This window comes from Adiantum capillus-veneris, chromosome 27, assembly GCF_014529385.1.
Source record: "Adiantum capillus-veneris isolate H3 chromosome 27, ASM1452938v2, whole genome shotgun sequence".
NCBI classification, from domain to species: Eukaryota; Viridiplantae; Streptophyta; class Polypodiopsida; order Polypodiales; family Pteridaceae; genus Adiantum; species Adiantum capillus-veneris.
In genome coordinates this window covers 41731025-41803113 of record NC_140957.1, presented here as the reverse complement: position 1 = coordinate 41803113, position 72089 = coordinate 41731025, and the positions used below count along the sequence as shown (strand labels likewise).

Genomic DNA, 72089 nt, shown 5'->3' with positions numbered 1-72089 from the left:
AAAGATAAATGAAAAGGTCAAAAGTAAGGGTATCAAGAAGCATGACTTGGTTTTGCGTTACAACAATAAGCTGGACAACACCTTCCAAAAGAAGTTGCAAATTAAGTGGGAAAGCCCTTTCAAGGTTGTGTGCTCTTGTGACGCTGTTAGCGACGGAAATACACTGGGTTTTTATAACCCCCGGCGTCGCTAAAAGCGTCGCTATAAGAGTCGCTATATAGAGACGCTCATAGCGACGGTCATAGCGACGTTTACACAGAAGTCTATAGCGACGCTCCAGAGCCATAAATAGCAATGGTTATAGCGACGCCCGAGAGAATTTTTTTTTGGTGACAGGGCATTGAATGCCCTGCCACCCATCAACCATATTGTACTTGATTCACTTGTTAAAAAAAGTGCAAGGGTAGATAATAGACCCAAAATAGTCACCCACAAGACGCATTGTTTGCAAAATTGACAAGCATAAAATTGACAATTGTACACATCATAGGCAAAATGAATTGATTGGCAAATGTAATAATGACAATTGTACAACATCATAGGCATAAAGAATTGATTGGCAAAATGAACTGCGGTGACAAATGTAATAATATACATGGTTCAAAAAGACGTATAAAATCCGTCTCATGATACATAAGCTATGAGAAACCCTAAATTAATGCTATCTAGCTACGGCTAAACTGACGTCGTCTAGTCAGACGTCTCATCGCATCCAAGCGGCGTATCTGTCGGATTCTGCAAAAAGAGACAATAAGACAGCTTTCAGTAAGTATAAACATATAACGACATTTATAAAACAATACAAAAAATAGAAAAGAGTAAACCCTAATACTAACCATGCCGCCACGAGAAGTGAGAATGTCCATCAGGGCGTTTAAGCCCTTTCTGCCTGCGTACTCGCGCTCGTACGGTGTGGGATCACGTCCTGTCATCGACCACTGTCAAAACATACAAAGATTTCATTATGTTAGAATTAAAAAACTCATAAACCCTAAACTATCGAACATAAAGAGCAATGCGAAAACACTTACAAAATCGGCCTCAAATGATGCCCATCCACCGCTCCCCAAGTGGTGCGAGCTCCCTGCCTCTACTCGCGCTCTGGCTGCATCCTTTTGTTGCTTCCACTTGTCTGGATTCTCGCGCGCTCCTTTCTTCGCATTCTTCCAATCTTCTTTGGCCAGCCAATCTGGCCTGTTTCACCCATGCTTGATTGCTTTTTGTACTTCGGAACGCTTGTGTTTGCAGTATTCGCGCATTCGAATCTTCATCAGGTCTTCATTGAAGCGCTGATCCCGTCTTGGAACGAGAAACTCATCATGAAGTATGTTGATGACTCTGGCTTTTAAATCACTTGGTACTTCACTCCATTTGTTTAGTATGTAGTGTCTAAACAGCTCAGAGCAAAGACCACGCATGCGCGAGCCCTCTGGCCGGTGACGCGTGAACCTGGGTGTCCCGGCAAGGGTCTCTAGCGGCGTATCGATGGGGGTACGGACGTCAGGTGTCTCCACCGGCGTCTGGGCCCCGAAGCGAGGAGTGTCGAGTGGGGTGGCTCCTGGCGGAGTAGGTAGAGGTGTGTAGCTGCTAGGAACAGTCAGCCGCGCAAAACTTGGCGTAGATGGCAATGCTGTGGCTGGTGTGGGGGGGGGCAAAGAAGGGGATGGTAACGAGCCTCGTCGAACACGAGGCGGTGTGGAGGCATCGGCGGCAGAATCCCCACAACAACCGCCACCGCCATCACTAGAGCGTCGGTGTTTAGACGAGTGTGAATATCGTCTCATCGACACCGAAGCTTCGGAGCGTGCCGAATGCTCCGAAAGAGAGGGAGATGCGGATGGAGTAGGAACGTGCGATGATGCGCCAGAGCGATGACGCTCCACGTACCACTGTCTCTGCTGCGGTGACAAAGAAGAAAGAAACTCCTCATCATCCATACCTGCATTAAACACACGAATATTTAAACTTAATATTGAATGAATAGAGTAGACAATGACGCAAAGACCATTAAATACAATGACATAATGACGCATATAAATACAATGACTCAATGAATTGAGTGATAGAAGAGGCAAGTCGAAAACTCAGAATTTTCAATCAAAAGATGTGAGCGCGAGTAGAAAAGAGCGTTATACACCATGGAAGGTACTTAGAGAGCCAGAGCTTTTACAACACGGAGCAAAATTGTTCAAATACAATATTTGTGGCTTTAAGAGATCTCTCTCTCGTCCTCGCATAACTCAGCATAACTTCCTATATCTATATAGAGCTCTCCGTTTAAACACATATCCTCTGTTTCATTTTGTAGATCCTCTGCATGCACCCCATATAGAGTAGTAGCATCTTGATGCTCGTCTGGCACCACTGCAGCGGCTTCTGGTTGAGCATCTTTTCTGATCTCCTCCATTGATTCCGTTGTGATTGGCACATGGTAGCCTTCATACATCCTTGCACTACGAGGGGCTACCTCTATGACGTACCACCAGTTTGATGTAGACTTTGTAGGATGAAATATTACCTGCCAGAGCCACATAACTTACATGAGATCTTTCAAGCACATAACTTGTAAAAGGGGAATGTTAACTATTTACATACTTACTTGTTCACAATGCTTGGGTAGTACGAAAGTGTCTCTTAGGTCAGTCCATTTCTTAGTAGAATCCACCTCAAGAAAACCAGACTCTCCTCTACGCACAGTAGCGTTGCGACCCTCCATGATTATCTTGAACCATTGCACGTCGAACAAGTCGACAAAAAATCCTCTGTAATCGATCCTCAAAATCTCTTGTAGCGTGCCGAAGTAAGTGAGTTCCACCACCATAGGATCTGCATCAGAGGAACGTCGTCAACTAGACTGTTCAAATTTTGCCATGATTCCACAATCTTGAGTAAAACGCTTTTTGTCGATCCGTTCCACCCTAAAATGTTGACCTTTACACCATGCTGCTGTGTGAACAAGAAGATGCACCTGAATGGTTAGCATGGTAGTAGGAAAATGTTTCTCAAACATGCACACAAGCTCCGCAGCATTTAGTTTGGCGAATGGTATGGAGTCTACGTTAATCTCCTTTTGTGAGATCCATTGCACCAGCTTTGCAAGTTTGTAGATTTTGTTACGGATGTCGAGAGACAAACATCCCTCAATGGCAACCGGTAAAATAAACTGTAAAGTATGTGCAACAATGATATTAAAGTCCACATTTTATGCAATGATATTAAAGTCCACTATGAACGTACCTGACACATTTTATGCCAATCGTGTGACTTCAAACCGGTAAGCTTTCCTTCTTTAGTAAAACACGTTCGGAGCGAGTGCATTACGCCAGTGGGGGTCCGCAAAGATCGAATGGTCTCTTTTACTTTGCGTTCTTGGGCTCCTGTGAAAATCCATGGTGCTTTAGGGAGTTTTATCGATCCATCATACGCTGTTTGTGGCCAATATTGCTCCATACAATCTACATTTCTAAGGTCAACTCTGGCTCCCAAAGTATCTTTCTTGCCGGTCAGATGGTCCCATAGTAGATTACCCACATTCTTGAATATGTGCATTGGATCGAGCAAGTGATTGATCATGAGTCGGGGCGAGTATGGTAACTCGTACCATAGAGATAGTCTCTTCATCCCTGGAGGCAATCCGTCATCGCACATCTCCTTCTGCTCTAACCATGCTTGTGCAGACATCCTTGGTGGCTCTCTTCCCAAAAAGCCGTCGCGTAACACATGATTCTCTGGAAGATACGCTTGATGACCTTCGTAGATTTGCTTCTTCAGTGAGGGCGCCCTACGTGCATTCAGTCTAGGTCCACATGTGACACATGCTCTGTATCCGCTTGTTTGAAGCCCTGCATGTATACACATGATAATAGATCAACTATGGGAAAAAACAAGATTTACAGTGTCTGAGTGAGGAGTGTCAATAGATCACCTGAGCATTCTCTTAGCCTGGGATAGTCATGCATGGTCCACATTAGAATGCCTCTGATCAAAGCATTCCGTCGTCCTGTGTGTCGGCTCATATCCACCACCTCTATGCCAATCCATAATTGTTTTAGCTCTTCCAATAGTGGACGAAGATACACATCTATATTATCCGCTTTATATCGCCCTGGCACAATCAAGCTTAGCCATAGGTGCCCCTTCTTCGTAGTCAACCACGGGGGAATGTTGTAGTTGACGATGACAACGGGCCATACACTGTAAGATGTTGATCTTTGACCAAATGGATTTACGCCATCCATAGCCAGGCCTAAGCACAAATTTCGAGCTTCCCTGGCAAAATCCGACCATGTTCGAAGAAATCCTTGATGCGAGGAAGCAGAGGAAAATGTCGCAAAACCTTTTGAGGAATTTTTGTCCCGTGGAGATCTACTCGATATCTTTCGGAATCACATTTCGGACACTTCTCCATGTCTATGTATTCCCCTCTGAAAAGAATGCAGTCATTAGGACAAGCATGGATAGAATTGTAATCCATCCCCAAGTTTCGCAAAATCTTTCTTGCTTCGTCTCGGGAATCTGGCATCACATTTTCAGCTGGTAGTATGTGCTCTTTAAGCAATCTACACAACATAAAAATACGATACAGTCGTGTAAAAATCTATCAGATCATTATACATTTAGAGTTTTATTAAAGTAAACTAATTGTAATAGATCACCTGAAAAGCGCTGTGACGCTAGTGTCACTCCATCCAAACTTTGCCTGCATGTTGAGAAGAACCAGGAGTTCTTTCAATCTAGACATACGTGCTCCATTATACAATGGCGTATCGGCTTCACTTTTCATATCATCATAGATAAGCCTTTCTGAATCTATGATCGTCTCGATCATTTCATCAATCTCGGGCTCAAACATTGCCTCGTTGGGAATGTGCTCTGCATGATCATCCCCCGAGTTGTCAGAGGCTACATCTTGTGGCCTCACATATGCTGCTTGACCAAAGCGCCTGCAAACACGTCTATTGGGTTGCAAGATTGCTGCTTGTTGGCCAGCGTCAGAGTCCGACGAGTTATAATTGGCAACAACTCGATCTATAATAGATGGATCGAACTCGCCAAATTCGCGAACGTGCTGCAAAGAAACACGTCTTGTCCGTCGCACAGCATGCTTGCATTGATTACAAGGACATAAGACCCTCGTTGAGAGATAGGTGTTTCGGTTGGACGGTCCCACATCCTCGTCACTACTCATAATGAGGATAAAAATCTTATAACCTGGACAACAAATTTAATATTCTATTGGCATTCTTCGTCTTATCTCTCTCTCTCTCTCTCTCTCTCTCTCTCTCTCTCTCTCTCTCTCTCTCTCTCTCTCTCTCTCTCTCTCTCGCATTCTCTAGTCATGTCCAATCCCCGCACACCTCGGTCTAGAGGTGCACGGAGATCAGAACCACCGGGTTATAATCTCGTCTTTATTGGTCAATACCTATATTTGTGGGTACAAGAAATCTACAGACCCACGTCTACATGATACTGCATGTAGTGGACAAAACCCCTTTGCCTCTTCTCTAGCTGTAGCACTTCACAGCATCTTAACATCTTTTCACAGTAGATCTTTTCACTGTTCGTCTAACTCTAAACCTTAAACAGTAAGTAATTCTTGTGTGGACTCGATCTAACGTAAATAAGTGTAAATCTAAATAAACGTAAATCTAACTAAAAATAAACCTAAATCTAATTTAACGTAAGTCTACATCTAACCTAATCTTTAATGTCTTTTGGGATAGTTTCCTACGACGTTAAAACTCTCTTCTTGTGTGTGTGTGTGTGTGTGTGTGTGGGTAAACCTAAATAAACCTAAGTATAATCTAATATAACATAAATCTAAATCTAACGTAAATTATGTTATATTAAAAACAAAGAACTAATCTAACAGGGATTACAAGAACCTTAAAACTGATTTAACACATAATTTTTCACATAACTCGGCAAGAGTTGGCATTCTCATCACTAAAGATGTGAGAGTTAACTTCTGGCGGTGACGTTGCCTCATCTCCATCCACATCTGACGACAGCAATTGGCCCTTTGGACTGTTCTTGCTCTTGTTACTAACTTTGAAGTTGCTGTTGAATGACTAGAGGTTGTCTAGATGGTCATTGTCGGGGATGTAGTGACTCTTGCCACCCTGAAGATCCACCTTCTTCCCTATCTTCTAAAGACATTTCACCTGAAGGCATCAATACCCTATATTCCATTTCCCTGTTGAATAATAGGTAACTCCTCGTCGGCTAGATCTTTAGGTCTTTTAATTTTAATTAGTTTCCTACGATGTTAAATTAGTTTCTCTCTCTTTCTCTCTCAATGTGTGTGCATTTTTTTGTTTATGAATGTTTTCTCTCTCTTTTCCTCTCTCAATGTGTGCGTTTTTTGTTTATGCATGTTCTCTCTCTCTTTTCCTCTCTCAATGTGTGCGTTTTTTGTTTATGCATGCTCTCTCTCTCTTTTCCTCTGTCAATGTGTGTGTGCATTCTTTGTTTATGTATGTGTGTGTGCGTTTTTGTTTATGTTTGTACTCTCTCTCTCTCTCTCTCTCTCTCTCTCTCTCTCAAAAACACTATGTGTGTGTGTGTGTGTGTGAGAGAGAGAGAGAGAGAGAGGGAGAGAGAAAGAGGGGAAGGGAACATGAGAGTGAGGAGAGGGAAGGAGCATACCTGGCTCCCCTTACTCTCCTCGTGTGTGTGTGTGTGTGTGTGTGTGGAGAAGAAAGAGAGAGAGAGAGAGACAGAGAGGGAGAGCATTACCTGCTCCTTGCTTGAGGGCGCCAAAAAACTCAGATCTGAGATCTGAGTTTTTGGACGCTCTCTGTTATTTTTTTTAGCCCAGCCGGCGTCGCTATGAGCGTCACAAATTTACTTGTAAATTTGCGACGCTCATAGCGACGCCGGGAATTTTTTTTTTTTAGCGTCGTTATGTGAGCGTTGCTAATATGAATAGCCTCTTGTAGTGGTAGTGGAGTGTTTTCCAAATGGCACATATCAGCTGGCTAACCTGGATGGTGTTCTACATAAGTCAAGGGTAAATGGATTGCGTCTTAAATTGTATCATGCTAGATTGATGATGGTGGAGCAAGATGAACTGTCTGTGGAGCAAGCAATGTTGGTGAAGGATGAGGAGACCTGTGATGCGGCGAGTCTCATATCTCTCTTTGCTGTTGCTGATCATGAATGATCTAGCAGGCTAGGGGATGGGCAAATTATATCAGGAGTTTTTTTAAGCAAGGGATTGCGCATATGTTCATACACATGCATGGTGCATCAAATAAAGTATTGCCCATTTTCCAGAGCCAGGTGGTTACGTGGGGCCCACATGTGTACATGTAGGACACCATGTACATAGTGCATCGATTTTCACTATTACCAGTACCAGTGTGTTTTTTCTACAATAATGAGGAGTTGGTAGCACGTAAAACTTCTTGCGGAAGCTATCTGCGGGCCGACGACATGAGGTAAGCAGGTGCGTCAGATGGCATCTAGTGGCGTCAAGAGGTCGAATGGGGTCAATATTTGCACGCGGAGAAGTACGGACATGACGTGGGTGTTTTCTTGTGATACTTATGCAGAAAGTTCATTATGAGGACCACTTTTTGGGGCCACTTCATGCAGTGGAGGGATGCATTATTGAAAAGAAATGAGTGTCAGGTTTGCGGATGATGCAAAAAGGTGACAACTATGCACTGTGACGTCAGTTTTTGGCCTGTTCTGGGTCCGTTTGAGGTCATCTAAAAGGCCAAGGGTGCCCAACTAATAAAGCTAAGTGTGGGAACTGAAAAAATAGAGAGAAGACCAGAAAAAATGTGGAGATGAGAGGAGGAACAGCCGCAGGTGTGTTTTTTGGGTTTTTGGAGTCTGTTTTGGCCGTAAACTGCTCATCCGAGGTCGGATTTGAGCACTTTGACATTGTAGACTGGGGTTTTGGGCCGTTCCGGACGCGATGGCACTGTCCATTTTGCCAAATTCCTCACTCTTTCCCTGCTGTTTTTCTGTGTAAGTTTCTCCTATGAGCGAAGTTTCTGCTCTAGTTTGTGATTGTATCTGGCTTATTTTACCCATATTGTGTGAGCTATTTGCCCCATTGGTGTTGGCCCAAGCTCAATTGTATCTAATTATCGGAAGTTCCCCTATTTTGAGCTGAGTTTTTTGGGTGTGTGTGTGTGTGTGTGTGTATGTGTGTGTGTGTGTGGAGTGGGCAAGTGGATAGTCTCTCTCCTCTCACTCCAGAGGTGTGTTCCCTGTCTCGGCCAGGTGTGTTGTGTAAGCCGAGTGGTGCCCCATAGCGTGTGTGTGTATCATTCCAAGAGTGTGTGTTGGGTCGTTATAGAGGCGCTGTGTGTGTTTTCATCCCGCTCACAACGTCTGTAACACAATCTACAAACTTGCGAAGTTGGTGCAATGGATCTCACAAAAGGAGATCAATGTAGACTCCATACCATTTTCCAAACGAAATGATGTGAAAGTTGTGTGCATGTTCAAGAAACACTTTGCTACTACCATGCTAACCATTCAGGTGCATCTTCTTGTTCACATAGTTGATGAGGTGGAAATAGCTGGCACAGTACATTCTAGATGGATGTTCTTTTTAGAACATTTCATGAAAACACATAAGGGATATGTGCGTCAGAAGGCACGCTTGCACCCCGCTTGCAGGGTAGCATGGCAGAAGGTTGGCTGATAGACGGATTTGATAAAACCCAGGACACTATATGGATAACCATAGATGATGAGCGCATATCTGGGATTGTCTTGTGCAATCTCGGTGTTGAGAAGAAGATGACAAAAGATCTAGAGGCTAAAATCAATCGATTTTGCATGCTGCACAATCCAGTGATGCAAAAGCGGATTTCACAATACGAGGATGCAAAGCAAGAGTGACAAAGGGCATGGATCGAGTGGAGATGGGGAAGACGACCACCAACGCATTATCCGACGGTTTTTGAGAGCCTACCAGCAACACATCGAGTGGAGACGGGGAAGATGACCATCGACGCTCTAGTGGTGGCAACGATGGTTGTTTTGGGGACGCTGTTGCTGATGCCTCGACACCACCTCATGTTCGATGAGTCTCTTTACCTTCCCCTTCTTTGCCCACCCCCACACCAGCCACGACATCACCATCTATGCCAAGTTTTGCGCCACTGATGGCCGTTCCTAGTTGCACACCACTACCTACTCCTTCGAGAGTCACCCCAGTTGACACTCCTCGCTTCGGGGCCTAGACTCCAATGGAGAAACCTGACATCTATACCCCCATCGGCACGCTGCTAGAAATCCCTTCAGGGACACTCGGGTTCATGCGTCACAAGCAAGAGGGCTTGCCTTCATCCGTCAACTTTAGCAGCGGTATCATATTAGATGATGAAGGCAAGAAGGTGATCTCATGCATGCGCGGTCTTTGCTCTTAGGTGTTTAGACACTATATACTAAACACGTGGAGTGAGGTACCAAGTGAATTAAAAGACAGAGTCATCAGCATGTTGCATGAAGATTGACACGGAATGACCGCTTCAATGAAGACCTGATGAAGGTTTGACTGCGCGAATACTGCAAGCACAAGTGTTATGAAGTGCAAAAAGCAATAAAGCATGGGTGGAACAGACCAAATTGACTGTCCAAAGAAGATTGGAAGAATGGAAAGAGAGAAGCACGCGAGAATCCTAACAAGTGGAAGCAACAAAAGGAGGCAGCCAAAGCGCGAGTAGAGACAGGGAGCTTGCACCACTTGGGGAGCGGCGGGTGGGCAGCATTTGAGACCGATTTTGTAAGTGTTTTTGCATTGTTCTTTAGGTTTGATAGTTACATCTATTTGTACTTTTAAATTCTAACATAATGGATTCTTTGTATGTTCTCAATAGTGGTCGATGACAGGACGTGACCCCACACTGTACGAGATGAGTATGCAGGCAGGAAGAACTTAAATGCCATGATGGTCATTCTGAGTTCTCGCGCAGGCATGGTTAGTATTAGGGTTTACTCTTCTCTATTTGTTGTATTGTTTTATAAATTATATGTTTATACTTACAGAAAGCTGTCTTGTTTTTTTTTTCAAAATTCAACAGATACGCCACTTGGATGACGTCTGATTAGACGACGTCAGTCTAGCCGTAGCTAGATAGCATTAGTTTCCTTTTGTCATAGCATATGTATCATGAGATGACGTGTATATGTCTTTTTGTAACTATTGGAAAACCAAGTATATTTTCTCAATAATGACAATGGTGTTGTAACTATTACATTGCAAAGTTTAACAATCAAGTGATGTGTACAATTGTCATTGATTTACTTTCATCAATTTACTTTTGTTAGTTTTGTATCTTTATTCTGCAAACAATACTATGGATGATGGAGTTAATGGTTATATTGTCTTGTGGGTGACTACTTTGGATCTATACCTAAGCTTGCACTTTCTTTCAAATGTGAATATGGGCTTATCTTGGATTCATTTAGGTTTACTCTATTATTAAAAAATTCAATATGGTTGATGGGTGGCAGGGCATTCAATGCCCTGCCACCAAAAAATTTTACTCTCGGGCGTCGCTATATAAGGCTCTGCAACGTCGCTATAGGTAGCTTGTAAGCGTCACTATTAGCATCGCTATATACGTCACTATGTAGCGACGGCTATAGCAATGAATATAGCAACGGTTATAGCGATGCTCATAGCGACGTTCCCATATCGACGCTATTAGAGATGGTCTTAGCTACACCGAGAAGTATAAAAACCCAATGTATTTCCATCGCTAAAAACATCACAACTACACACAACCTCTTGTAGTGTGAAGTAAGTTCATAGATCAATTCTATGGGATCACAACAAAGGATATGCTAGCAGACAACATCATAATGGGAATGCCAATGGCCCAGAAGATGCTAGAGATACAGAGTTCAAACAGGAGTAGTCATCACAGACAACAAAAAATGAAGATCAAGATTGGTCACCTGTGGACGACAACACAAAGTCCTCAAGCACAATTAAAATGGAGACTAATATAAAAGCAGATCTTATTGAAGATGATTCATCTCCATCAATCAGAACTTCAAAAGAGCTTAAAGAAAATCAAGCAATAGCAAGTGCAAATCAAACAGAACAAAAAGCAACCACGAAAGCTATCGAGCAAAGAATGCCATCAAATCAAGGAGTAAAGAAGAAAAAAATTGCAGACAACCAAGAAGAAATAAAAAGTCCAAAGATCAATCACTCATTTCCAGTTGAATCGGCTGAAAAAAGTTAGATTGGAAAACAGAGTCTCGAATCACCCTCCACAGAGACACAGTTACATCAAGATGAGACAATGGCAAAAGTAGAACAAAGATCTTCAATAGAACCTTCAAAGAGAATAGCTTTAGTCCTCAGCAGTACAAAAGGAGCAAGTCTCAGATGCAATGCTCTATTGGATATAGAAGCAAAGTGCAACATGGTTGCAAAAAACATCCAAAGCACTCTAGAGATTACTCAGAGCAAGCTAGATGATAAACAAATCATGGTTAAGGCTACAAGTAAAAAAGAAATGGTTGCTACACTTAGCATCCAAAATCATGAAGAGCAGGTGAAGTTTTAGGTGAAGCCTTCAAAGGAAATTCTTGCAGACATCATCCTTGGACATCAGTGGTTAGACCAACACAAGGCCTACAAAGCATATGCTGTTACAGCTACACCATCTTTCTGAAGAACCCCTCAAAATCTTTTATGCACAGCATATTGTTTTCCATGCATTTTTTTGTATGCATAAATAGGATGTCCCATCATTGGATATATGCATTAGACACTCTTTTTGCTTCCACCTATGCACCTTGAGTGGACTACAACAGGCAAACCAATGTTCCATCATGCTACCCTTTCATATTTGCTATCATTTTCATTCTATATCTATCAACAAATAATCCCTTGAGTACTTTATTAATATTTCCCATGCTAATAAGCACTCCAATAATGCACGTATCCCAAAGGCACTTTTTCCCTACTGGGTTCTTTCCCTTTGGTCATCCAGGTATTGGACCCTAATTTAGAACCTCATCATTCTACTTCTCTTGTACATACTTTTCATAGATAAGCAACATCCTCATCATTATGATATTACAACGGACAAATGCAACATCATATCTCACATCATACATATTTGGATCAATGAAGATACTGCAACAGCTTGAACCTCGTCAACAAATTCAACGACCAATGAAGACAATCAGACCATCAAAAACGTTCCATAGACTCCACGAAAACTTTTCAATAGTGCCCGAGGAACGAGCACTAAAATCGAAAGGGGGGAATGTTAACTGAGTCAACGTCAGTTAACAGAAGCTGCTAAAGACCAAAGATGTTGAATGTAGATCAAAGATCAAAGTAAAGAAGTAGTAAAGATTGGAGCTACACATTTTTCACGTTTTCCCAAAATGGTCACGTATTGTAACTTCTCAATTTATTTCAAGCCATTGTAATATTTTAATGTGTTACGAGCTCAATGGAAGTTCCAAGCTGTAAGGAACAGGTCAATTAGTGTGCCTAGGTAGCGGATTCAGTAAATGGTGGATCCCTAAAGTCCTTGGGCGCTTGGACATTGCCTATTCTTACCCTACGTATATAAGGCAGTATGTAAAGAAAATTAAGGTTCTCAAGCTCATTGGTTGAGAGCACTCTTTGATGAGAGCTCTTGAGGTGTGTGTCTATGGATTCCTTGAGCTTCTCCTTGCTCATGTGACCTGGTTAACACTAGTCAATGCTTAATTCTCTTTCACTATGCCTCTCTTGTGCTTCTTATGATTTCTATTGATACTTAGATTAGCTAGATCATAACTAATTAGCGGTTAATCCCTCTCTAATCTTGTGTAATTGCCCTCTCTTGCTTGTGTGTGCATGTACGTTTGATTGGAGTGTGATTCTCGATAGATATATGTGTGTGTGCTTGCGATTAGTGTGGTGCATAATAGGATTAGTATTGTGTGTGTCTTGCAATCATTGGTGTGTGTGATTGAGTTTATTAGAGGTGAAGAGAAGTGGATGTGGAAATTGCCCTTCATTGTGGCTTAGCTCCTCCATAGGCCGAGAAGGTCACCTCATAGAGTTAACCATTTGCATTTCCATGATTAGCTCACTAACCATGTGAGTGCTTCCATGCCCTAGCCGGGTAGCTCATCCCTCCGGATTGATAAATTTGTTGGTCATTGGAGCTATGCAACGATGGGACCCCCAACAACTAGATATTCTTAGTCTTGGTTTTTGTCATTATATTATGCACATGGATAAATAATTTTATTATTATAATTACAATTGTTATTTTGTTTTTTGCTCTAGTTTCACGGTAGGGTCTTTAAATTACATAATAATGTAGGTGCTTTTTCATGCTAGGACCTCTATCCATGATAATGAAGGTGTTTTTTCTTATGCTAGGTTTGAAAATTATGCGATCACAACTATTATACCTTATACACAACTACTATTTAGCCACTATTAAATTATTATATGATTAATTTAAGATTTTGATGATTTCTTCATGGATATGATTATGACTATGGTTACATCTATTTTTTTAATGAGTTTGGTTGTGATGGTAGTTTATGGATGTGCTCATGGTCAAGTCTTTAATTGTAACTAGGGCCATGGTTATATCATGGTTAATGTTATGGTTGTGCTCATGATTAAGTTGATAATTTCTCTTACGGTTATGGGTATGGCTATGGTGATAATTCTCAGTATGGTTATTATTTTTTAGGTTTATTTGTGTCCTAGTTAGTTATGTCAGGTAGTTGCATTTATCATTGTGATCTATACGCCTTTTGTTCTTATGCAATATCTCCACAATGATCTCCCCTAGTGCCAAGCCACGAGAAATCATTGAAAGAAGGAGAAAATAATCAAGAGACCCTTGGTGCTTGGTTTAGTACCCCCCCCCCCCCCCCCCCCCCAAAAAAAAAAAAAAAAAACAAAATTGTCCTTTGTTAATAGCTAGGTGAAGAAAATAACCAAAAAAAGGATACAAATTACAAAAAGGTGATGAAAGTACCAAGGAGATTTAGATTTTCTCAGTGACCACATTGAAGGCTTCTCTCTAGGTATGGCCCTTGGGAATGTCTTTCTAGGAGGATATGTATACTCAACAAAAGCTACCTGAGGGAAATTAGACTTTTTTAAGGATGCAATAGGAGGGACTCTTTGCAGTATTAGCAAGAAATTTTTCTCATGTGTCTTGTAATGGTCCGCCTAGTCTCATAGACTAAGAGAATATTGTCAAGTTACCTGATCAATCTCTGCTACAATGTCGAAGTCCACGTGCTCTCCCCACTCAAATTCGTCTCATCAATTTTCAAGAGCTCCCACTCTCCCTCAAACATGTCATACTCTCTCAGACATCTAATGTGACTCCAAATGCACTTGGGATGATATGGGAGCAACCCACCCGCTACTTGGTACTCAATGTAAGAAATGAGTTTTCTGCAAGAATCTTCTATAGCAGCCTTAATAGTGCATCCCTCCCTAGTGAAACCTTCCATGGGAGCCACAAAACCTATAAAAGGAGCAAAACGCATAGCCTGTTTGGGGTCAAAAACTATGCATGGTAGTATTCGTGCCTTGTATCTTAAGGTGGGAAAAGTTCCGCCATCAAAGATTGGCGATGGCTGAAACAAATGGTCTGCCCCTGTGCACATGCGAGACCTCAAAAACACCATTAGGCTCGACTCAGGAAGCTCTAGTGACAAAAATTAAAGAATATCGGCAAAACAATGAGAAAATTACTAAAGGAGCAATAAGATGTGCAAGAGCTTGTAGAAGAGACATAAAATTGGTGGTGTTATTGTATTTAGTTTTATGTTATTAGTTTTGTTAAATTGTACTGCCTATCCGGAGAGGTAGTACTATAAGAGTAGAAATTTGGCTAATTTGAAGTGTTTAGTCTCTTGCTAATTTGAAGTGTGTTGGTATCCATGTGGATGGTATCATGGATGCTGGCTGAAAAGATCTACTCATGTGGACAAGGTTGTTGTTGATGTACGCTTGTGTGGCTACATATACTCATTTGTAGTGCATGCTATGCTTTGCTTGTCCACCCGCACTTTCTTCCTCTACATGCTACCTCCGTCCCTTGTGATAATGTTGTTGATAAATGGGTGGACTAGCAACACTCCTATTAAGTGATTAGCCATTAACCACTATTAATAATGGTGACTGCATCAGCTTTTTTGCAAACGTTCTTGCAGTATTGAGCCTACTCTCCTCTTGTCATGTGTGCCACTTTCAACCTTGATGTTGTATGTTTGAGACAACATGTCCCCAAGTTGACAGCGTGGACATGCATTTCTAGGCTTGATATCAATGGCCTTCTTGAAGCTTAAATTACGGGTGTCAAAACCTCGATATTGAGTCTTGAACGTGTCTGCTTTGGCTCGGATAGTTCCTCTCTGTACCATCAGGTTATATCATTGTCACTGCTAATAGAGCCACCAGATCTAAGAGCATGACACCAATCATCCTCTGAGGAAGCATTGGTCACATCACCATCTCCATGCTTTCTTTGATTTTTGAGGCATATTCTATTTCTAGAGGCCTCATGATGATCTATAAGTCTTTTCCAAAACACATGATCTAGCCACTCTCCTTCCCAAGCCCTAAACACCCTAGCAGAGAGAAACAACTTCGGGGATGGAGGGTGAAGAGAAGTACTTTTAAATCAAAAAGAGAGTAATTTTTAATATTCTTACTATATGAGAAAACATTAAGCATATCTAGATTAGTAGAGAAAAACAAGAAGATATTTCAAGCACCTACTTGCTTGGATTTTCATCCATAGCCAAGTTCTTGAGCTCCCATGAGAGAGGGAGAGGGAGAGAGAGCTTGCTTTGCTAGCTTGGGCACTCGAAAGAGAGAGCAAAGAACCCAATTTCCCATGAGGTAGTCTCTTTTATCCCTTCCCCACATTGGAGGTTCTTTGAAGCTAGACCTAAACCCTACTAAATTTATACTATTTTTTTGTAAATATTAATATTACCCTAAGACTTCCGAGGCTTCATACTTAGAGTCTAAAGAGTAAATTTTATTACTTAAAATTTACACACCTAGATTCTATTTCTAGACTCTTATAATTGCTCTAATTAACTCTCTTTGAACACAAGTACCTTCGATCAAGGTTTCTAATGATAAGATTATCCTCTATTGATATGTATCTTTGATTGAGATCAAGTAACTAGCAATTATCCTTGCTCTTTTGTAGACTTCTTCTCTTTGGTCCCAAGAATTTGACCAAATTAAGTTTATATAAGCACTTAATTAACTCCACTTGTTCTCTTTTATTTTCCCCAGTCTTAACACTAGGTTGGTAACCTAATAGGACATAAAAGTGTCTTTTCAGGGTTTTGAAAAAAACCTCCAAAACCATAATAGATCCACTCATTTTGTGAAATCCTTTCATGAGGTTATAGTTCAAGGCCTACTACACATGGAAAAACAAGAAACTTGTAAAATTTCTCATCTTTTGGTCACACCAAGCCTCCAAAGTTGATGGACCAGTACATTTTCATCAAAACAGTCATTTCTTACGTTTTGTTGCATAAAAATAAGATTAGGGATTTTTGTAGGACTTGAGATAAATTCCCGAGTTAACTTCAATGGGTTGGTGATCAGAACATATGTTTTGCTTCTCACTCACTATTTTTTGTTTTGCCAAAAGAAATAGGTACAAAAAAGTTGAATTTTTACCATTCTGCAAACCTATCATCAAAGTTTCTATAGCCACGCTCAAAACAAATAATATATGCATGTTTTCTTAGTTCCGTGAAAAAACTGGGTTCAACATTATGAGTTGTAGAATCCCATAGAAACTATTCAATATCTAGCCAAATTTGATCCTTATGACTAGATATGGTTACTACCTACAAAATGCATGTAGTTGTCACAAGAAACTAACAATATTGAAAAAGCTATACTTGATATACTAGAATTTTTCGTTTTCTTCTATAATTGAAAAAATCAACCATCGTTGTCTACTATGCAAAATAGGGTATTAGGTGCCCTAAAACTAAAGGAATATTAGATTTATGTTACAATATGCGACATAGAAAATCAAAACTGCATTTGGATATCATGAAAGCCACCAAAAAAATCATAGAAGAGCTAAAATTGGCTAAAAAACAGGATTTGACAATTTTTGCAATTTGGTCATAACTTACAACTTTAACATTTATTTCTCCCTAGAAGCATTAGGACATGTTGAGGACTACTAAAGATAGTTCTCTAGCATTATAAACCTCACAAACATGAATTCTAGAGTGGTATAGTTGCAAAAAGTTGAAAAAAGCCAAAAACAGGACCCATTTTTTCACACGGTTTAGGTTGTGAAATGTTGTGCAAGGACAAGGTTAAAGATGGAATTGATATTCCCAAAAAATGTCAAGTTTTTTTCAGCTCATGAGACAACTTTCTAGACAGATAGAACCTCAAACTCCATTTTGAAACTCTTGATATACTTCAAGAAAAAAGGTCACTTAACAGGACAGGAAAGTGTCCCATTACCAACCTAGTGTTAAGTGGCAGTTTAAGATGGAAAAAACCTTTAGAAGGTTAGAAATTAATTTTCATGACAAACTCTCCTCATGTTACCTATATCTCTTATCCCATAGACCTGAGTGAAGAAGTTTGTCAACCACGTTATGCATGGGGTGGAGTCATGGATCAAAGTGTTTTCATTCTCTTTGATCTTGGATCTACTTATAACTTCATTTCAATTGAGTTAGCTCAAAAGATGGGCATAAAAAATAAAGAATTGGAACCAGTGCTTGATGCATTTGGAGCTTTTAAAGGGCAATACATTTCCATTACACTATTAATTATAAAGATAAGGCTCCACATACAAGGCTACATAGACCAAGAATGTCATAATAATCAATATCTAATTCTCCTAAATGATTTTCTCATATTAAAATGATCATTTAATGTGGGGAAGTGCCCGGGGAGAAAAAGCTAGAATATTGATTAAGCTAGCAGACCGGCCACAGTAGTTATCCAAAGGAGGGAAAATAGGGATCCAAAGGGGGGCCATCTGCAAAAGAGCCATGTGCAACAATGGGCTAAAAAGACCCTAAGGTTCAGCCCATTAAGACTTCCAAAATGCTAAGGCTCCAAAATTCAAAGGTTGTGTCCAAAGGTCAACCCTAGGGAAAATAGGATGCTTTGTGTGTGCCCTAAAAGTCTTTATGCATCCCTACATGGGAGGGGGCGAGCCCTAAAGGTAGGGGATGAGAGAGAAAGCCACACACACACACACAGGCTCCCTTTACACAAAGGGAATGAGGGACACATGTCAGCTCCCTAGGCCAGATGCCCACAAGGTGTGCCCAATTCCTATTGGAAGACCCTTGAAGTGGACCAATGAGAATTAAGCTAGAGTAAATGTAGTTTAATTAATTTAAAAACATTTAATAAAAGAAACCAATGAGAATTAAGTCTCCTAGAAGACTATTGGGCAGTCTCCCAAAGGGTCCAATGAGCATTCAGAAGCCCCATGGCTTGCCTGATTTCTATTGGCCAGGAGGCAAAGGGGTCCAATGAGAGTTTAGTTTAATTATTTAATTACCTAAAGCTCTCACAAAAGGGGAAAGGGGGACACATGTCAGAAGGCTATCACTTATGCTGCTTAATACCCATTGGCTTGACTTGGGGAGGTCCAATGAGGCAAAAGCCAGACCAAATTAGCAGCTAGGGCTCGCCCAAGAGAGGGAGGGGGCTGATTTTTTCTTGGCATTGACACACACAAACTCACACTTGACCATGTGTGAAGGAAGAATACTCTATCTCCTCCCAAGCTTTAATGGAGAGCTCATCACCTACTACAAGCTTGTGAAATAGAAGCCTACATCAACACTCTCTTGGCATGTGGATGCAAATCTAACCAAGAGCCAAGCTACAATGCATGCTCATCTTCTCTACCAAGCTAATTACTAAGCTAAGCTATGCTAATATGAGTAATTATGTGAGGATATGTACATCTTTCTCGTAAGATACTCCTTCTTCCTCTCAATCTACTCTCATACCCTGCTAGCTCTCACCATCTTCGAAGGTGTGTGAGGTCTTGGGTCTGAGAATGGGGATAATTCAAGTTGTGTTTGATTAAGTGTTTTGCTTGGTGTATGAAGCTTCCATCTTCATTGCACTAGCTAGTCTTGAAGGAACACAAAGAATTGTATTGTACAATGTCTCTCTTGATGGGAGAAACCATAATACAAAGCCTTTTGGAGGGGGAACCGGCTCCATGCAAATCCGGTCCTCAACTGTTGTCAATATATTAATTTCTCTCTCTTTTGAAAGTATTGTTGATGCTATCTAACTATGCTTTTTGTTGCTCTCTCCACCCAAGCACTCTTGTTCACATGAATCTATTTAATGAAATGCCCACTATGTTCATGCTACACATAAGTTATTAAGGCCCATTGGTATCAGAGCTCTAATTTTTTGCTCTTGTATACATTGGTCATCACATTAGGAATCTATTCTAATGAAATGCCCACTATGTTCATGCTAATTTTTGCTACACATAAGTTATTAGGCCAAAAAATGTTACATTGGTATCAGAGCTCAATTTTTCTCTTTTCTTGCTCAAGAAGGGAGGTCCTGAAGCTAGCTACAAATGGTTGGTATTATTAGTTGCCTGTGAGAAAGTAGAATAGGGATTTTTCAGCCTTGCAGTGCGCCTACCTTCGTGCAGTTAACGGGGCATCACCGTCGAGAGCTATGGTCTTAATAGTGGGTCCTACGGGCTTGCCTACGGCTTAACCACTATTGAGCTATTAGAAGCTTGACAGGAGCCGGTGCTGTTTTGGTGTCGAAAGACCCTCTCTTCTATTCCTTGCAATTAATGGTATTCGAGCCGTGGGTACAGTAGCTGAGTGCTTTTTCTAAAGGGGTAAAGAGGAGTAGCAACTAGGGCTTGAAGTTCCAAAGTACACCTAAAAAGTTTACACCTAAAAGTTGTTAGAATGGCTGACAATAGTAAAGAGAGCATGACGAGAGTAAACTCCTAGAAGCCTCCTTGTGAGACTACCAAAATTCTCTCTCCCATTCGGGAAGAAGAAGTGATCCTTATTGAAGGGCTCAAGAATTTTACTTCTTGATGATGCATCTCCTTCCCTAAGGAGAACTCAAGAGCCTCCAATACCGAAGGAACGAGAAAGAAGTTGAGTCTCCCGCCACCTCGATCGCGGAGATGGCTCCACGAAGACGGCGGGCTAAACGCTCTCCCCATCACCACCAAAGCAGAAGACCATCACACTTCTCCTCACCATAATTCAAAGAGGATGATAAAAAGCAAGAGAAGAAAAAGGCGAGAAAGAGGACACCCTCTTCTCCATCTTCTTCATCCTCTTCCTCTTATGAAAACTATGGTGAAGACGACAAAGATCAAGACAAGAAAAAGGCGAGAAAGAGGTCACCCTCTTCTCCACCTTCTTCAAATTCTTCACCTTCTGAAGAAAGTGATGGTGCAACTTTTGAACCATCAAAAAGAAGAGGCCATAGGAAATCCTATGCCGCATGGAAGAGGTCGTCCAAGTTGAAGAAATTCAAAGAGGGAGGGAAGAGCATCTCTTTCCTTACCTATGATGGCACCTTTGGTGCTACGACAAAGTCTTGGCCTTTATCCAGCAATTCGATGCGGCGTTTGGAGATGAGGGCTTCACGGAGTCCTCTAAGCTACGCCATGTAGCTATGCACTTTCAAAAGTCCGCCAGACAATGGTGGTCTAGCCTACGAGCCAACGGTGAAGCTCCACGAACATGGAAAGCTTTAAGAGCTTCCATTATGAAGCAGTTTTTGGCCACCGATGCCAAAGACAAAGTACTCACCGAATGGCGAAGCTTAAAGCTCTCTCCCAATGAATCCATCCACAAATATGTAGACAAGTTTTGGGACCTACAACTCAAAGCCACTGTCTTCAAAAGGTTGGATTTTGGAGAGCAAAAGCAACAATTTTGTGCGGGCTTAACCGAAGAAATGGCGGAGTATGTCAACTCCCAAAGGCCACGTACCATATCGGCGGTAATACACCATACTATGGTGGCCTCTCGAATCAATTTCCAAACGGGGGCTAAAAAAATAATAAGCCCCGGAAAACAAGGGTTCCAATGAGCCTAAGGGAAGGACAATGTCCAAAAGTCTCCTAAGGGCAACTCCAACAAAGCTAAAGAGAAGGGAGTTTACAAAGGTAAGAATAAACTCTCTCCTGAAGAGCTTGAGCGTTATCGTAAGGATAACCGGTGTTTCAAGTGCGGCGAACAAGGGCATGCGTACCGCGCTTGTCCCCAAAAGAACAACCGCCAAGATCCTCCTAGAGCTTCCTTGGTTGAAATCCAAGAGGAGGAGACTCACCAAACTCACCACAAAGGATCTCCTCTATGCCATGCTTGGGGAAAGGTAAGAGAACATGATGCTTTTATTCTCTTTGACCCTGGTTCTACTCACAATTTTATATCTAGGAGTTAGCCACCAAGCTAGGCATACAATCCTACGAGATGGGAGATGTCCTACCCGCAGACAGTGCCTTCAAGGGGCAAGAAGCTTCAGTCACTCCCTTAATCGGGAAATTGAGGCTTCATGTCCAAGGCTATGTGGACAAAGAGGACTTCTTTATCTCTCCTCTCAAGCATGAGGATGTAATCCTAGGGGCACCATGGTTTGACCGCCTGGCTGCCGATGTTAAATTTCCTGAAAGGAGAATCTCCTTTAAGTTCAGGGAAAAAGACATGTATATAGATGCTAAGGAAATGGGTAACACCATCCCCATTGTACATACACCAGCTTTCAACAAGTCAATAAAGAGCTCTATTTCCGTGTACATGATTTTTGTTAAAGATTCTCAAAATGAACCTAATGCTTTAGCAAAAGAAAATAAAAGCAACCAAAAGGAATTAGAGTTATCCAATTTTCTCAAGGGGTTTCAAGATGTTTTTATTGACGACATCCCTTGTGAGCTACCTCCTAAACGAGGTAATGATGACCATGCAATTGAACTTCTTCCAGGAAGTTCACCGCCTAACAAACCTCCTTATAGAGTTTCTCAAGCTCAACAAGAGGAGATTATGCGGCAAGTGCATGAGTTAGTTGAGAAGGGCATGGTTAGGCCTAGCTCATCTCCATTTTGCTCACCTGTGCTATTAGTGCAAAAGAAAGACGGCACATATCGTATGTGTGTCGACTATAGAGCACTAAATAGGATCACTATCAAGAATAGGTTTCCCGTTCCACGGGTAGAAGACCTATTTGATAAGCTACAAGGATCGACCTACTTCAGTAGGATTGACCTAAAAAGTGGCTATCATCAAATAAGGATAGTTGATCAAGACATTGTAAAGACCGCATTTCGCACTACATTTGGTCTTTACGAATACATTGTCATGCCTTTTGGCTTGACCAATGCACCAGCCACATTCAACCGCTTGATGGAGAAGCTGTTCAGGCCTCATCGAACCTTCACTGGAGTGTTCTTTGATGATATTATCATCTACTCTAATTCATTAGAGGAACACAAGCAACACCTCCAGGTAATATTTCAAGTTTTAAGAGAGAATAAACTTTATGTTAATCGAAAGAAAAGTGAATTTTTCTTGCAAGAGATTCAGTATTTAGGTCACATTATCTCTCAAGATGGCATCCAAATGGATCCATCCAAGTTAGAGGTAATAAAAGGATGGCCTAAACCAAGGAATCTTCATGAACTAAGAAGCTTTATAGGTATGTGTGCATACTATAGACGCTTCATAGAAAAGTTCTCACAAATTGCGGGACCATTACATGACCTAACAAAGAAAAGTGTTAGGTATACATGGTCTGCTAAGGAGAACAATGCTTTCGAAAAGCTTAAAGAAAAGCTTATCTCTCAACCTGTGCTTACACTACCGGATCTCTCAAAACCATTTGAGGTCCAATGTGATGCTTGTGGTGATTGCCTTGGAGCTGTTTTGCTCCAAGAAGGGCACGCCATAGGCTATGAGAGTCGAAGGCTCGACCCTGTTGAGCAAGCTCTAGGCATATACGAAAAGAACTCCTTGCAGTTCTACATGCCTTAGACTCATGGAAGCACTATTTATTGGGGACTCCTTTCATTCTGCGAACGGATCACCAAAGTCTTAAGTACTTCATGACGCAGACCAAGCTCTCCGACAAACAAATGAGGTGGGCAAATTTCCTTTCGCAATTTCATTTTCATATTGCTCACATTGCTGGCAAGCATAATCAAGTAGCCGATGCACTCTCAAGACAACCGAGAGTGAATGCGGTTTCCAGAGCAACTCACAATGATCTATCTTCAATGATAGATGAGTATGCTATTGATCCCGATTTTAGAGATGTGATTTCAGCCCTTGCATTATGGAAGAAAGAAGAACCATTTACTTTACAAGATGGTTATCTTCTCTATGGCAATAGACTATGCGTTACTAACTCACTACGTGAGAAAGTAATGTATGAATCTCATGCTCCACCTTATGCGGGGCATAGAGGGATTCAGTCTACCTTAAAGGGAATTGAAACATATTTCTATTGGCCTACCATGAAAGTGAACATACAAGAATATGTTTCCAAATGTGTGGTATGCCAAAAGACAAAATTTGATAGAGGGAAGAAACTTGGGTTGCTTCAACCCTTGCCAATCCCTAATTCACCATGGGAGAGCATATCCATGGATTTTATCTTTGGATTGCCTAAGTCTATCCATGGGAATACGGGAATATGGACGATAGTAGACAGGCTCAGTAAACAAGCTCATTTTATACCTGTCAAAAAGACTATCAAAGCCCATCAAATGGCAACCCTCTTCATTTCACAAATTTTCAAATACCATGGCTTGCCAATGTCCATAGTGTCGGATAGAGATCCTAGAATGACCAGTAATTTCTGGAAGGGTCTCTTTGAGAATTTAGGAACAAGGCTAAACTTCTCTTCGGCCTATCATCCACAAACAGATGGCCAAAGTGAAATAGCTAACCTAACCATTGTTGATCTACTAAAAGCCTATGTAACGGAAGTAGATCAAAGATCCCAATGGGAGAAGTACTTACCCTTAGTAGAGTATGCTTACAATAACACTGTACATACTTCCACAGGAAAAGCACCTTTCGAGGTAATTGAGGGAAGATCAAAAAGTCCCTTGCTACTTAAGGTACATGGGAAGATCTTCGCTGCAGATGAGTATAGCCAAGACCTACAAGAATCTTTCCAAAAGATTAAGGATGCTATCTCTATCTCACAGCAAAGGCAAAAGGCTGCTGCTGACAAGCATAGAAGAGCCCAAGCCTTTAAAGAAAATGATTGGGTCTTGTTAAAGTTTCCCAAGGCTCAATTAAGGCACACGACGGGCAAGAATCCTATGGGCCACCAAAAGTACTATGCTAAACTAGCAAAAAGGTACTATGGTCCCTTCCAGATTCTTAGGCCAATCAATGAGATGGCCTATCAACTTAAGTTGCCCAATCATTGGCTCATACACGATGCTTTTCATGTGAGACTATTAAAGCCTTACAAAGGAGAGCCACCTCAAGAACCAACTATTGAAGACCCACCGGAGATCGAGGACCAAGAGGAGGTGCTGCAGCCCGAGTCCATTCTCCAACATGAAGACAAGGTATTAAGAGGCGGTAAGACTATCCGACGATATCTTATTAAGTTTAAGAATTATCCTTTTGAAGATGCTAGATGGATGCAAGGCATACAATTAAAGGATAACCTAAACCTTGTCAATGCTTACAATGCTTCCCAAGAGTAAGCAAATGTACAAAATATTAAAAATGAACAAAATTTTTGTCTTATAAGACTCTCTCTTTTCTTTATTTGTGCACAAAAATGAAGTAGTATGCATGCTTAGATCAAGTTTGTGGAGACGACGTCTCCCAAAAACCAAGTAGAGCTTGTCACTCTACTATGGAAGATTGATAGGACTGATGTGCAGACATGCTTGCGGCAGCCTCAGGCTCTCAAGCGCCAAATGGACTAGTCATCCATTATGGAATGATGTCGTAGGGTAACATAGGGATCCTCTACCCGCTAAGAAAAGGACTCATGAATATGCTTTATCTTCTCTACACCATAGTCGAGGATGACTATGATTTCAAGAGAGAGGTAATGTCATAATAATCAATATCTAATTCTCCTAAATGATTTTCTCATATTAAAATGATCATTTAATGTGGGGAAGTGCCTGGGGAGAAAAAGCTAGAATATTGGTTAAGCTAGCAGACCGGCCACAGCAGGGATCCAAAGGAGGGAAAATAGGGATCCAAAGGGGGGGCCATCTGCAAAAGATCCATGTGCAACAATGGGCTAAAAAGACCCTAAGGTTCAGCCCATTAAGACTTCCAAAATGCTAAGGTTCCAAAATTCAAAGGTTGTGTCCAAAGGTCAACCCTAGGGAAAATAGGATGCTTTGTGTGTGCCCTAAAAGTCTTTGTGCATCCCTACATGGGAGGGGGCGAGCCCTAAAGGTAGGGGATGAGAGAGAAAGGCACACACACACACACGCAGGCTCCCTTTACACAAAGAGAATGAGGGACACATGTCAGCTCCCTAGGCCAGATGCCCACAAGGTGTGCCCAATTCCTATTGGAAGACCCTTGAAGTGGACCAATGAGAATTAAGCTAGAGTAAATGTAGTTTAATTAATTTAAAAACATTTAATAAAAGAAACCAATGAGAATTAAGTCTCCTACAAGACTATTGGGCAGTCTCCCAAAGGGTTCAATGAGCATTCAGAAGCCCCATGGCTTGCCTGATTTCTATTGGCTAGGAGGCAAAGGGGTCCAATGAGAGTTTAGTTTAATTATTTAATTACCTAAAGCTCTCACAAAAGGGGAAATGGAGACACATGTCAGAAGGCTATCACTTATGCTGCTTAATACCCATTGGCTTGACTTGGGGAGGTCCAATGAGGCAAAAGCCAGACCAAATTAGCAGCAAGGGCTCGCCTAAGAGAGGGAGGGGGCTGATTTTTTCTTGGCATTGACACACACACACTCACACTTGACCATGTGTGAAGGAAGAATACTCTATCTCCTCCGAAGCTTTAATGGAGAGCTCATCACCTACTCCAAGCTTGTGAGATAGCAGCCTACATCAACACTCTCTTGGCATGTGGATGCAAATCCAACCAAGAGCCAAGCTACAATGCATGCTCATCTTCTCTACCAAGCTAATTACTAAGCTAAGCTATGCTAATATGAGTGATTATGTGAGGATATGTACATCTTTCTCGTAAGATACTCCTTCTTCCTCTCAATCTACTCTCATACCCTGCTAGTTCTCACCATCTTCGAAGGTGTGTGAGGTCTTGGGTCTGAGAACGGGGATAATTCAAGTTGTGTTTGATTAAGTGTTTTGCTTGGTGTATGAAGCTTCCATCTTCATTGCACTAGCTAGTCTTGAAGGAACACAAAGAATTGTATTGTACAATGTCTCTCTTGATGGGAGAAACCATAATACAAAGCCTTTTGGAGGGGGGACCGGCTCCATGCAAATCCGGTCCTCAACTGTTGTCAATAGCTTAATTTCTCTCTCTTTTGAAAGTATTGTTGATGCTATCTAACTAGGTGTTATGCTTTTTGTTGCTCTCTCCACCAAAGCACTCTTGTAATTCTCATTAGGAATCTATTCTAATGAAATGCCCACTATGTTCATGCTAATTTCCGCTACACATAAGTTATTAGGCCAATAAATGTTACATCAAGAAGATGAGAGATACCCCTCCTCGGGGGTCTATGTACAAGTTATACAATTCACACTTTTATACTGAGGCGGTCCGGTGTGGGCAACAAGAGAGGCGGCCTCTAAACACCCCTCAAGGCTCCCGTGCTGCTCAATTGGGGCTGGGGCAACCACAAGCACAACAAAATAGCAAACCCACAGCCAAACCCAAACAAGATAGGGGCACCACCTAGTTATGGTATGCGAACTAGGACACAAGAGAGATTTTGGTACAACCAAGAAGATGCACCACACAACACACACAAGCAACCTCACACCAAGACACACACAAAATGGACCAGAGAAAGCTAGAGCAAAGGGAAGAGAGAGAGAAAAGGATCTTGCGTAATACCTTATTTGTGACTTGCAAATGGAGATGGTTTGTTATGATGGTATCGTAGAACTTGTACAAAACTCACTCAATGCTTAGTGATTGCTAAACATTGTCAAAACACACACACACTGTCTTAGGGTGTGGGAGACCTCTCACCACAATACCCTCTTACAATGGACACAAAACTGGCAATGAAAAACACACTAAAACACTTTCTAAAATCAAGATCAACCGATAAAAACTCAAATACACAAGTCACCTTGAATTCACCAAACCGTATTGCACAAATGGAAGGACGAAGATTTGAACGTCGAATCACGCCTTTGATGCACCAAACCTCAATTTATTGATGATGAAGGAGCATATACAATAGTGGTTTTGAGATTTGAGGAACTCACGCTCTCTCACTTGCAATGTGTAGCTTGAAGGCTTCTCTCACACCAAGAGTGAAGCTCACAAGTGGTTGCTACACCTAAGTCTCTCCTCACGCATAGAGTGTTGGGGTGCTATGTGAGATGTTGGAGGTTATTTTACAGGAAGGAGAGGGGCCTATTTATAAGTTGGAGACCCCTCATTAAGATTATTGGAAATCCTAATTTACAAGCTAACAAATCAGGATTATGATTTTTTTGAATATCAAAGCATTGCGGGCCTTCTTTGTCTGCTTGAGTCATGGATGTGGGCTCAAAACAGAGCATTATTGATGGTAGATAAGGTGAAAGTAAGTAAGGAGAGAGAGAGAGAGAGAGAGTTACTATAAACATGTCTTGAGGTGAGGTGTCTTTTATGGTTAGGTCAATGGTTATTTTGTGTTAGTATGTTAGTGGTTAGTGTTAGTAATCACTAGAAAGTTAATGATATATTTGCAATGGGTAGAATGGAGTGGATGGTTGAAGTAAGATGGTTGAATGAAGTGAGAAAATCCTTGTGATGGTGAAGCTTGAAGAAGTTTTGGACTTACTTGTGTAGGTTCTCAAAATGACTATCGATCTTCTTCTTCGTCTTCCCTTCTTTACGCCACCGCCGCCAAGGTTGATTATCGTGATGAAAATGGTAATTCCGTTGATGAGATCTCTTGATTTGCAGAGGTTAAGCATGGTACACATGCTGAATTTATGTATATATATAAGGGTTAAGATGGAATTGTACTTTGGAGATAATAGAGAGAGGCATGTGAGAAAAGTGGGCAGACTGCGGTCCACTCAAAAAATCATATCTCACTCTTGGTAGCTCCAAAAATCATGAAAAAATTTGAGGTGATTATTCAAAGCGTGAGCTACATTTTCTATTTTGACCACCACTCCAAATTCGGAGTGGAGATATGTGCCAAAATTCTCACCAAAAAGCCTTTTTTTATGCCTGCAAAAGTCTTTTAGTGGCCCCCTCCTTTGTTGAATTTGTACAATGCATCCAAGAGTGAGCCCCTCCTTTGTCATATCATAATACAAAGCATCCAAGTTGCCCTTGACCCATGCATGGAGGAGGATTATTGGTGAATAAAGAAATATATACATGGTGGGACTAGTGTATGGACTATTCATGGACTTTATCTCAATGAGCACATGGTGTTAGAATAATGAGTAAAAATAATAATAATAATATGGAGGAGTTATGGATATGGAAAGATATTGGAATCATATGATATGGTCCCTCTTTGAATTATTTTGGGTGAAAGAGGAAAATGTATGCAAGTAAATAATATAATAAACGTGACCAATGAGTAGAAATCAATTTTTTGTTTTCACGAGGGTGAGGGTGAAAATGTGGGAGTGATTTGTATAAAGGAAAAATATAAGGTTAGAGTATGTACATATTGGCAAAAAATATACTTATGGTACAAGAGGATGAAAGAAGGTAAATTTAATAAAACACACACCTAGGTATAAATATTTAAATAAATATCAAAATAATTATAAAAATCCTTATATTTAGGCCACATATATAATGAAATATTTACACACAAATGGGCCATAATATTTTTATTTTATTTTATTTTTTTTATTTTTTTGGCTCAACTAGCCCAGTGACTAGCTAGCTGAGGGTTTTTAAGGAGATATGGGAAAAGTCCCGTAACTCACACACGCCTATGTACAGTGAAATGGTAGGGATAGCCATAGTGTTTGGGTGACTTTGGTAGGGTGAGGTAGCTTTCTATGGCAATTACGGAGAGCTAAAAAACGGCTATCATTAGCCCCCCCCTTAGATAATGGTACATTCATGTACCATTTATCCGATCATACAACATGTAGATTGTGTAACGTCTGTCTTTGTCTGCTCTCATCTTTGTACGATTAAGAAACCTTGTGTGATATGAAAGGTTCTCAGAGCCAATAGCAGGATGTAGTGAAGTGACTGAGTAAACTTCCTCCAGTGAGAAAGTTTCCATAAGCACCCCCCAGGATCAAAGATCTTGAAATATCTTTCCCAAAGCGAGATGTATGGTATGGAATCACTTACTGATTTCGGTTGAAGAAACTTGTAGATTTTACTGTTGTCCATCATTGCATCTATCACTATGAATGTGATATAAAAGATTGGTTTCTCTTCCTCTTGTGTAAAGTTGATGTATCTGCTACGATCTTTAAGAGCTTGTATGAGAAAATTCTTGAAAACCTGGGTAGGCTCATCAACAAGTAAAAAATTCTATGACCTTCATGATTTAGGAAAGCTTGATCCATGCTTCCAGCTGCTATTGGAAGGTATTGCAAATAGTTTACCACATAGGTAGATAACAAAGGAAGGTTTCTATTGCCTCCAACACATTGGAAGAGAATAGATTTTGGTACTGATTGATGTAATGTCCACATGTAGCAATCAACAAGTTTTTCATCTATGATGAAGACCAGAAGCATCACAATGTGCGACCTCCATACACCAAAGAACCAAATGAAGAAGATTTGGAAACATCCGTTTATCACCAAGTATTCATGTCCTCTTCCACTTAAGAAGGTATGGTGTCCCCGATGAAAGGTATATGTGAAGAGAGGAGAAGTTGACCTTGAAGAGGTGAAACCCAATGTGAAGATGATTGGGGCTTCCAAAGTTTGGATTTTTTTGCTAAGAGATTGTCCCATGAATGAAGAGCCACCCACTAAAACACCATTGGAGAGAATGATACCCTTATGACAGTTTCCTTTTATGATTTTATCTTTTACTACTCTCCCATGTTCTTCATCCCCTTCTAAGGCCCCCCTTTGGCAAGGTTGTAACTCCTCACATCGTACCACCTCAAAGGTTGATGGATTACTATTTGATTTTGTGAAAACTTTGGCTTCTTGCATGATAGGTTCCTCCATGCTTAACATACCTGGGTCATACCAATGCTTTTCAACATCCTCAAACACTTTTTCAAGATTATCCTCACATGGATTCAACTCACACTCTTCTACTTTGTTTTGGAGTTGGCATTCCATGTACACAATCATCTCTTTATGATCAATGCGGTCTATGATCTCTCCACCTATGATTTCATCTTCTTCTTTACTCTCTTCTTTTAGACAAGATACACTCTCAGAACATTCCATAAGATCAAGGTTACCTTCAAGGTCTTCATTCTCCATAGAGTCATGTTGCACAAAAGCTTCGTCTGCTCGGACTAGAAATTGATCCTCCGCCAAAAGGTTGGATGTATCCATTATTGAATCATCAATGCCATTTGAGATATCTTGTGTCGATTTTTGCATGCTTGTGATAAAGGTAGAAGAAAGAGATTCAACATTTGAATCTTGGCCACACACTTTAGCACTTGAATAATCAGTTGGCATGTAAGTAACTTCTTCAACATTTGTCAGAGTAGAAGGAGACAAGTATGGCAAAGGAGACGACTCCTTGATAGAAACACTTTCATGATGGTTGGTTCTTCCAGCATGATGGAAACCATTTTTGATGTAGAAGTACTTGTGAAACTTCCTTCGGGCAATAGTGACCGCTTCTTCAAAGGTAGAGGGTCCACTACAAGTAACCTTAGTCTTTAGGAAAGGAGACAAACCCGAAATAAATTGATCCATTTTTACATAATCTCGAAATGTAGATGTAAATCCACATCCTTCCCATTGACAAGAAAAAATATCCTCATAAGCATAGTACTCTTCACCATGTTGTTGAAGTCTCCGTAGTGAAGCCCATGCTTTCTCCGTTGTTGGAACTTTAGAGAATCTGGCCTTCAAAGCTTTGGAAATTTGGGTATATCCATCTTCAATCTGAGAAGACATACTCCAAAACCATTGCTCAGCGTTGCCTCTAAGGCATAGCAATAGAAAATCCCCTTTTTCAATGTCATTCCTTTTACCAAGGTTATGACAAACCATTCTAAAATCAGCAAGAAAATCATCAACATCTTCTTCTGGATTTCCAAAGAAGATTGGGATATCATCAAAGGTATAGCGTGTCATAGTCTCTCAATGCTAGAACCACACAAAGATTAGTTCCAAACAATCATCAACTAACTACACAAAGTTTTGAAAGGTCTTTCAACATGAATTCTAGACTTTTATGTGAAAATGTTTTTTTCCTTTCTTATGTTATGCATAATCCGAACCATATTCTAGATCAATTTTTGTTTCCTTGAAATTAAACTCGGTCTGTTTTCATGATTCATAAAATCTACTTGATTATGCTGAAATTCACGCATTCATGCAATACAACAACACTAAGCACACAATCGCTCCTCAGTGGGGGCACCAAAATTGAGGCGGTCCGGGGCGGGCAACAAGAGAGGCGGCCTCTAAACACCCCTCAAGGCTCCCGTGCTGCTCAATTGGGGCTGGGGCAACCACAAGCACAACAAAACAGCAAACCCACAGCCAAACCCAAACAAGATAGTGGCACCACCTAGACGTTATGGTATGCGAACTAGGACGCAAGAGAGATTTTGGTACAACCAAGAAGATGCACCACACAACACACACAAGCAACCTCACACCAAGACAAACACAAAATGGACCAGAGAGAGCTAGAGCAAAGGGAAGAGAGAGAGAAAAGGATCTTGCGTAATACCTTATTTGTGACTTGCAAATGGAGATGGTTTGTTATGATGCTATCGTAGAACTTGTACAAAACTCACTCAATGCTTAGTGATTGCTAAACATTGCCAAAACACACACACACTGTCTTAGGGTGTGGGAGAACTCTCACCACAATACCCTCTTACAATGGACACAAAACTGGCAATGAAAAACACACTAAAACACTTTCTAAAATCAAGATCAACTGATAAAAACTCAAATACACAAGTCACCTTGAATTCACTAATCCGTATTGCACAAATGGAAGGACGAAGATTTGAACGTCGAATCACGCCTTTGATGCACCAAACCTCAATTTATTGATGATGAAGGAGCATATACAATAGTGGTTTTGAGATTTGAGGAACTCACGCTCTCTCACTTGCAATGTGTAGCTTGAAGGCTTCTCTCACACCAAGAGTGAAGCTCACAAGTGGTTGCTACACCTAAGTCTCTCCTCACGCATAGAGTGTTGGGGTGCTATGTGAGATATTGGAGGTTATTTTACAGGAAGGAGAGGGGCCTATTTATAGGTTGGAGACCCCTCATTAAGATTATTGGAAATACTAATTTACAAGCTAACAAATCAGGATTATGATTTTTTTGAATATCAAACATTGCGGGCCTTCTTTGTCTGCTTGAGTCATGGATGTGGGCTCAAAACAGAGCATTATTGATGGTAGATAAGGTGAAAGTAAGTAAGGAGAGAGAGAGAGAGAGAGAGAGTTACTATATACATGTCTTGAGGTGAGGTGTCTTTTATGGTTAGGTCAATGGTTATTTTGTGTTAGTATGTTAGTGGTTAGTGTTAATAATCACTAGAAAGTTAATGATATATTTACAATGGGTAGAATGGAGTGGATGGTTGAAGTAAGATGGTTGAATGAAGTGAGAAAATCCTTGTGATGGTGAAGCTTGAAGAAGTTTTGGACTTACTTGTGTAGGTTCTCAAAATGACTATCGATCTTCTTCTTCGTCTTCCCTTCTTTACGCCACCGCCGCCAAGGTTGATTATCGTGATGAAAATGGTAATTCCGTTGATGAGATCTCTTGATTTGCAGAGGTTAAGCATGGTACACATGCTGAATTTATGTATATATATAAGGGTTAAGATGGAATTGTACTTTGGAGATAATAGAGAGAGGCATAGAGATGGTGTATGTACATGTGGAGCTCATATGAGAGCTATGGAAGTAAGTGGGGAGGTTAATGGTGAAGAAGGTGAGAGAAACCATTGAAGGTTCAGGTTTGAGTGAGGGATTGAGAGGAATGTGTGTGTGTGTGTGTGTAGAAGTGTGGAAAGAGGTGAGAGAAGACTATGGGCTACTTGTGAGAAAAGTGGGCAGACTGGGGTCCACTCAAAAAATCATATCTCACCGTTGGTAGCTCCAAAAATCATGAAAAAATTTGAGATGATTATTCAGAGCGTGGGCTACATTTTCTCTTTTGACCACCACTCCAAATTCGGAGTGGAGATATGTGCCAAAATTCTCACCAAAAAGCCTTTTTTTATGCCTGCAAAAGTCTTTTAGTGGCCCCCTCCTTTGTTGAATTTGTACAATGCATCCAAGAGTGAGCCCCTCCTTTGTCATATCATAATACAAAGCATCCAAGTTGCCCTTGATCCATGCATGGAGGAGGATTATTGGTGAATAAAGAAATATATACATGGTGGGACTAGTGTATGGACTATTCATGGACTTTATCTCAATGAGCACATGGTGTTAGAATAATGAGTAAAAATAATAATAAAAATATGGAGGAGTTATGGATATGGAAAGATATTGGAATCATATGATATGGTCCCTCTTTGAATTATTTTGGGTGAAAGAGGAAAAGGTATGCAAGTAAATAATATAATAAACGTGACCAATGAGTAGAAATCAATTTTTTGTTTTCACGAGGGTGAGGGTGAAAATGTGGGATTGATTTGTATAAAGGAAAAATATAAGGTTAGAGTATGTACATATTGGCAAAAAATATACTTATGGTGCAAGAGGATGAAAGAAGGTAAATTTAATAAAACACACACCTAGGTATAAATATTTAAATAAATATCAAAATAATTATAAAAATCCCTATATTTAGGACACATATATAATGAAATATTTACACACAAATGGGCCATAATATTTTTATTTTTTTTTATTTTTTTTATTTTTTTGGCTCAACTAGCCCAGTGACTAGCTAGCTGAGGGTTTTTAAGGAGATATGGGAAAAGTCCCGTAACTCACACACGCCTATGTACAGTGAAATGGTAGGGATAGCCATAGTGTTAGGGTGACTTTGGTAGGGTGAGGTAGCTTACTATGGCAGTTACGGAGAGCTAAGAAACGGCTATCAATACAATTTTCAATATACATCAGAGTTGCGGAAGCATTTGCATAAGGGAGGAGTTCTTAGCACCACCCGAACAAGCACAGAGTTTAGTCCATGAGTTGGACTGCATCCAGAGGCACCTAGCAACCAGTACTGTAACCCTTGAATGGGTGCAATGAATGAAAGCGTGCTCAAGAAAAATATAACATTGTGGAGGGTGAATATATGTGTATACGGCGTTGCGGGAAGAGAGAGAGGAAGAATATAGTGAAGGGTGAAATAGAGTGCACAAATAATTGAGAGAATGACAACAGAGAATCTTTAAATGCCCCATCTAAGTGAAATAGGCAACCATGTATTAATGCAATGACAAAATCTGGCCATACCATAACATTAGAAAAAGTTTATGAAAAAATAACTAACAGAGCTTTGGACCCTCTGTAGGGATTGACCGTTCCACCCATCCACCTCCACTCTTCTATGGACAGAGAGAATTTCACTTCGCCAAAAGCGAGCCAAAACAACCTAATAGAGCCAGACATAAGCTGAGGCCGCTTTGCCTCCCTCCATGAACTAGAGCTCTGAAAGGATCCCAAGTACCAGTAAGTATGTGGTAGGGTATAAACACCAACATAATAACTAATATCTAATTCTCCTAAATGATTTTCTCGTGTTAAACTGATCATTTAATATGGGGAAGTTCCAGGGGAGAAAAAGCTATAATATTGGTTAAGCTGGCAGACTAGCCACAGTAGGGATCCAAAGGAGGGAAAATAGGGATCCAAAGGGGGGGCCATCTGCCAAAGAGAAATGTGCAACAATCGGCTTAATGATTTGTGAGTGTGCCAAAAAGTCTTCAAGGCTCCTAGAAGCCCCATGGATTTCCTGATTCCTATTGGCCAGAAGACAAAGGGGTCTAATATAATTTAGTTGCATTATTTAATTACCTAAAGCTCTTAGAAAACGGGAAAGGGGGACACATGTCAAAAGACTATCGCTTATGCTTCTTAAATCCTATTGGCTAAGCATGGAGGGGTCCAATGGGAAGCCAGCAAGAGGAATTAGCAAGAGGGGTCAACCAAGAGAGAGAGGGGGCTGATTTTTCAAAGGCATTGTTCCATAGACTCTCACACTATCTCAAGTGTGAAGCAAGAAGACTCTCTCTCCCTTTCTCAAGCTTTAATGGAAATATTATCATCTACCGCAAGCTTGGGAGAAGGGATTCCTATACCAACAACCCTTGAGTTTGTGATGCAAATCCAACCAAGAGCCAAGCTTCAATGCATGCTGATCTCCTCTACCATGCTAATTACTATTCCATGCTATGCTAATATGAGTGATTATGTGAGGAGATGTACTTCTTTCTTGTAAGACTACTCCTTCCTCTCAATCTACTCTCATACCCCGCTAGTTCTCACCATCTTCGAAGGTGTGTGAGGTCTTGGGCCTAGACCATGAGGGAATTGATGTTGTGTTTTATAAGTGTTTTGCTTAGTGCTTGAAGCTTCCATCTTTATTGCACTAGCTAGTTATTGAAGAAACACAAAGCATTGTATTGTAAAATGTCTCTCTTGATGGGGGAAACCTATAGTACAAATCCTTTTGGAGGGGGGACTCCTTGTAGATCCGGTCCTCAACTATTGTCAATAGCTTAAATTCTCTCTCTTTTGAAGTATTGTTCATGCCTATCTAACTAGGTGTTATGCTTTTTGTTGCTCTCTCTCCAGCCAAGCACTCTTGTTATGCTGATTAGGAATCTATTCGAAAGAAATGATCACTATGTTTATGTTATTTTTTGCTACACACAAGTTACTAGGCCATTAAATGTTACATTGATATCAGAGCACAAGGCTTCTCTTTTCTTGCTCAAGAAGGGATGTCCTCAAGCTAACGGGGCATCACCATTGAGAGCTATGGTCTTAATAGTGGAGTCCTATGGGGCTTGCCTACGGCTTAAGCTTAACCACTATTGAGCTATTAGAAGCTTGACAAGAGCTAGTGTCGTTTTGGTGTTGAAAGACCCTCTCTTCTATTCCTTGCAATTAATGGTATTCAAGCCCTGGGTACAATAACTTGAGTTCTTTTCCAAAGGGGTAAAGAGGAGTACCATCTAGGGCTTGAAGTACCAAGGTACACCTAAAAAAGTTTACACCTAAAAGTTGTTAGAATGGCTGACAATAGTAAACAGAGTGAGATTAATGTTGATAGATCTGATTTTGCTAATCAGTAGGCTACTAATGATGCCCCTATGCTTGTTAACTATCTTGTTTCTAGGCTTCAACAAGCCATGGGAAATCCATCCCTCCAAAGTGAAGTGCAATGGCAGCTTCATGCTCCTGGGATTCTCCAAACTCCCCACCACAACAAGAGAGTACCTAGGAAGCCTCCTTGCAAGACTCCCAAAAGAGGCCTCTCTCCGATTTGGGAAGAAGAAGAGGATCCATACAAAGGGCTCAAAAATTTGCTTCTTGATGAAGCATCTCCTTCTCAAAGGAGAACTCAAGAGCCCCTTCAAAAGGAACAAGAAAGAAGTGAGTCTCCTGCCACCTCGGCGGAGATGGCTCCACGAAGACGGCGGGCAAAACGCTCTCCATCACCTCCTAAATGGAGACCAAACATCATACACCTTTCCACACCATAATTCAAAGAGAAATGATAAAAAACAAGAGAAGAAATAGGCAAGAAAGATGTCACCCTCTTCTCCATCTTCTTCATCCTCTTCCTCTTATGAAGAAAGTGATGGTGCGGACAAAGAGAACCAAGGCAAGAAAAAGGTGAGAAAGAGGTCACACTCTTCTCAATCTTCCTCAAATTCTTCATCTTTTGAAGAAAGCGATGGTGCAACTTTTGAACCATCAAAAAGAAGAGCCCATAGGAAATCCTATGATGCATGGAAGAGGTCGTCCAAGCTCAAGAAGTTTAAAGAGGGAGGAAAGAGCATCTATTTTCTTACATACGATGGCACATTTGGTGCTACAGTCAAAGTCTTGTCCTTTATCCAACAATTCCATGCGGCATCTGGAGATGAGGGCTTCACGAAGTCCTCTACGATACACCATGTAGCTATGCATTTTCAAAAGTCCACCAGACAATAGTGGTCTAGCCTACGGGAAAACGGTGAAGCTCCACAAACATGGAAAGCTTTAAGAGCTTCCATCATGAAGCAGTTTTTGGCCACCGAATACAAAGACAAAGTACTCATCGAATGGTGAAGCTTGAATCTCCCCAATATTATTAGTGCAAAATAAAGACGGCACATATCGTATGTGTGTCAACTGTAGAGAACTAAATAGGATCAGTATCAAAAATAGATTTCCTGTTCCACGTGTAGAAACCTATTTGATAAGCTACAAGGGTCCACTACTTCTGTAGGATTGACTTAAACAGTGGCTACTATCAAATAAGGATAGTTGATCAAGACATTGTAAAGACGACATTTCGCACTATGTTGGTCTTTACAAATACATTGTCATGCCTTTTGGCTTGACCAATGCACCAACTAGATTCAATCGCTTGATGGAGAAGCTATTAAGGCCTCACCGAACCTTTACTAGAGTGTTCTTCAATGATATTATCATCTAGTCTAACTCACTAGACGAACACAAGCAACACCTCCAAGTAATATTTCAAGTCAAGAGAGAATAAAATTATGTTAATTGAAAGAAAAATGAGTTTTTCTTACAAGAGATTCAGTATTTAGGCCCCATTATCTCTCAAAATGGCATCCAAATGGATTCATCAAAGTTAGAGGTAATAAAACGATGGCCTAAATGAAGGAATCTTTATGAACTAAGAAGATTTATAGTCATGTGTGTATACTATAGACACTTCATAGAAAAGTTCTCACAAATCGCGGGACCATTACATGACTTAACAAAGAAAAACGTTAGGTATACATGGTCTGCCAAGGAGAACAATGCTTTCAAAAAGCTTAAAGAAAAGCTTATCTCTCAACATGTGCTTACATTGCCGAATCTCTCAAAGTCATTTGAGGTCCATTGTGACGCTTGTGGTGATTGGCCTTGGAGCTGTTTTGCTCCAAGAAGAGCATGCCATATATAGCCTATGATAGTTGAAGGCTCGACCCTGTTGAGCAAGCTCTAGGCATATATGAAAAGGAGATGCTTGTAGCTATACATGCCTTAGACTCATGGAAGCACTATTAATTGGTGGGGACTCCTTTCATTCTGCCAATGGATCACCAAAGTCTTAAGTGCTTCATGAAGCAGACAAAGCTCTATGACAAACAAATGAGGTGGGAAAATTTCCTCTCTCAATTTCATTTTCATATTGATCACATTGCTGGCAAGCATAATTAAGTAGCCGATGCACTCTCAAGACGGTCGAGAGTAAATGCGGTTTCCATAGCAACTCACAATGATCTATCTTCTAGGATAGATGAGTATGCTATTGATCTCGATTTTAGAAATATGATTTTATCCCTTGCACTAGGGAAGAATGAGGAACCATTTACTTTACAAGATGGTTATCTTCTCTATGGTAATAGAGTATGCATTACCAACTCACTACATGAGAAAGTAATGTATGAATCTCATGCTCCTCCTTATGCGGGGTATAGAGGGATTCAGTCTACCCTAAAAGGGATTGAAACATATTTCTATTGGCCTACCATGAAAGCAAACATACAAGAGTATGTTTCTAAATATGTGGTATGAAAAAAGACGAAGTTTGATAGAGGGAAGCAACCTAGATTGCTTCAACCCTTGCCAATCCCTAATTCACCATGGGAGAGCATATCCATGGATTTTATATTTGGATCACCTAAGTCTATTCATGGGAATACGGGAATATGGATGATAGTAGATAGGTTCAGCAAATAAGCTCATTTTATACCTGTCAAAAAGAAATGGCAACACTCTTCATTTCACAAATCTTCAAGTACCATGGCTTGCCAATGTCCATAGTGTCAGATAGAGATCCTAGAATGACTAGTAATTTTTGGAAGGGTCTCTTTGAGAATTTAGGAACAAGGCTAAACTTCTCTTTGGCCTATAACCCACAAATGTACGGCCAAAGTGAAATATCTAACTTAACAATTCTTGATCTACTAAAAGCCTATGTAACGGAATTAGATCAAAGATCCCAATTGGAGAAGTACTTACCCTTAGTCGATTATGCCTACAATAGCATTGTACATACTTCTATGGGAAAAGCACCTTTTGAGGTAATTGAGGGAAGATCCAAAAGTCCCCTGCTACTTAAGGTACACGGTATGATCTTCATTGCAGATGAGTATAGCCGATACCTACAAGAATATTTCCAAAAGATTAAGGATGATATCTCTATTTCACAACAAAGGCAAAAGGCTGCTTCTGATAAGCACAGAAGAGCCCAAGCTTTTAATGAAAATGATTTGGTCTTACAAAAACTTCTCAAGGTTGGATTAAGGCACACGACAGGCAAGAATCCAATGGTACACCAAAAGTACTATGCTAAGTTAGAAAAAAGGTACTATGGTCCCTTCCAGATTCTTAGGCCAATCAATGAGATGGCCTATCAACTCAAGTTGCCCAGCCATTGGCTCATAGACAATGCTTTCCATGTGAGCCTACTAAAGCCTTACAAAGGAAAGCTAGCTCAAGAACCAACTATTGAGGACCCACCGGAGACCAAGGACCAAGAAGAGGTGCTACATCCCAAGTCCATTCTCCGACATGAAGACAAAGTATTAAGAGGCGGTAAGACTATCCGATGATAACTTATTAAGTTTAAAAATTTCCTTTTGAAGATGCTAGATGGATACAAGGCATACAATTAAAGGATAACCTAAACCTTGTCAATTCTTACAATGCTTCCCTAGAGTAATAAAATGTACAAATGTTTAAAATGAACAAATTTTTTGTGTTATAAGACTCTCTTTGTCTTTATTGTGCACAAATGTGAAGTAGTATGCATGCTTAAGAATCAAGTTTGTAGAGACGATGTCTCCCAAACACAAATTGTTACTCTACTATGGAAGATTGATAGGACTAATGTGCAAACACGCTTGCGGCAGCTTAGGCTCTCAAGCGCCAAGTGGATTAGTCATCCATTTTGGAACGATATCATAGGGTAAGATAGGGATCCTCTACCCGCTAGAAAAAGGACTAATGAATAGGCTTTATCTTCTCTACCCCATAGTTGAGGACGACTATGATTTCAAGAGAAAGGTAATGTCATAGTAACAAATATTTAGTTGTCCTATGGTGACTAGCCATAGTAGGGATCCAAAGGAGGGAAAATAGGGATCCATAGGGGGAGCCATTTGCAAAATAGCAATGTGCAACAATGGGCTTAAAAGACCCTAAGTTTCAAGCCTTTAAGACTTCCAAAATGCGAAGGTTCCAAAATTCAAAGGTTGTGTCCAATGATCAAGTTTAGTAAAATTGAATGCTTTGTGAGTGTGCCAAAAAAGTCTTCAAGGCTCCTACATAGGAGGGGGCGAGCGTTGTAAGTACACAGGCTCCCTTTACACAAAGGGAATGAGGGACACATGTCAGCTCCCTAGGCCAATTGCCCACAAGGTGCACTCAAATCCTATTGGATGGCCATGGAGGTGGACCAATGAGAATAACGCTAGAGTAAATCTAGTTTAATTCATTTAAAAACACTTAATAAAAGAACCAACAAGAATTAAGCTCTCTAGAAGACTATTGGACAGTCTCCCAAGGGGTTCAATGAGCATTCAACGACCCCGTGGCTTGCCTGATTCCTATTGGCCAAAAGACAAAGGAGTCCAATGAGAGTTTAGTTGCATTATTTAATTACCTAAAGCTCTCACAAAAGGATAAAGGGAGACACATGTCAAAAGACTATCACTTATGCTTCTTAAATCCTATTGGCTAAGCCTAGAGGAGTCCAATGGGAAGCCAGCAAGAGGAATTAGCAAGAGGGGTCAACCAAGAGAGAGAGAGGGCTGATTTTTCAAAGTCATTATTCCACACACACTCACACTAGCTCATGTGTGAAGCAAGAAGAGTCTCTCTCTCCTTCTCAAGATTTAATTAAAGCTGATCATCTACTCCAAGATTGTGAGAAGGGAGGTCTACATCAGCAACCCTTGAGTTTGTGATGCAAATCCAACCAAGAGCCAAGCTTCAATGCATGCTCATCTCCTCTACCGTGCTAATTACTAAGCTATTCTATGTTAACATGAGTGATTATTTGAGGAGATGTACTTATTTCTCATAATACTACTCCTTCTTCCTCTCAATCTACTCTCATACCCCGCTAGCTCTCACCATCTTCGAAGGTGTGTGTGAGGTCTTGGGTATGAGACTGTGAGGGAATTGATGTTGTGTTTTATAATTGTTTTGCTTAGTGCTTAAAGCTTCCATCTTCATTGCACTAGCTAGTTATTGAAGGAACACAAAGAATTGTATTGTAAAATGTCTCTCTTGATGGGAGAAACCTATAATACAAAGCCTTTAGAAGGGGGGACCGGCTCCATGTAAATTCGGCCCTCAACTGTTGTCAATAGCTTAATTTCGCTATCTTTTGAAGTGTTGTTCATGCCTATCTAACTAGGTGTTATGCTTTTTGTTTCTCTCTCTCCACCCAAGCACTCGTGTTATGCTCATTAGGAATCTATTCTAATGAAATGCTCACTATGTTCATGTTATTTTCCGCTACACACAAGTTACTAGGCCATTAAATGTTACACACCTCTTTGATGCCCAACATCGGGTGTTTAGGCAAAGCCAAGGCAAAATCGACGCGTTAGTCGTGTAGGTCATTCAACCCCCAACGCACTAACTGTGTAGATGAGCCTAGCAAAAAGAAGAAGACCTAGGCAACACCCCCGATCCAGCAAAACCCAAGTCAACGACCCTTTAGTCTAAGGCTAAGCGATGTAGGTGATCCTACTCTTGTAGCGACGCTGCCATCGAAAACATAACGCATGAGTCCAGTCACAATATCACTTCCCATATGCACAAAAAGTCTTTTCCAATCAGTTTGGGTCTCTACCCTTACACGTCTACCATGAACCATCTAGATCACTTCATGATCCAATCCCAAAATGATAAACCATAATCCAATCTAATCACACAGGTGAGCACTCCACCCAACTTGGGTGAGACATGACCAATCCTACATAATCACTTTAGAACATAACATGGTTGCAAAAATTTCGGCACCATTTCGGCACTCTTGACCATATCCAAAAAAAAACCATGAGCCACACCGGCTTTCACCATAAAAATCATAACCATAATCCACGAGGGAATCTTACCCCTTAAATGAACTGGCAATTTATAGGCACTGCAGTTGGCTAGAGTGAGTCCCAAGGCAAAAACTAGTGCTAGAATTTGGGCCAGGAATAGCTCCAGCTATTTGTGCACTTTGCTAAAACCATGCCTTTGCGTTTGGTGGTCAACTTTTCCACTTACCATTCAATTTTTACAGCAAAATTGTTGAATTGAACAGTATCTGGCCAGCTAATTGGAACCTTAGTTAGACTATGCCGCACCGTAATGTCCCGACATAATTATGACTTTCCCGTATTGCCCCGACATATTTATGATATCGCTTTTTAAAAAATAATTCTCATAAAAATCCCATTTGGTCCCGTTTTTGCTCCAGGTGATCAGTTTTAAATCCGACTAGACTAAAATTAATATTTTTATGTTTAGGTCATCATAAAAAGCACATTGCTTTTCAAAAACGCCAAAAAACATGAAAAACTAAAAATAACGTAAAAAGCAAAAAAAAATCCTAAAATTGAACCACGGGTTCTCCTCATCCATTGGAATAAGAAAGCGGACTCGCTTTTCACTAACAGGCACTAGAAATCATGAAAAGCTACAAATAGTGTGAAAAGCACTTGAAAAGCAGATTTTTACAAAATTGAAGTATAGCTTCCCTGGAACACGTAAACGAAGGATCCGACCTTGTTTTTTGCAAAAAAGCACCTAAAAGCATAAAAAGCATGAAAAAACTAAAAAATAGCGGATTTTTCCAAAACTGAACCAAATCTTTGTCTAACCTACTGGGACATGGAAACGGCCTTGATTTTTACTTTAGAACCTTCCAATACTGTCAATTAAGCATCTTAAATTAAAAATTGGTAAAAAATAGATATTAAAATCTATTTTTCAAAAATTGGGCATCTTACATCCTCCCACACTTGAAAATTTTGAGGTGCCCTCACCTCGACATGAAATCTGGATAATTTAGTTTCATTACATCATCACGTTCCCAAGTGGCATCTTCTTGAAGATACGTTGACCATTTAACAAGGTGTTCAATAATGGTCCAATTTCGTAAAGGCTTACTTCTACTTCGAAGTATCACTTAGGGGTATACTTCAAAAGTTACATCGGTAGTGGTAGATAATACAGCATCATCAAGAATATGTTGTGGATCAGGTACATACTTCTTGAGTAAGGTGACGTAAAAATACCTTTATGTGTACTGGTGGTAATAAGAGTCTGTAAGCTTGATCATTAATCCGCTTTGTGATTACAAAAGGTCCACAATATGTGGCACTTAGCTTCTTACACTTACCCATTGACAAAGAACTACGTTTGGGTTTTACTCTCAGAAATACCATATCACCTTCTTCAAAAATTTTGGCACATTGTTTTGGATCAGCATAACTCTTTTGTCTATCTTGAGCAGTCTTAATATGCTACAGTATAAGACCAGTTTGTAGTTGCATTTCATCCAACATTTCTTTAGATGCTTGAACTCATATGAGGGTCTATCCATTTGAGTGGAGTAAGATACTTTATTTGTACAATGCTTGAAAAGGAGACATCCCAAATAAGCGTTGGAATGAGGAATTATACGTAAATTCAACCAGATACAAATATCTAGTCTATTTACTATGCTCATGCATACAATAATCTCTTAACATGTGTTCAATGATTTGATTTGTTCTTTTAGTCTACCCACCAGTATGAGGATGATAAGCAGTACTAAAGGCTAACTAGGTTTCTATAGCTGAGAATAAAGCTTTCCAAAAATTTGAGGTGAACTTTGCATTGCAATCAGAAATTATCCGGCAAGGTAAACCGTGATACATGAAAACGCCTTTCATGAAGACTTGAGCTATATCCTTAGTCATAAATGTTGTTTTGACTGGAAATAAATGGGTCATTTTTTTAAGCATATCAGCAACCACAAAAATAGACCTATATCCTAGAGACGTAGGAAGTCTTGTAATAAAGTCCATGGATATGCATTCCCATTTCATTTGTGGAGTATCAATAGGTTGAAGCTTACCGGGGTATCGAATTCTTTCAGCTTTAATACATTGACATGTTAAGCATCTTGTAACATAGTTCAACATATCACACTTTAGTCCTGGCCAAAAGAAACTCTTTTTTATAGTTGAGTAAGTCTTAATGTATCCTAGATGTCCTGCTATAGGTATATTATGAGCTTCTTATAAAATTTGAGTTTTGATCCCACCTTGATTTGGAATACAAAGACGGTTACTGAAGTAAAGGTAATCACCTTCAACATGGAAGCCTTTTATTTGCCTTTCCTACTTCTCTGTGCGATTATTTAAGCTCATCAAATACTAGATTTTTATGTAATACGGGTCTTGAGTCATACCTTCTCAAATAAGGTCAATTAAAGAAGTAGTAGAGGTTGTGAGAGGCACTACAACACTTTTCCTACTCAAGGCATCGGCCACAAGATTTTCCCTTCTAGGTTTATATTCAATTCCAAAATCATACTCGCATAGCAACTCCATCCATCTTCGTAACCACATATGAAGGTCCGGTTGGGTATAGATCCACTTCTGGCTTTTATGGTCGGTATGTAGTTCAAATCTCCTTTCAAGAAGATAATGTTGCCATACTTTAAGAGCATGCACAACGGCTAGTAATTCCAAGTCATCTGTAGGATAATTTAACTCATGTATATGTAACTTACGAGATTCAGAAGCTATTGGTTTTCTTTTTGAGATAGAATGCCACCGATTGTTTGTCCACTTGCATCAGCGAGCACACTGAATGTCTTTTAGAAGTCTTGAAGCTTTAGTATTGGAGCATTCACCAAAGATTCTTTGATTTTCTCAAAACTATCTTGAGCACATTCATTTCAATCAACACTTTAGCCTTCTTAAGAGAATTAGTCAATGGAGATGCAATCTTATTGTAGCCTTGAATAAATATACAAAACCATCCTCTTAAACCAAGAAAGCCATATACTTCTCGTACTGATTTTGGTGGGGACCAAGCTATGACAGCTTTGATCTTACTTGTGTCAGTAGAAACACCATCTTTGGATACAATAATTTGCAAATATTCCACCTTGTCAGTGAAGAAGGTGCATTTGCTACGTTTCGCATAAAGTTGATATTGATGGATAATCTCAAGTACTTGCTTCACATGTTTTTCGTGTCCTTGTATGTTTCTTAAGTAAACCAAGATATCATCAAAGAAGACAAGAACAAAATCATCAAGATGCTCCCGAAACACATCGATCATGAGAGGATTAAAAGCTCCTGGAGCATTGGTAAGTCCAAAATGAGTATTAAATCTTGTCTTTGGTATTTCCTCCTCCTTGATTCAGATTTGGTAATGACTTAAGATCAATCTTTGTGAAGATAGAAGCTCCATGTAATCGGTCAAGTACCTCATCAATCCTTGGTATTGCATACTTATTCTTGAATGTTACCTGCTTCAAGCCACGATAACCAATACAAAGACGTAGAGTACCATCCTTAAAGAGAACAAGAGTACTCCATGGAGAAACACTCAGTCGAATGAAGTCTTGTTCAAGGAGTTGAGTTAATTGCTCCTTGAGTTTCGCAGATTCAGGTACTGACATTTTGTAAGGTCTACGGGCAACTGGGTGAGCTCTTGGAGTAAGCTCTATTACATGATCAACATCACGCTTGGGTGGTAACTGTAAAAGTTCTTCGAGAAATACATCATCAAATTCTGTTATCCATTCGGGTTCAGGTGAATCTATTTTGTTCTCCTTAGGATTAAGCTTTACTGCATAAATCCTTTCATTTTTCCTATGACTCTTTGTAAGTTTGGTAAAGTTCATTGAGTCTGAGATTAGGCCTTTTTCGTTTCCCAGTAACTGTAACCCTAGAGTTATTGTCATTTTCAAAAGTCAATGAAGCATATTTACAATGTATGTGAGCATCATTGGCTTTAAGCCAATCCATTCCTAGGATTCCATTGTAGATTCTTATGGGTAATACTTTGAAGTTATAGAAGTATAATGACCATACAAAACAAAATTCAAGCTACCCACTGAAGTAGAAGATTTAACCTTCCTACCCGTAGCTAATTCTAATGTAAGGTCTCTATTAGGGTGTTCAGACAAAATGAGGTTTTTGATGCACTTAGGAGATATGAAAGAGTGTGTACTCCCTGAATCAATCAATAAGGTAAAATGGCTACCTTGATACTCCGTTGGGGTTTAAATCACTAAAAATTGTTCATTCACTCCCTAATGTTCAATTGTAGCATGTAAGGTCTCCGACCCCGAGCTAAAAGAGCACCATTGTACCATGAAAAGATCATAATGGAAAAAGTTATTATTTTTAGCAGTTTTTCAAATTCTGTCAGTGCCCTGATGTTCAGAATGTTATAAAGCTTCAAAAGTGAATTAAAATAATTTTTGTGAAAATTTTCCAAAAATAGTAAGTTTTTGGTCACCCGACCCGTCTAGTTTTGACCGTCTCGAAAAACTGCACCCGTACCCCGAATTTTTAAAAAAATGCATTTTCGGACCTCGGAGGCTACTAAATATGGCAAGTACTCGGACAGATACACCTTAGTTAGAGCTTAGTATAGCAATTTACGGCATCAAATTCCGACTCGTATGGCCCGTTTTAGCTTAAAACCAAAATTTCCTAAGGTTGTGCGGGGAGGCACCGGGGCTCGAGGCTGTGTGGGAACAGGTTCCAGGCCACTTAGAGCCTGCTTTAGCAACTAGGGGGCGCCCTCTCTTCTTTTGGGAGCTGTGGGAGAGTTTCCAAGCTTGAGAGTGAGTGTGAGAGTCAGTTAGACTAGCTAATTGGACACTTGGTAGGCATGTAACTAGACTTGCCATGCATGAAGTGAGTGCTCATTCAAATGCTTATAGTAGCTAGGTTCGATTTTTAGCATGGAGAGGCCTATTTAAGAGTGTGCTCACACACACACACACACACACACACTCAGTACACACACACCTTGGGGAGGTGCTGCCGGCACACATAGTTTTTGGAGAAGAAGCAAAGGAGGGAAGTGCTGCCGGATTCTCGTCTTGAGAACTCCATTGGATCAAAAAATCGAGAGGATTTCATCCCCTAATCACGGTAATCATGATTTAATTTATGCTCGTCTATAAACCTCTTCATCATTCTCTTAATTCCTCATCTACTATGCTTAATTCAGATGTAATTCTCAATAGCTACTCTCTAATTCTCCATATCTATATTCCATTACATAATCATCATCCAATAGCTAATTATGCAGCAATTAATCACTCCTAATCATAGATTAATACATGATTAGAAGAGAATTCTCTCTCTAGGCAGCATAGTAATTAATTGTCAAGCCGGTAATGATGTAGATTTGATGAAATTCATTCTTTTACCACACAATATTGGTGTAACTAAGTTAGATTCAATTTTCTCATACATTAAGATGTGATTAAGGAAAAATTAATCAATCATTAAGCCACTAAGAAGAGAATTTTCTCTCACCTATGCATGCGATAATTCAGCATCTTTCTAATTGCACTAGGAAAATGATTGAGCTTGATTAATTCATCTCTCTTGTAATTTGAATAGTAAAATTCTCAAATTCTTAATCATCTAAGCCAAGTGATTAACTTTAGAGCCGGTTTCCATAGGACAAGTAAAGTATTACTCATAAAAATCACTATGTCTCGAAGGGAAAAATCTAACCCTCTCGTATAAGGGGGAATTGTTCAATGATTCTAATCTATCAATTGGATCTTTATGATGCTCTCGGACCTTAGCCCTTTTCTTCAAGTTTATCATTTAAAGTAGTGAGTATAAAATGGCCCGGGTTAAGAGAACTCGCTTCAGTGACGCCCACAACCGCGAGACGGTGTGAAGGATTGGGGGGCTGGCCTCTACAACACCTCAAACCAACACCAAGAAAGGAGGATGAAGAGTATAGCTCTCTTGAGATAATATGGGCTGATCTTCTCTCACTAATTTTCTCAATTTCACACACACTCAACCTCGACTAGCCTCGACTAGCTCCGACTAGCTTCCCTCTACACCGCTACAACTCCCACTACACTCCATTGCACTCAAAGACACCAAGGAAGCAATAAAATCAAGGAAAAAAGTGAGAAAAAAACCATGGAAATCTCTGCACTTTTGACCATAATTCAAAGAGCTTCACTTCTTTTCAAACGCCCTTCCATGTGCTAGTAGGGCTTCCATAGGCGCTCCCATATATACACATAGCTTGACCAAAACCCACTCAAATCAAGCTTAATTTGAAAATCCACAAAGTTCAGCAAAAAAATTCAAGAAAGGTGATGGAAAACTTGGGGGAAACCTTTCCCTTTGATATATGTACAAGCAAGGAATTGCAGCACATAGTTTACCCTCGACTAGCTGCACCACAAGGAGCTGCACACACCATAGCCACCATACCTCAAAACAAGATGAAGAGAGGTCAATATGCAGAGCTAAGCACCCACTTTCATCAGCCCATTGAGGAGAGACACACTCTCAACTCACCACATCGGGCCCTCGACTAGCAAGACAGGCTGCTCTACTCCCAAACGCCTCTATCCCTCGCGGCAATCAGGGCTTCTTGCTGCTAGATCTTCCTCTGTCAAATCCCCTACTCACTCACGACCTCAAGCTGATAAAAACTCAATTTTGTTCATATTTTTCAAGTACTAAGTGACTCTTTCAAGTCTCAACACGTCTATGTACAAAAACAACAAAACTATGCACCCCGCACAACTGGCCCGCATGCGTAGAGACAGCTGGCACACACCGCCTTTGTACACTTTGTACAAGCATGATTTATTTATATATAAGGGACCGAAAAGCATTAAAAAACCATTTCCAAAGTCTTTGGGGTGGCTTGCATCATTCCGTAAAAACAAGTCACATATTGCCCCACCAACAAGCATGGAACACTTTCAAGTGTTTCATGTACATTTCTTGCTTCATCACATGATTCTGGTCACATAAGGCCTGATTTGGATCCCATTGACTCTTGCCTTATGCATCTTTCCATCCAAGGCCTTGAGCTGATAGCTTCCATTATCATACACCTTATGCACCACAAAAGGACCTTCCCACTTTGCCTTGAACTTTGTTTGAAAGGTATTGTCCAAAGCACTATTATACCTCATAACCAACATGCCTTCACATAGCCCTTTTTCCTTTATCTTTTCATTGAATACATCAGCCCTTCTTCTTCCCAAGTCTTCATAGTATCTAATGGCACTTTCTCTATCCAACAAGAGGCTATGCATAGATGCCAGTCTCTCTTTTACATGATCCTCCTCAACCAAACTATGCTTCAAAATGAACTCCAATGAAGGAATCATCACATTAATCGGCATAACACACTCTTCTCCATATACCAAATGAAATGGAGTGAAGCCCGTGGATGATTTTTGAGTCACTCTACATGCCCACAATGCCCTCTCCAAATACATATCCCAATCTTTTGGATGTTCTTCCACAAGCTTGAACAATATCTTCTGTAAAACTTCATTGAATTCCTCCACCAACCCATTGCATTGTGGATGATAAGGAGTAGCATACCTATGTTTGATCTCCAATTTCTCCACCAATTCAGTGATAAGATCATTCCTAAACTCTTTCCCTTGATCACTTACAAGCTCCAACGGCACTCCAAATCTACAACATATGCAATCAAAGATAAAGCTGCATACATCTTTGCTTGTAGCCCCTCTACTAGCCTTTGCTTCTGGCCATCTTGTCATATAATCCACTGCACTAAGTATGTAGTGCTTCCCATTTCTAGTGCCTGGAAGAGGACCAATTACATCCACACCCTACTTCTCAAAAGGTCCATAGCTTACAATGTGTCTCAAAGGCTCATGCATCAGCTTTCTCTTTTGATATATTTGGCACTCGTGACAGCTTCTACACCAATGCACAACATCCCTATTCATACTTGGCCACATAAGTTGAGCATTCGATACTTTCCTTCTTGTAATTTCCACTCCAAAATGGCCTCCACATCCTTCCTCATGACATGCTTTTAATCAATCAAAAACTTCATCATGGTAGAGAACTCTTCTCATGACACCATCAGCCCCCTTGTGATACATTTGCTCTCCAATCAAGACATACCTCATAGCTCTTCGTGTGATTGCATGCCTTTGTTGAGAAGCCAATCCCTTTCTTGCAAAACCCGTTTGCAACACATGTTCTTCCTCATAGAGGGATTCCCTTCCAAGATACCTTGGCTCTCTAATTATCACCGCATGCACATCCTTTGTGAACACCTGTTCCGCCAACTCATGAGCCCTTACATTCATATTTCGTGGTACATGCCATATTTGAAAGGAAGTAAAAGACTTTAACAACTTCCTCACTTTGAAAAACCAGCCCTTCATGCCTTCTTGATTAACCTTCCACGTACCTTGAACTTGCCGCACAATCAACATAGAATCACCTTTGATTAAAAGCCTCCTTACGTGTCTTTTGACACATTCTTCCAGGCCCAAATAGAGGCTTGCATACTCAGCCTCATTATTACTCTTTACATACACTTCTTGGCTTCCAAACCAGCACTCAATGCCATTTTTATCCACAAATATATAACCAATAGTGCCCTTATTAATGCTCCTTTTGAAAGCCCCGTCAAAGTATAAGGTACCCTCTACATCCTGAAGCTCCGCATGCATAGTTGGGCTTGGTGCTATCTTCTTTTCCAAATCTTTCTTCAACTCACTCCTTGCATGAATCTCTTTAAAAGTGAGCATATCCGCCATATTTGCTCTCACACTATCCTCCTTAGTAAAGATCATGTCAAATTGTTGCAAGCTAAGTATCCACTTTTGCAATTTAGGACTATCCCTAGGATACCTTAGTGCATGAGGCAATAAACTACATGATGTTAACACCACAAAAGGCTTACAAATAAGATAAGATTTCAGCCTTTTTGTTGCATATACCAATGTCCAAACCAATTGCTCGATCTCATGCCAAGATTTTTGTGCATCATTCTTCACTTTGCTTATGTAGTAAACTGGCCTCATATAAGATTGTTTTTTTCCTTTTTGCATCAATATTGCACCAATAGCATGCTCACCCACGCTCAAGCTCAAATAAAACATTTCATCCCAACAAGGAGGCATCATCAAAGGTAATGTAGATAGCTTTTCCTTGACGTCCTCAAAAGCTGTTTGCTCATGCTCCATCCAAAGGAAAGGGTCTTTTTGTGTTGCTTCTTGCAAAGGGTGTACATATTCAGCAAGCATACAAAAAGACCTTGACAAGTACCTTAGCTTTTGTACAAAACTCATCAATTCCTTTGTACTTTTAGGACTCTCCATCATAAGAAAACATTCCACTTTTGCAGGATCTGGAGCTATCCCATTCTCACTTACCTCATGGCCAAGAAGTATCACTCTAGCTCTTGCAATTTTACATTTCAAAGGATTGAGTTGACCCCCATCATCATCAATCCTTTTAAACACCATATCAAGATTTTTCACATGAATCATTCTATCACTGTAAACACAAAAATCATCCATAAAGACTTTTACAAAGCTTCCAAGGTAAGGCCCCAATACTTTGTCCATCCAACTTTGGAAGCTCGCATAAGAATTCATCAAGCCAAAGGGCATCACCCTATAGCAAAACACTCCCCATGGGGTCAAAAAGCTGGTCTTCTTTTGATCTTCATATACAATCCCAATTTTAAAATACCCACTGAACCTATCACATACCGAATATCTCTCATAACCTGCAACAGTGTCCAAAATCTCATCCTGAAAGGGAAGGGGATAGTGATGCCGCTTTGTTGCCGCATTCAATGGCTTGTAGTCCACACATATTCTCCATTTATTTCCCTTTTTTGAGACTATAACCACAGGGGAAACCCATTCTGCATCATCCACAAGGTAGATAAAACCAGCTTGCAAAAGCTTACTCACCTCTATCTCCAACACCTTTCGTTGAATGGTGCCCAATCTCCTTAGCTTTTGAGCAACATGATTTGCACCTTCTTTAAGCTTTATTTCGTAAACAACACTCTTTGTTCCCCTCATTTGAGCATAATCTTTGGCAAAAAACTTGGGATAATTATCAAACAATGCGTCATATGCTTCTCTCTCACGACTAGTCAGGTCACCTGCAAGCATATCCATTAATTCATCTTTTGGTACTGAGTGGCATAAAATGGTAACCATCTTCTTGCAACATTTGTCAGCCTACTCAACGTCCTCTTCCTCATATGTGTATATATTTTTCTACGCTATTAAGTTATCTAGAGTAAATTCCCCCTCTTCGTTTAACCTTTGTGGCGACACATACATTATACTCTTCCCAAAAATGTCACCTTAGTCATATATTTATATTACCGCCCTTTTCTTTTTTTCTTTTTAAATAGAATAAGCATACAATAACCAACTATATACCCCCAAACTTTCTTACCTCTTGTGAATTAGTAGTAGGAAAATAATATATCCATCTTCCACCCCATATAGATAAATTCCCATGGAAATCAACTCTCCACTTGTCTTTACCAAAGATTATGGTCCCTCTCTACAAGTCTTCTATGCCCCCTACATAGGTGGCCCAATATCTCTTAAGAATATACATATAGTTTCTCTCCTTTCAAAAATACTCCAATTGTATATTCCTTTCACAAGCAAATAATATTGGGCCCTCCTCTATTTGTTCAAGCATCATAGCCTTTTGAAAAAGCATGATTCCCCTTGGATGCATACAAGCAAAGGGCCCATACAAGAAGACTTGGAAGCAAAAGGTTCCCTAGCCTAGTGTGGACCTTCCAAACCGAATTCCTTGGTGCATGGGTGTGAAGAATAGTCCAAATTCATATCAAACATGTTGAGAAGGTCAATTTTGCCTTTTGAAGCATGTCATTCCGAGCTACAGGTAAAAAGTTATGGTCAAAATAGTGTAAATCTGTCAGATTCGCAGCAAAAGGGAACTGTAAATCAAGTAAATCAAGAGGGTGAGATCTTATTTTTCCCCTACTCATCTTCTAGAAGAGCAATGAGTATTCAAGGTCGCTTGCATGTGATGGGACCAACCTAAAGATGCTTTCTAAATGCCAAGACAGACAAGTTGAGATACCCCGCAGGAGCAACCCGTAGGGCCTCATGGTGGGGCCCACCTACATTATGCACCCCTATGGAGCCTTCACGGTCTAAAATGATATTTTTGGTGAATAAATAGTCCCTTTTATGTCCAATATTCAATGAGTGGTCAAAGGACACTTAATTAGGTCTAATCACTTACTCTAATTAAGTGTAGCATAATCCCACTCCTACACAACTATAAATAGCCCCCCTTGGAGAGACTCAAGGACACACACCTATATTTTCAACTTCATGTTGTTTCTTGATCAATAGTAGAGAAAACCCCAACCCTCCCTCTTTCACATCCTCCCTCCTAACCCTCCTCTTTGGAGGAAGTGCAACTCTATTCTCCACTCTTTCCATTCTACAATCTCTTACTCCATCAACCCAATAAATCATTTGTAGCACCTCAATAACTTGTAAATACATCATGATCTCTCTCATGGTTATGTTAATGATCATGAAATCATCTTCAAAACTTTCAAGTGTCGTAATTTGTGATGGTTAGCCAGCGTCTGTCCTCCCCTTAAAAGGTGTGCGAGAAATCAAGTAAGTGTTCTATTCTCAATTTACCATTGGTTTGTTTCTCCACACTTATTCAATTGGTCTAAAGAAATTTCTCACTCCAACTCTCTTTTGCTTCATTACATATGCATGTGGCTACCTCTCATGGTGATTTTATTTGTGTCACGGCATTGCATAGATGGAGATGAGCTCTCTATGCAAAGTGTGTTAGTTTGATGTAAGTGATTCTCTTGTGTGTTTGAGAGGCAAGTCTTGTGAGCATGATTTTTTGATGAGTGCTTGAGAGAGGAAGAGTTTGGATGTATTATGGGTATTCTTATGGGGAGAAGGTGAATGCTATTCCACAAATTGCATATTTCATTTTGATGCACGGCATTGGGTTGCATAATCGTTGATGGTGTTCAAGTGTCCAAAGTGTATATAGAGTAAGGGGGTTTTCAAAGTGTGTTGCTTGAGTGGGTGAGTGCAAGTGTTATTTTGATTGGTTTCCTTCTCCACTCCCAAAAGAAGGTGGTGCCCCAAGTAGTGTGCGTACCTACCTCTTTACGAACATTTTGTGAGGGTAGGCCCATTGGTTTGGGTTTAGAGGCCCCATTTCAAAAAGCTCGCCCTCATAAAGTGGTGCCCCCACTGAGGAACATATTTCCAAGTTACCTTCAAATTTTTTAGTGATGAAGAATGGAGTTCCCATCTATCTATTTCATTTTGCACAACACATTAGAGTAAATGTTCACATAGATAGAAAAGTCTTTTTCCAGCAACGCATTGTTTTTATGTTTGGTGGAGAAAGACTTAGAGAAATACTGGCATCACCCAATCCAATTATACTTCCAATCATCAATTATGAAACTTCTTTTGATGTTCACATTTTCATTTTGTTTTAAAAGCAGGAACAAGGAGTGGTGAAGGGGTGCTCAAGGGCCATATGAAGGAACGAGGTCTTCAAACCAACAACGAGGAGTAGCACATGAATCACGATCAAAACAATGAACCTTTTAGGCCTATTGCTCGGCAATCCATTCATATAATCATTGCAACTAAGTTTAGGTTTCAATCTATCATAAGGAGGATATTTGGATCCACTCGCCTCAATGAAATCAATGCTTCAATTAATCCATTTATTCTACCTATGATAAAGTACGAATTAACAATGGATGTGTACATCTTCATTTTAATGTAATCAGATTTAAAGTGTCAATAATCTTGTGCGGCCCGTAAGAGAAAAGTTTCTTTTAAAAAAAGAGATTTCAAAAAGTCTAAACAAAATGTCAAGTTCTTTTCCCACGTTCTATGCAAGAAGAGGGGAAGATGCGCAAGAGTTTCTTGACAACTTGGAGATGGCACATCTCATATCCGGGAGAGATGAAGAGGAAGTAAAGCTACGAGCCTTCCCGTTGGTTCTAAAAGCAGAAGCTAAAGCATGGTATGAGACCTTGCAACCCCAAATCAAGTCCAATTGGGAGAGACTGCGAGCAAGCTTCCTCTCCAAGTTCGGGCAAGGTGATACTTCTGAAGGACTATGGAAATGTCTTATTGGACATAAGCAGGTATCACTTGAAGACTATCCCTCTTATGAAGCAACCTTTGTCAATCTATGGGGTAGGTGGGAGGCTACATTAGAAAATCATGGTGGTGCACCTAACTTTCTAAAAAAAGAGAGATTCATGGTTGGCTTGTATCCACTTTTAAAGGCTAAAGTAGAGCTAAAATTCCCATCCACCTTCGAAGAAGCACGTGAGGTAGCCATCATCAAGTTTAGAAAACTACACTTCCAAGCACATAGAGCAAGGGGTTTGAATGAAGTGAGTGAGAGGGAGTCTTCACAAACCATGGAAGCACCAATTAGGGCCCCTCTTGCACAATCTTCACAAATAGGAGATAACTCTCAACAAGAGGTTTTACAAAGGCTAACTCAACAGCTTGAAAACCTCACTCTGAATCTAGTACAAGGTCTACCTCAACAACGACAACCAAGAGAAGGGAATCGCAATCAACGAAGACAAGCTCAAGAGTTGCGATGTTGGAATTGCAATGAAATGGGCCATGGCATGTACAATTGCCCACATCCAAGGCGGCTTCCGGGAGACATATATCCCCCCAGACCGCCTCCTCTCACTGTGCAGCAAGAACTAGCTCAAGGCCCACAAATCCTTCGTCGACCACCACCACCAGCAAATGTACCTCCCGTCCCACATGAGGAGGAAGACAGAGGAGTCAACATCATCAAGCTAGAAGAGGTAATAGATGAGCATACTCTAAACTTTGATGTTATGCCGGCAGAAAAACGCACAAGAGCACATGATAAGGATGAATACATGAGAAGTGAAGGAACAAATTCAGCCAGAAGGGACAAGAAGAAGAAGTCAAAGATGGAAGAAGCTGAAAGTAGCAGGAAGAAAAGATCAAGGCGGAGGGAAATTGGTATCAACGACTTCCCATTGGGAAAGGAGCTAGAGCCCTACAACATCCTGGAGGATTTACAAACCCAAAAGCCAAACATTTCATGGCCTCAACTTCTACACCTATCAGCCAAAGTAAGAAGTCAATGGCCAAAGTTGGTAAGTACAAGAATTCCAAAAAAGAAAGGAAATCTTTCCATTAAGGTTGTGGCCTCAAAGCTACAAAAAGATGTGGAACCCATTGTGGATGCTTACATAAGGGGTAAAAAGGAGTCTAATGTATATGTTGATGGTGGAGCTCAAATGTGTGTGATCACGGAAAAATCAATGAACAGGTTAGGGCTTGAAATTACAAAGTCCTCTAATTGTCAAGCTAGGCTAGCCAACAACTCAAGTGTGAAGTGTTTGGGGATCATTGAAAATGTAAAAGTCTCTGTATGTAACATAGATGCACGAGTGGATATGTATGTCATGCCAGCTAAGGGGGAGGGCTATCCCATCATCCTAGGGAGGCCTTGGCTCATTGTTGTGAATGCAGATCAAAAATGGGGAAGTGGTTGTTTGATTCTTAAGAAGGGTCAACCGGTGGTGTATGATTGGCGAGAAGGAAAGCAACTAGATATCAACTATGAAACCACGGCAGATGAAGAGAGCGAGGAGGAGAGTCCTTACTCAAGTGATGAGGAAGCATCAACCAGTGCATCAACCAGTGAAGAGGAGTCTTCTTTGGAGGTAATGGGAATTGTATTCAACGCCAACACTCAAGATGTTCTAGTAGAAGAAAAGCCAACAGACAATCACACACGAGGGGATGAAAGATGCCACCACCTTGAAGAAGGATTTGAGAAGATGCTTGCAAAAGATCTTACTTGTGAGGAGAAGAGGTCCTACATCAATATGTTAAGGAGGTATCCCAATTTGTTTATCACTGACTACTCACAAATAAGAGGTGTAGATGTAATAGAGCATCGAATTGAATTGAAACAAGGGACCAAACCCGTGGCTCAAAAGTTAAGGCGACTAGGATCTGTGCAACAAAAGGCTCTCCTACAAGAAGTGAATCGACTCTTGAAGGCTGGCTTCATCTATCCAGTATCCAACTCCAAATGGGTATCACCTATTGTAGTCACTCCCAAGAAGAATGGTAAGTGGAGGGTCTGCGTGGATTACAAACCCCTCAACGCTGCGACAAAGAGGGACCACTTCCCTCTCCCTTTCCAAGATGAAATTTTGAATGAAGTAGCAGGTCACGAATGCTACACTGTGTGTGATGGGTATTCAGGATATTTTCAAATTAGAATAGCAGAAGAGGACCAACCAAAAACCACCTTCATCACACCTTGGGGATGTTTTGCATTCAAAGTAATGCCTTTTGGGCTCACCAATGCTCCTAGCACCTTCATGAGATTCACAATATTTGTATTTCAGCCATTCTTTGGAAAATCTATAAGAGTCTTTATGGATGATTTCTGTATTTATAGTTGTAGATCACTTCATTGCCAAAAGGTTGAAGAGGGGCTTAAGAGGCTCCATCAATTTGGGGGACAACTCAACCCAGAGAAGTGTCATATCGGTGAATCTCAGGTGGTTTTGCTAGGCCATGTGGTTTCTTCACAAGGAATTCAAGAGGATCCCTCTAAAGTAGAGGCCCTTTTGTCATTATCTCCACCAACAACAACTAAGGAGCTAATGACCTTCAACCACAAAGTGAGGTACATGTCTCGCTTCATCCATCTCCTAGTAGAAGCCATCGCCCCTTTGCATAGGTTGGCAAGCCAATCTACATTTGAATGGGGGAGGGAACATGCAAAATGTTTTGAGGAAGTGAAGGGCATTCTTAGCTCTCTCCCAATCCTAATGCCACCAGATCCAAAGGAGACCTACTATGTCACTCCAAGTGTAGGTTTCGAAGCAATTGGTGTTGTTTTGATGCAAAAAGATCCTAAAACATCATACATGAGGCGGATCTATTTTGCAAGCAAGGTGATGACTCCGGCCGAGAAGGGATACACTGAAATGGAGAAAGTGGTCTTTGCAATCTTGTTTGCGGTAAGGAAGTTTCGATCATATCTTCTCCCTGTGCCATTTTTTTTTCTCACCTTAGAGCACAATCTACCATATGTAGTACAACACATGAGCCTCTCATCTAGAATAGAAAAGTGGGTGCTTGAACTCCAAGAATTTGAATACACTTTCCTTGTAGAAGATAGCACAAGAGTAGGACTTGCAGACATTCTCACCTACAAAGTGAGACAAAGGGAAGGATCACGACTACAAAGAGAGGAAGGCTCAAAACAGTTCGAAGTAAAGGAGATTGATAATGCCCATACTTTATGCTTTGATGGAGCTTATCAACGCTAACAAGACAAAGCAGCAGGGGGAATCATCATTTTGAACCCACAAAAGGAGGTAATGGTTAAAAAAGGTATCACTCTACCCAGTGTTCACTCTAACAATGAGGCTGAGTATGCTGCTCTAACCCTTGGGTTAGAAGAATGCAAAGAATTAGGCATACAAAGACTTATTATAAAAGGTGATTCTTTGCTAGTGGTCAGGCAAATCCAAGGGACTTGGAGGTGCAAGAATCGTACATTGTTTGAGTGGCTTAGTAGTGTAAGAGCTTTGATGAAGGGTTTTAAAGAAACACAGGTACAACACATTGTGAGAACTCATAACAAGGAAGCAGACTTACTCGCAAATGAAAAGCTTCAAATGGCGGTAGGAGGTGTGAAACTATATGAACCCAAATATCAAGGTCAAGAGGAGCTAAAAGACATTATCTTCTTTCTACAAGCAGGTGAGTGTCCCAAACACTTAGACAAGGTGCAAAGACATAGACTAGTTAAGAAGGCCACACCTTACCAGTTGATCGGGGATGATTTATATCACAAAGGGAAAGATTTGGTCTTGAGGAGAGTACCAGGTGTGCAAGAGATCGAGAAAATTCTTCTTTCATGTCATGATGATGTCTGTGGTGGTCACTTTTCTCAAGATATTACAAGTAGGAAGATTTTACAAGCAGGGTTTATTTGGCCGAGCTTACATCGTGATGTCCAATATTGGTGTAAGGCATGTAAGCCATGCCAAATTGCTGGGGATAGACGACTAACATATGAGCCTCGAGTCCCAATAATATCTTATGGCCCTTTTGAAAAGTGGGGTGTGGATGCAATAGGTCCCCTACCTCGTACTTCTACAGGGAAGGTTTTCATCATCATGGGTGTTGACTACATGACACGATGGGCAGAAGCAACAAACACAACCCGAATCACAGTTGAAGAGGTATCAAAGTTTATTTTTGATCATATTTGTAGTAGGTTTGGAACACCCCTAGAAATCTTATCAGATCGAGGCCCGGGTTTTAGGGCTGACCTTCTGAATGATCTCTTGAGGAGGTCAAAAGTGAAACACCTGCATTCCACACCCTACTATCCTCAATGCAATGGATTGGTGGAAAAAGTGAATGGAATGATATGTAAGATCATTACTAAGCAGGTTGTGGACCGACCTAATGATTGGGATCGCCATTCGATGGCTGCTCTTTGGGCTTATAGGACATCTTTCAAGGTATCTACCCAATTCACCCCTTTTCATCTAGTTTATGGATAGGAAGCACTTCTCCCCATTGAGGTAGAGCTCTCAAGCTTGCGCGTTCTTGCAAGAGTGGCAAAAAAACCAAAAGAGGTTCTACATGAAAGGATCTTAGATCTCCAACGACTTGAGCTAGATAGAGAAGAGTCCATTGATCACTACATCACCAAAGCGACAAGCCAAAGGGATAAAATCAACAAGAAGCTCAAGGGGAAAGGATTGAAGGAAGGTATGTTGGTTCTTCGCTATGATAATCGACTTGATACTCGACTTGACAAAAATTTTTTGCAAAGATGGGAGGGACCTTTCATGATAAAAACAAAGTTTGGGAATGGTAGTTACAGATTAGCAGATTTATCAGGAAAACTCCACAAGACCAGAGTCAATGGATGGAGATTAAAGCCCTACTTTCAACGTATCAATCCGTTGATAGGCAGTCATCTGCCTACATCGTCTAAGCTCCAAATTGACATGGCTCCCTTTGGCTTGGCAAATGTTCCACCTATTTTTAAAGCTTTGATGTGCAAAGAAGAACCAGCCTTGGAATCTGAACATACCCAAGGCAACCCTCCCATCTCCGATTTATGGGATTGAGGTAATGAAAAGCAGGTCTAATGGAGTAAAAGAGTGCATGACACTCCTCCTATTGAAAAAAAAAAAGTGGAAAAGGAAAAATGACAAAAAAAAGAGAAAAAAAACAAGAAAAAGAAGCAACACCGTCCCCCTAAAGATATGAATATCTCTAATCTTGGGGGAGGGCTAATATGAGTGGCATAAAATGGTAACCATCTTTTTGCAACATTTGTCAGCCTACTCAACGTCCTCTTCCTCATATGTGTATATATTTTTCTACACTATTAAGTTATCTAGAGTAAATTCCCCCTCTTCGTTTAACCTTTGTGGCGACACATACATTATACTCTTCCCAAAAATGTCACCTTAGTCATATATTTATATTACCACCCTTTTCTTTTTTTCTTTTTAAATAGAATAAGCATACAATAACCAACTATATACCCCCAAACATTCTTACCTCTTGTGAATTAGCAGTAGAAAAATAATATATCCATCTTCCACCCCATATAGATAAATTCCCATGGAAATCAACTCTCCACTTGTCTTTACCAAAGATTATGGTCCCTCTCTACAAGTCTTCTATGCCCCCTACATAGGTGGCCCAATATCTCTTAAGAATATACATATAGTTTCTCTCCTTTCAAAAATACTCCAATTGTATATTCCTTTCACAAGCAAATAATATTGGGCCCTCCTCTATTTGTTCAAGCATCATAGCCTTTTGAAAAAGCATGATTCCCCTTGGATGCATACAAGCAAAGGGCCCATACAAGAAGACTTGGAAGCAAAAGGTTCCCTAGCCTAGTGTGGACCTTCCAAACCGAATTCCTTGGTGCATGGGTGTGAAGAATAGTCCAAATTCATATCAAACATGTTGAGAAGGTCAATTTTGCCTTTTGAAGCATGTCATTCCGAGCTACAGGTAAAAAGTTATGGTCAAAATAGTGTAAATCTGTCAGATTCGCAGCAAAAGGGAACTGTAAATCAAGTAAATCAAGAGGGTGAGATCTTATTTTTCCCCTACTCATCTTCTAGAAGAGCAATGAGTATTCAAGGTCGCTTGCATGTGATGGGACCAACCTAAAGATGCTTTCTAAATGCCAAGACAGACAAGTTGAGATACCCCGCAGGAGCCACCCGTAGGGCCTCATGGTGGGGCCCACCTACATTATGCACCCCTATGGAGCCTTCACGGTCTAAAATGATATTTTTGGTGAATAAATAGTCCCTTTTATGTCCAATATTCAATGAGTGGTCAAAGGACACTTAATTAGGTCTAATCACTTACTCTAATTAAGTGTAGCATAATCCCACTCCTACACAACTATAAATAGCCCCCCTTGGAGAGACTCAAGGACACACACCTATATTTTCAACTTCATGTTGTTTCTTGATCAATAGTAGAGAAAACCCCAACCCTCCCTCTTTCACATCCTCCCTCCTAACCCTCCTCTTTGGAGGAAGTGCAACTCTATTCTCCACTCTTTCCATTCTACAATCTCTTACTCCATCAACCCAATAAATCATTTGTAGCACCTCAATAACTTGTAAATACATCATGATCTCTCTCATGGTTATGTTAATGATCATGAAATCATCTTCAAAACTTTCAAGTGTCGTAATTGGTGATGGTTAGCCAGCGTCTGTCCTCCCCTTAAAAGGTGTGCGAGAAATCAAGTAAGTGTTCTATTCTCAATTTACCATTGGTTTGTTTCTCCACACTTATTCAATTGGTCTAAAGAAATTTCTCACTCCAACTCTCTTTTGCTTCATTACATATGCATGTGGCTACCTCTCATGGTGATTTTATTTGTGTCACGGCATTGCATAGATGGAGATGAGCTCTCTATGCAAAGTGTGTTAGTTTGATGTAAGTGATTCGCTTGTGTGTTTGAGAGGCAAGTCTTGTGTGCATGATTTTTTGATGAGTTCTTGAGAGAGGAAGAGTTTGGATGTACTATGGGTATTCTTATGGGGAGAAGGTGAATGCTATTCCACAAATTGCATATTTCATTTTGATGCACGGCATTGGGTTGCATAATCCTTGATGGTGTTCAAGTGTCCAAAGTGTATATAGAGTAAGGGGGTTTTCAAAGTGTGTTGCTTGAGTGGGTGAGTGCAAGTGTTATTTTGATTGGTTTCCTTCTCCACTCCCAAAAGAAGGTGGTGCCCCAAGTAGTGTGCGTACCTACCTCTTTACGAACATTTTGTGAGGGTAGGCCCATTGATTTGGGTTTAGAGGCCCCATTTTAAAAAGCTCGCCCTCAGTACATTCGGCTCATGATCATCCCCATGGTCATTTTCTGATCTCATAGCATCCCCTTTATCACAATTTTCATCATATACATGTATCCCACAAAGATCTACATCAAGATCAAGAAGACTTTGATCATAAACCTCATCGTCAGTACATGTAGAGGATGCACTAGAAGAACTGTCACACATGTCATAATTGGATGGCGATAAATCTTGATGCATAGATGGTTCATCATCAATTTCCATCACCTTACATGTTTTCATATCATATCTAATCCTCTTCTCTTTAGGCCTGTCCACAAAGAGGTCAATACATCCCATGTACCAGTCGTGTCGTGACCTCATTGCAATCAACCAAGGTCTACCCAATATAACCGGATATGCCCCAAGCTTTGCAGGCATCACATGAATGTCCATGACAGCCCTTTGACCCAAAACATTAAGCTCCAAGTCATGAATAACTCCCAAGCATTTCACTCTACTACTATTTGCCATCTTCACACTGAACAAGGATTTGCCTGTGAGCTGCAATCCCAATTGCTGCATTGTTTCCTCTGTCATAACGCACACTTGGGCTCCACCATCCGTGTACGCCTTATTCACCCTCCTTCCATGTATCCAAGCATCAACCACAGGAAAAATATCAGTAACTTTATGAAGCTGCACTACATGTGCATTGCGTGTCTTTACCTTCACCCTTCTAACACCAGCTAGTTTATGCCAGTGCCTTCTCATACTTGAGATCAAATGCAAGAGTTTCCCATATGATATGTCGGCCCTCTTGTTCTTCAAGTCTTCTAAGAGATTGTATGTTGATTGACCCTTCCCAAGCTGAAAATCATCCATGCCTATCTTCCTTCTTCTTGCCCTTACCTTTGCCTACTTACTACTTTCAGCCTCTTCCATAGGTGCCTTGCCTTTATCTACATCTCTCCTTGGCTTTTTCCTTGCTCTTTTCTCTTTGAAAAGGCCTTCACTCCCTGATTTTTGTGCCCTTGTTCTCTTATTTTCAAAGACATCAACCTCATCATCTTCATCTCCCTCCTCAACTGCCTCCAAAATTCCTACGTTAAATTGCGGAGGTGCTTGAGCTTGATTTTGTCCCTGTTGTTGTGCAAGTTCTTGACCTTGGAGAGGTTTCACATTTCCATTTACATTTCCTTCATTACCTATTTGTCTTTGTATGATAGGATATATACCTTCTGGATCTCTCCTTGGTTGATTGCAATTGGGCGATATATGCCCTCTCTTCCCACAATTGTAACACATCACATTATCACCTCTATTCCTTTGAGGCCGTTCTCCTTGAGGTCTTCTTACTTGTTGTTGGATAGCTTGCATAGCAAGGTTGAGGTTTCCTATTTGCTCTATCAATCTTTGAATGTTTTGGTGAAAGGATTCCTGTCCTCTATTGTTCACTCTTGGAGCTTCTACATGGATTTCCCTTTCAACATTCATATCCAAAGGCAAAAGCTCGACCACATTATTTGTTGATACATAACCATCCCTTTGATGTACATTTGCTTCTCTTCACCTATTTTCCATTTCATGCCTTCTCACCTTCTTTCTCCATTGCTCTCTAGCAACCTTTACTGCCTCATTGTAGGTCCCTGGGTCCTTGATCTCCACCTCGTCTCTAATGCTTTGATGTAAGACAACCACAAACCTATCTTTCTTCAAGAAATCAGGGGGCATTTGATTCTCTTCAAGTCCCTTTATGATCTTTCTCCAACAAGCTTCAAACCTGTTTATGTGCACATTGATGTCTTCATGTTCTCCTTGTTGCAGCTTGCTTAGCTCTCTCCACAAATACTCAGGATCATCCTCCTTCTCAAACTCTTCTCTCAAGGCATGAGACATAAGATTCCAATCTCCCTTTACACCACCTTCAAGCCTATCTTCATACCATTCACGTGCTTCACCTTCAAGTAGAAAACTCACCAAACGTACCTTGAATGCACCATCGTCCCTATTGCTCTTCAATGCAATCAATTTGATCCTTCGGATGAACTTGTCCACATCTTCTCCTTTCCCACCCTTGAAGACTTCATACCCATCTCCCGCCATAGGCCATGAGTTGATCTTAAAATGGATGCCAATCTGTAAATCAAAACCCTGTTAGAAGGATTCTCTTCTCCTGAATGGGGGCACCAGTTTATGTGAAGGATTGGGGGGCTGGCCTCTACAACACCTCAAACCAACACCAAGAAAAGAGTATGAAGGGTATAGCTCTCTTGAGATAATATGGTCTGATCTTCTCTCACTAATTTTCTCAATTTCACACACACTCAACCTCGACTAGCCTCGACTAGCTCCGACTAGCTTCCCTCTACACCGCTACAACTCCCACTACACTCCATTGCACTCAAAGACACCAAGGAAGCAATAAAATCAAGGAAAAAAGTGAGAAAAAAACCATGGAAATCTCTGCACTTTTGACCATAACTCAAAGAGCTTCACTTCTTTTCAAACGCCCTTCCATGTGCTAGTAGGGCTTCCATAGGCGCTCCCATATATACACATAGCTTGACCAAAACCCACTCAAATCAAGCTTAATTTGAAAATCCACAAATTTCAGAAAAAAAAATCAAGAAAGGTGATGGAAAACTTGGGGGAAACCTTGCCCTTTGATATATGTACAAGCAAGGCATTGCAGCACATAGTTTACCCTCGACTAGCTGCACCATAAGGAGCTGCACACACCATAGCCACCATACCTCAAAACAAGATGAAGAGAGGTCAATATGCAGAGCTAAGCACCCACTTTCATCAGCCCATTGAGGAGAGACATACTCTCAACTCACCACATCGGGCCCTCGACTAGCAAGACAGGCTGCTCTACTCCCAAACGCCTCTATCCCTCACGGCAATGAGGGCTTCTTGCTGCTAGATCGTCCTCTATCATATCCCCCACTCACTCACGACCTCAAGCTGATAAAAACTCAGTTTTGTTCATATTTTTCAAGTACTAAGTGACTCTTTCAAGTCTCAACACGTCTATGTACAAAAACAGCAAAACTATGCACCCTGCACAACTGGCCCGCATGCGTAGAGACAGCTGGCACACACCGCCTTTGTACACTTTGTACAAGCATGATTTATTTACATATAAGGGGACCCAAAATCATTAGAAAAACCTTTCCAAAGTCTTTGGGGTGGCTTGCATCATTCCGTAAAAACACATCACAACGGGAATGAGCAATCTGAATGGAAAAGGAAAAGCTCCCATGGACGAGCAAGCACCAGCCATCTCAGGAGCGATTGATGAAGAAATGAAAGAGGTAGGTCACAATTTTATTCAAGTCTTTTAATTTAACATTGCACATGTTTAGCTAGGAAAGAACATATCCCTAAACATTTTGGAGAAATCCGACGGAAACCTCGGCATTTGAATTCAATTGTATATTAAATTCTAAGTAGGAAAGAATGGTTGATGGATATACTGTTTGAAATAGGAAAGAATGTCTGCTAGGGAAAATTTAGCTCGGCATGTTCATTTCTATTTCCAATGTTGATACTAGTCCGAACCCCCTCCTGATCACAGGGGGCAGAGTTCTTGGTTAAGGGCTCTTGAATCCACACCTGCTGGTTAAGCGGTGGATACCCACGTTTGTTGGTTAAGCGGTGGGAACCCACGTCTTGCTTTCTATGAGGTGGGAATATCCATGTTGTGCGTTCTATGCAGTGGACATACCTAGTTGTATGGGTAGCTAGGCGACAACGGGAGGAGTAAACTCTCACTGGAGGGGGAATGTTGTACCTCCAGAACATTGGAATTTAAATGAATAAGTTTGAGTATAATTTTTACTAGAGTTACTGTCTTGGTGTTGCTTTGCAATACTGATTGAAGGGGTGTTTTAACGAACCTTGTGAATCGAAATCTAATCAAGGAATTTATATGTTGAACAACCTTGTGGTAGTAATTAGGACACACAAGGAAGTGTGAGTGTGGGGGTGAAAAGTGGGGGCTTGACTCAGGTTGCCAATGCCTATGAGAAGGGTGGTCCCGATTGGTCGGGAACTCTCTATCCCCATAGTGTTTAAATCGACACTAGTAATACTCATTGCCCCTAGAGCGGCGAAGGCTCAAGTGTACGTGCCTCTGAAACAGGGGAAAAAGGCACTCGGGATTTCTCCCTTGTTGGAAGGTGGGTCTTAGGATCGCTAGATAGGTTAAGTACACTTCCCCTACGAGGTGGAGCTAGATCTCATTGCTAGTAGGCTCGAACTCGACTCACTTTGTGATGAGAGATCATCCGCTAGTTAAACCCTGAACCAATTTGTTTGCCTCCACTATAGATCTAGTGGCCACCAGGTTTACCATCAGATCCGCCGTTTGAGATGGCGGGGTGGGGACCTCACACAGCATGAACATACAGGTTTGCCTGATTTCCTTCACCTCTAACCTCTTGAGTTGTGGTAACTTAAGGTCTTCCTTGAGGTCTTTGATTTCCTTCTCCTCCTGGACGAGGTTGACGGTTAACATTTCCATTCTTGTTATTGTTAACAAGCGGTCCATTCTGAACAAAAAGTGGATTTCTTGGTCTAAAATTCCCTTGGTTTGAGGTTCTCTAGTTTTGTTGATTGAAGTTTTTAAATTTCTGATGGTATGGGTCTAAAATTTCCGAAGTTCCAATTCAAATGAAGTTTCTATGTTCATAATTGTCCACCAATCCTTTGAAGCTTGAATTGTTAAATGGACAATCCTTGGATTGATGACCAGGATGAAGACAAGTGTAGCACAAATGATCCTGTCTGGATTTCATATGTAATAAGTTCTCTCTTCTTTGTTGTGGATTTCCAGCCTTTGTTCCTCCTCGGGACGAGGCTTTTTTATTTCACAAACAAGAATAGGTTCTGGTTTCCTCTTACCAGTAGTAGATAACTCTATTTCAATGGGTTTGCCTGCATCAAGAACATCTGCAAAAGTGGTAAGACGAAGACTCTAGAGTCTAGTTTTCCTAGGATTATGTAACCCTGGCACGAATCGAGCTACTTTGACCTCTTGAGTCATCCTTACTAAAGCATACTTGACAAGGGCTAAGAAATGGTGATAGTATGATTCTAGATCTTTGGTTCCTTGAGTACATTCAAGAAACTCATTTATACGGTTATAATGATAGACTTTGCTCTGATAGTTCTTCTTGAGCTGGGATTGAAGGTAATCCAGGTTGCAGCATTAGGGTCTCCACCAATGCTTGGCTATTTTCTCTAGTTTGAACTTAGCGATGATAGCTTTGTTTATTGCCGATGAATGAGCCATATCAAAGTAGTCATCCATGCACTCAATCCAATCTTCAAGAACTTTGCCTATAGCTTTGTCTTCCCCACTAAAATTTCTTGGTTGAGACTTGTGAAGCATAGCATATTGATGTCTCTATCAATGCGGTATGTTGAGGTACAATAGGCACATTTGCATTAGCAGCAGTCGCATTTCCTCTAGGAGGCATGGTAAGTTACTACACCATATCAACCAAGGTCACACTTAGTAAAATATTCTAACCTACTCGAATTAAATCAAATAGAATAGATAGTTGAAGATAAGATGAGTGAGAAATAGGAGAAAAAATAACAAATAAATTAATCCAACTTCTATGTCACAAAACTTTGGGGTTCCAAAAAGTCTACAAGTGTCTTGAAATTTTCTAAATAAATCCTAATGGCTCTGACATAATGCCCTTGGTAATACCCATTGTGACATCCTTCCACCAATGGAGTATATTTGTCCCATTCCTTGAGTATATTGGATGGGTGATCCCCAATAATTCTTTTTGATCTTTGGTTGGAACATTTCTTTGCTGGTGTGTGAGTCATAGCATTTCTCTTCCACAACATCCATGATGTCAGCCACGATCAGCTTATCGACTCTCATCTGTCGTTTCACGATCATATTTACTGCTTCTGTGACTATCTTCCAGTTGGATGTTAAGCCCAATTCTCCTGTTGAATCCTCCAGCAACTACGCTAGACTCTTCTGAAGTCGTGGATCAGTAGCTTGAATGAACAGTTCAACCTTCTGATCTTTCATTGAACGTTGCTCTGTCAAGGACAATTGCTCAAATTTCCATAATAATTCTCGTGCAGATATATTTTTGTTCTTCTTCTGCACCCACTTCATAAACCTTTTTTGGTTACCCTTTGCAAATCCTCAAGGAAGTATTCCTCCTAAAGCGCCTTCTTGAAATCCTGCCAATTCGGGCCTTGAACCTCCCTTAATTTCTTTTATTTGGCTCCTAAGTTCCGGCTTCGCAGTTAAATGGAATCCTTCCACTTCATTCTAATCATTGATTCCATTATTTTCCATTGCCTGATCGTAGATATTGCAAAACTTTTTTATATCCCGGCCTTCAAATTGATGTAGTTTCTCGATAACTGTGTGTCAAGCTTTACGGATCCTCTCTTGCAAATTATACTGCTATTGGGCAGCCTGTTGTTGTTGCATGTAAGCAACAAACTGCTGCATCATTTTTTGCATGGCTGCCGCTTGCGGTGTTGACATCTTTCTCCACAACACTGATCACCCCGGCTCGTTTCGCGTTGGGTTCACCAAGAATGTCAGGGGATAAGTATTCGAAAGGTGAGTTGGGAAGGCACCGGGCTCTTGGCTGTGAGAGGTGCGGGGAAAAGAGTTGCAACAGACACAATTAATAGGAACAGAGCTCACAATAGATAGTTTAGCTTAAGCCTTATAAACATCAGCAACCTGCTTAATCAAATGTTAATGGAAACGTTTATGCACTTTACAATGTTTAACCTATCTTAATCTAGGTGCTAATCAAGACAATCAGTAAAGAACTGACTTGGACTGTCTTCTGCCTTCAGCTTCCAAAGCCTTGGGTGGTCCGATCCAGTTTATGATTACCAGATTAATTCCGAGTTAACGGCTTGGAGATTATGGCTTGGAGAGCTTAAGATTATGGCTTAGGCGAGATTAGGATTGGGCTTGGGTTAAGAGTTTAAGATTAGGCACGGATTAAGGAAGCTTCATGAAATCTGGCTTAACCTGGCTTGGCTTAAGTGGGCTTATGATAAACCGACTTAGGCTTGATTAATGAGATTATGATTAATGAAATCGAATTTAGGATTGGTTTGGCTTGAGATTGAGGCTTTGGTTGTGTAAGGAGCTTATGATTAGGCTTGGATTAGCATAGGAAAGCTTAATGGAAAATGAGTTTAGGCTTAGCTTGGCTTAAGAGCTTATGATAATCAGACAACATAGCTTAAGATTATGAGCTTAGGAAATAAATCCCGCTTAATTGCTTGCTTAAGAGCTTTTTATGAAATCCTACTTATGTCTTGCTCTTAGAGAGCACTCAAAAAAGATGAGGAGAGATGAAAAAAAAACCCAAGACCTAGCCCCTTTTCTTTTTTATAAGTTGCATGAGCTAATTTCTTGCTAAAAGGGGCCTACCCATTAGCGATGTCGCTAATGGGTACCCCTTCCATGATGTGGCAGGCGGGTAGATGACCGGCACATAACGCGTCCGAACTAGCGTCGAAAGGCTTCGTGCTGCCATGATGAGCATTTCTCGTCTCTTGGGTGGCTCCATCCGAGCAAGGCACAGCCCGTTGCCTCTTCTTCTTCTCCTTCCTACACTCGTCACCTGAGTTGCCCTCCATTTAGGTTATTAAAAGGCCCTTGTTTCCTTGTAAGGGCACCACACTTGGCATACATGCTGGCCAAGCTTGCTAAGCTTCTCCAAATTAGCGGCCTTCGGGCACTGTAAGGGATGACTTTCCGGCCAAGCTTGCTAAGCTTCTCCATTGGCAGCCTTCGCGCATTGTCAGGGATGGCATGCCGGCGAAAACAAAGTTGGTCATGACTTCAATTCCAACATTTCCGACTAGCAATATCACTTTGTTGCCCGTTTTGGTGCTTTGAATGGCATCATAGCTTCCAAGGTGCAAGTATCAGTGTCCATCAAGGCTAGGCATTAGATATATTATAAAAAATGCTTCTGCATCGGCCCAAATTTGGCATACATATCAGGCACCACACTACATTAAGCCAGATGAATTTGACTGATCAAGGCGACCAAAGCGGTTCGGAACAGGCCCCCGGCAATACTTAAGCTGGCCATATCTTGCCAACCGAAACCCCGGCTGACGAACTAGAAAGACCGACATGCTCTTCGAAGTGAGCACTTCAGACCCATGCATTCCTTTCATCTTTGACCTTTTATCAGCAGGTGATCAATCCGGTACAGATCTACTACTGACTCAACTTAAAACTGTCATAACTTCTTATCCGTAGCTTCGATTGACGAGCCGTAAAGACATGCACGTAGAGCCCTTTAAGTACTTCAACTTTGATTAATGAAATCCTAGATATGACCACTTCAAGCATACTCACTGTTTATCATTACTAAAACATATTTTGGTCATTAGAGCCCCATCTGGTACACTTTTAGCTTAAAAATTGGCTTGTTAGCAAGCCCTTATAACTGCTGAATAATTATGTAGGATTCAAATACACCTGATTGGCATCCCTTTGCTCATTTTCCTGTCATGGAAGCGGAGCAGCACAACAGCAGGAGACCAAAAATGTATATAGTGTTTCTAGGGAGATACAAAAATACGAAAGGGTCCTATGAACCAATTTTTGGTTCCTACAACCGAGGTCCTACCCCTAAATTTGTTCACATCTCAAGTATCATAGTATAGCACTTTAACTTGTGCATTGAAATTCACGTCTTTCTTTTCGTACCATTTCTCTTCTCGTGATACATCCGTGGGTGGTAATCCATTAAAGTAGTTTATATGAGCATGCCGTTCATTTACATCACCTCTGTAGAAATATCTACTCAAGTTTACTTCCATTGGTTGTGCTTGGGAAAAAGTCACTAATGCACCTTGGCTGCTTGTAGTCATCAAAGGTAATGGTGACATTGTGAGGGTTGTATTTGAGAATAGGTCCATAGACTCTATTGAACCAATCTTGGTGTACATAATAGATTTGGTTGCCGCCATTTGACTTCTTCCATACTCTGATTATGACCTTCTCACAAATGCCATATCTTTAGTTTAGCATAAGGGCCTTCTTACTAAGTATGAGTTCATGACTCGATATGTCCAAGAGGGAGCATAAGTTAAGGTAAAGAACATATCCTTGCACTTTAACGTCA

At 40.6% G+C, this 72089-nt stretch overlaps 1 protein-coding gene and 2 pseudogenes across 1 annotated transcript; all 3 read right to left on the bottom strand.

The window, feature by feature from the left end:
* Positions 1–14212: 14212 nt before the first annotated feature.
* On the bottom strand, positions 14213–14761 carry LOC147421840 (uncharacterized; annotated as a pseudogene).
* Positions 14762–15153: 392 nt separating this feature from the next.
* On the bottom strand, positions 15154–51316 carry LOC147421839 (uncharacterized). The gene is made up of 2 exons (XM_086502979.1): positions 50792–51316; positions 15154–15381 (listed from the first exon to the last, which is right to left on the bottom strand). Exons 1-2 carry the CDS (start codon positions 51314–51316, stop codon positions 15154–15156), a joined length of 753 nt encoding a protein of 250 aa, XP_086359105.1.
* Positions 51317–64679: 13363 nt separating this feature from the next.
* On the bottom strand, positions 64680–65031 carry LOC147421838 (uncharacterized; annotated as a pseudogene).
* Positions 65032–72089: the final 7058 nt, after the last annotated feature.

What these genes read in the sequence shown, in the direction of transcription:
- LOC147421839 (XM_086502979.1), bottom strand. Translation starts at nt 51,316, where the DNA reads ATGATCTTTACTAAGGAGGATAGTGTGAGAGCAAATATGGCGGATATG. An exon ending in CTCATGAGTTGGCGGAACAG is followed by an intron (nt 15,382 to 50,791) that starts GTGTTCACAAAG and finishes CTGATGGTACAG; the next exon opens with AGAGGAACTATCCGAGCCAA.